Source organism: Ixodes scapularis, unplaced genomic scaffold (assembly GCF_016920785.2).
Source record: "Ixodes scapularis isolate PalLabHiFi unplaced genomic scaffold, ASM1692078v2 PGA_scaffold6__148_contigs__length_123643588, whole genome shotgun sequence".
NCBI lineage: Eukaryota > Metazoa > Arthropoda > Arachnida > Ixodida > Ixodidae > Ixodes > Ixodes scapularis.
In genome coordinates, this window is record NW_024609881.1 from 116078677 (window position 1) to 116150765 (window position 72089).

The 72089-nt window shown below is 45.7% G+C and overlaps 1 protein-coding gene and 1 pseudogene across 1 annotated transcript; one reads left to right on the forward strand and one right to left on the reverse strand.

Moving 5' to 3' along the window:
* Window positions 1-9153: 9153 nt before the first annotated feature.
* On the reverse strand, window positions 9154-22719 carry LOC115311092 (cytochrome P450 3A41-like). Its single transcript, XM_042294488.1, has 6 exons — window positions 22649-22719; window positions 17752-17860; window positions 14663-14751; window positions 13934-14074; window positions 11658-11823; window positions 9154-9492 (listed from the first exon to the last, which is right to left on the reverse strand). The coding sequence occupies exons 1-6, from the start codon at window positions 22696-22698 to the stop codon at window positions 9415-9417; spliced, it is 633 nt and encodes a 210-aa protein (XP_042150422.1). The 5' UTR covers window positions 22699-22719; the 3' UTR covers window positions 9154-9414.
* Window positions 22720-63321: 40602 nt separating this feature from the next.
* LOC121833019 lies at window positions 63322-64176 on the forward strand (annotated as a pseudogene).
* The last annotated feature ends 7913 nt before the right edge of the window (window positions 64177-72089 follow it).

Genomic DNA, 72089 nt, shown 5'->3' on the forward strand with positions numbered 1-72089 from the left:
CGACTGGAAACCGGTGAAGCAGTAACATGCCGCAGCCTCAATGCTGTCGCCTTACACTGCAGCAGTGATGGCCAAAATACATGCAAATATGTATCGAAATACAAATACAAAATACTTCGTCAAAATGTATTTAACTACAAATCTAATTACATATTCAAAAAAGCATTTAAGTACAAGATACAAATACAACCAAATGTATTTGGTCTCTTCCAAATACTTTTCCAAATACATTCCTCAAAATTTGCGTCAGCGACTTCAGGGCGCCTGCAACGGGTTTTTGGGTATCTCATTTTAATTTTGCATCGCACACTCGGGAGTTGGTGTGCGAGGCTCTAGTAACGTAATAGAAATATAATCACAAAAAATGTAATCAGCTTGGACGTAATAGGTGAAAAAAGTACAGAGCTTCAAGCAGTTTTTTTTTTTTTTTTGTCGATTACATTTTGGTATGGACCAACAAAGAACCGAAACGACCAAGATGCGCAGCACTAGCTAGATAATTTTTTATTGTTGCAACTCGCACCAGTTAGGAAAATCTGGACGACCCGCGCATTTAGAATGTTCCAGGCAAAAATATGGATGGAAATCAGGCTGGAAAGCATCACAAGTTGTCACAGGCATTTATTTAACCAGTCTGCCTGTGAACGTCGATTTTGCCACTATTCTTGCCCTGGACTAGCACCGTAATCATAAAGTCACTAAACGCTTGTGCTTGATTGAGAGACACTGCATTCGGATCAAAACGTAGTTTTCTTCCTGCTCTGGACAGTGAAAATAAATTTGAGGGATGTATTTTCGCCGACAAAATTGTATTTAATTACAATTCTATTTGAAATACCCACGTTTTAGTATTTAAATACACACGTCAAATACATTACCCAATTTGTAATTAAATACGAATGCAAAATACACAAAGTATTTGAAATACGTATTTCAAATACTTGTATTTGAAATACTGCCCATCCCTGCACTGCAGCATGGCCGTCGCCGCACACGATTTCTGTTTTTTTTTTTTTTTTTTTTTTTTAACTAACGACAGCACGTTGCCGTGCGATTGAAATATTTATTGTAGACGATATCACCAGCAAACTTGAGCGTCAAAATGAGGAAAACTGCTCGAAAAAATTGCGGTGGCTTAGCTCGGCTATGCCAGGATATACATAGCATGAGCTTATGCGAACAAAAGGAGAGGCGCCATCAAGCGGCTCTGGTGCAGCGTCAGACTTGGCTACTGCGCAACAGAGGCGCACAGCTGGGCACGCGGTGGCGCCAGTGCGTTTGCCACGGCTATGATCTCACTCCTCTGGAATGCGCAGACCGGCGAGGCGGTCGCGGAGGCGGCTCCGGCGCGCCAGCTGTGCGCAGTGTGACGTCACTGCTCCTCACGCATGCGCAGCATAGAGCGCGGCTCATCATGCGAGCCACGCGAAACTGCTCAACCTCGGCCAGTCTAGCTCACGCTACAAAATAGACAGAATACGCACCAGCGGGGGCTTCGATACTGCCCAGGGAACTGTCATGCGCGCATCGAGTATACTCCCCACTCCGAACTTGTTTCCAAAAGAACAGATTCGAAAAATTGGCCGTCGACAAGTTTGCTTTCGACGAATTGGCCTATAACCTCAATTCCTTTACAGTGCCTTATTTGAGACGTGCATTTTTTTAACTTCAAACGCAATATTTAGGGTTCAGGGTTTTCGGGTTAAAACGAATATAACCGGTAAAAGTACGCCGAATTCATGTTTCCAAATTCGGTCTTAACTGAAAAAGTTCAGTATTTTTAGGGCGTTTGGAGTGGTGTGTGTGTGTTGGGGGGGGGGGGGGGAGGGGGGGGGGGAATGTGACTCATAACTAGGGTTTCGTGTTTTCGGATAAATTCGAAAAAAAAAAAAACGGTAAAAGTTTCGTCTATTCAGATTTATCTGATACATTCTGATTTTCGATGTGCCAATCCCCTTCCCCTTGCCCCCCCCCCCCCCCCCCCCCCCACTTCCACACACACACACACAGATATATATTACAATTATTGATTTAATCAGCGCGTAGAGTAAACGGTCCTGGGAAAATGCCACCACACATATCTTTCAAATTTCGTTCAGGACAACAGGTCATTGTACTATTGTGTCGAGACAAAATCACTGTTTATGTTTCCGGTTTGGGTCATACTATTTGTGCCTGAGAGGAAGGAGAGGCCGTGTTTTTGTAACCGTGAAAGCTATGGACCATAAAAATAACATAGAGTGGGGAAGAGGACAGTTGGAACTTCTCTATCTAATCCTTTTCCACCCTACCTCTTGCGGCCGTGTGGTAGGTTGATGGAATAGCATTGAATGAATACAGACTTCCCAGCGACTACCTCCAGTAGGTTATTAATTATCAACATTTATCGAAATAACACTCGTGTGCCACTTTTGATCTAGGACAAATTAGTTTTGTCAGTCGTTATGGCACCAACGCCAAATCCTACTGAAAAAAAACAATTAATTGATACAATCGCGTTTTTTTTTTGTCCAGCAAACGTTTACATTTAGATATTATTTCTTTACTTTTAATAAGAAACACTGCAAAATTGAGCTCCGAATTTTGAAGAATTCGGAATCAAAAAAAAAAAAAAAAAAACTCTGATAAACTCCGAATTTTCGGCAAAAAATAAACTCAGAAAAACACCCTCCGAACTTGACGAAAACTAAACTCCGAAAACACTGAACCCTACTCATTACTGATCATATGACCACTTCCTTTCGCAGTTTTCAGCTTGTCTGCGAGATCGGTTCAACTTTCAACAAAAGCCCCGGGGGCGCAGGGGTCTTCAGGACGAAATCTGGGTTTTTCACCTGATAGGGATGTGTGCCGAATTCTTTGCTAAAAGAAGAGAATTTAATCCTGAAATCAAACAACGGAAATGAAGAGTGTCCGTAAATGCCGCGCATTGTTTTAACACCCCTAGCTTCCGTCTACTAGAGGAGGGCATAAATACGAGTGTTTTATTGTGTTTTCTGCCGTCGGCGGGAATTTATTACCTCTCGGAGTCGTGAAAATCGGGGAAAACGCAACGAGTACAATGCTTGCTAATTTCTGAATTTTGATATTTGCCTCTCCGATCGAAGGGATACTGAAGCTCATGCTCGTCCTGTGTACTAATACGAGCACACGACGATAATGTCACATCACGATAAGGCCCCAGTGCGTCTTACAGAACAGGTCGCGTCGGCTGCCAAAGACGGCAACAAATAAGAAGACCAGTACCTGGAACTCAATATACATTTTACACAAACGCTTTTAATTATTGCATTTTCGTTAGTATACTGGTTTTCGCCAATAGACATAGCTAATACAACTGAGAAGTTTATGCGTCTAGAAATATTCACCGCAATAAACCGAAAACTTATGTTTGGAATAAAAACCGAAAAAAGTGCGCGGAATTTCAAATAATACAAACCGAAAACGCTGAACCCTAGCTATATTGTCAATGTCATTTTTTGACGCTGTGCTGTTTTGTCGCTGTGCTGTTTCGACGTCGTGCTGTTTTGGCACGAGCTCTTCTGTCGCTGTGCCGTTTTGACGCTGTGCTGTTTTGTCGCATGCTATTTTGACGCGTGCTGTTTTGTCGCCGTGCTGTTCTGACGCTGTGCTGTTTTGACGTGTGCTGTTTTGACCGTGCTGTTTTGTCGCGTGCTGTTATGTCGTGTGCTGTTCTGTCATGGTGCCTCCTCAATAGACCCCTTTAGAAATACTGCTCTCTGTTAGCAGCTGTGGAATCCCTGCACAATGTCGGACTAAAGCCGCAACGTCACGGCACACTTTATGCGTTTGGTTGAAGCAGAAGAAAAAAACCGACCCCCAGAAAAAGGCGATGAGCGCAGTGACGTTGCACTTTTGACGCTGTTTGACTGGCTTGTCGACTCCTAGCATTGACTGCGCTCTGACGTTTGCTATCTTATGGAATGACTTGCACGTGTCACGATGTGTGTTGTTCCGCCATTGAGCAGGGATTCCGACCTTCTAATAATTGGCACGGGAATTTCGAAAGGAGTCTCTTCAGTTGTAAGTTGCGCTCGTGTTTTTTTCTCTCTCTTGTGTCCGTCTTTTTTGCGCAAAATCATGTATCCAAATGTTCACCAACTCGCCCAACAACAAACTATTTTACTTATTCAGATTCGCCCGCCATCTGTCGGACGTGGCGCCAACCTTCCTTCGACGCCATCTTTGAGGCGACTGGCAAAGCGCTGTTGCCATTTGCGGCTCGTGAAAGCGTCGCGCAGCGAACGCACGGGTGCTTTCTATCGCTACGTATTCCATGAGGAAATAAAATTAGAAACAACCGATGTAAAGATTCGGATCGTATTGTTTTTTTCTTTTCAAGTTAAATGTATTATAGCCAACGTTTGAGCGCTTTCCTGTACATTTCATGCTCCGAAAAAGAGCACCCGAGCCTGAGTGTTGCGTGCTTTTACAGGGCTCCTAAACTTTTTCTTAATATATGGCATTTTCCACAATGGCATGAAGGGCTCATGATATTTGTATGTAACATCAGCGAGCATCTATTATTTTATGTGATTTTTTTGCGAGCTTGATGTTGGCTAGCATCGTAGCTTCGCTTGCGCAGAGCAACAGCGAGGTCCAGTCAACATCACTCAAACACACTGTTTTGCGTGTTTTTTTTTCCTCACTCAAGTAGGTTTTGCACACCCGATTGAATGCTGATGCAAAGTGCAGAAGAGCTAGGCGACGTACCAACTTGGTTTTGCACATGAATGATAAAGGCAACGGTTTTAAAAAGCAAAAGTGAACGCTCGCTTACTTTACGCTGCATCATTATTTTCACGTGACCCTCACATTTCGAGAAACATTTTCGAGATGTTTAGTCGAAAGCATAAAAGCGGGCTCTTCTTGACTGCTAAGCTAGACATTTTGGCGAGTTTAACAGTCGCGCTTGCTCGCTTCCCAACAGATCAAGTTCTCGCTGCAGGAGGAGCTCTTTTTTTGTAGCCAGTACTGTAAGAATGCACTTTTATGAACACTGGTCATATTCTATTGCGAGTAAGCATGAAATTTTAAAGCGCGCTGAGCTATGTGACCGCGCTATCAGGAGCCGAGCACATTAAAATGTCGCTGACATGTATTTATGCATTTTCTCTTAAGGGGGGCGAACAGTATATAGGCGCAAGTACTGAATTTATCTGTTAATATTATTATTATTATGATTATAAACGAAAAATATTTCAGCTTTCCGTAGAATAGTTTTTATTTTATTTTAACCGTTATATTTTGCGTACTTGCACCGCGGTTACACGCCGGTCAGTTCCTTTTACGCTTTTGTGCCTCGCATACACTTGTGCGAGTATGCTAGTGTAGATCTTCAGCGTAGTTTGTTTTTGCCTGCAATTAAAAATACTACTGTCGTAAATTTATGCTGTATCACACGCACTCCCTATAGTGATGTTTTCAGCAACCATTTGTTGATCTCTCCAAGGAGCTGAATACAAATTTATTTAATAAATTTAATTCCATGATTCTGTTTTAAGGAATTATATTTGCAATATTCCTAAGGTTAAGACAACGGGGAACCAAGATTAAACGTTCAATACCCCCATTGTAGAACCCTACAATGCGGGTCTGCACACGCTGGGTCAAGGCGCACTGGGTGAAGAACTGCTCGCATTCTTTCGACACACATCCGCGAATGCCAAATAAAAACAAACTGTCACACAGGGGTTGACAGTCCTGCTAAATATACCATGCAAATCGTCCTTGTGTGAAAAGGCATAACCAGCTGATCGGGAAAGTTAATGCATGATTCTAAAACAAGTGCGCCAGTCGGCCTGCTCTGGTGCTGAAATGAAGCTCATTTCGCTTCATTCCAGCACTTGCGTTTAATATTCGTAACTTATTCTCGAGCGCCTGACACCATCAATATGCTAATAAAACACACACACAAAAAAAGAAAAGAAACAACACAAGAACATGCAGGAACGCTACGCGGGGAGAGGGGCTCGTATTGCTCTACTGCCATGTGCGTCGGGAACGCTGGAGAAGCCTGAAAGATGGCGCCGTGCCCCTGATAGTACCCGTGGCCGCCGAGAGCTGGCGCTAATAATGAATAAGAATAAGTGTATAGAAATAGCGCAAAAAGAAGACAGACAGCTCTGGCTGGCATTTCTGGATATCAAGGGTGCCTATGACAATCTGAACCAAAGGAACCTGTGGGACATAGTGGAGTGCTTAAACCCAGATGAAGGACTAACAGCAGTATTAAGGAACATTTACAAAGATAATAAGATGATTATAACATATGGGAAGGAAAGGCGACAGGGAAAATAGAGATAAGACGAGGCCTTAGGCAGGGGTGCCCGTTATCGCCTTTGCTGTTTATGTTGTATCTGAGAGGATTGGATCGATAGACTAGAGAAGAGTGGGCTTGGATTCGACATTTCGTACAGTAAGCTAGGCCAAAAAATTCAGCAATCCTTACCGGGATTAATGTATGCGGATGATATCGTACTAATGGCTAACAACAGGACAGAGTTGCAGGAATTAATAAGCATCTGTGGTAGGAAAGGAGAGGAATTAGGTTTAGAATTCAGTAGTGAAAAATCAGCAGTCATGATTTTTAACGATGATGAAGTTGAGAGGCTGAAGATACAGAATATTGCAGTTGAGAGAGCTAGTAAATACAAGTATCTAGGAGTATGGATATGTGATGGTGCAGAATACCTCAGTGAGCATGAAAAGTATATAATAGGTAAGGGCAACAGAAATGCAGCGGTTATATAAAATATAGCACTTTGGAATTACAAAAGGTATGAGGGGGTGAGAGAGATTTAGAAAGGGGTCATGGTGCCTGGCTTGACTTTTGGAAACGCAGGACTATGCATGAAATTCGAAGTGCATGCAAGACTAGAAATAAAACAGCGTGGAGTAGGTAGGCTGGCTTTCGGGGCACATTGCAGAAAGCCAAACCAGGGAGTACAAGGAGACATGGGATGGGCGTCATTTGAGAGCAGGAAAGCGGTGAGCTAGATAGAATTTGAGGATCGGTTGAGGCAAATGAATGGGAAGCCATGGGCACTAAAGATTTTCAGCTATTTATACACGAGGAGTATAGACACAAAGTGACGACAGCGCACTAGGAAATTAAGAAAAAAGTTTTTAGGCTATAGTGGAGTTACGGAAGAGCAGGTCTCAGTTAAGAAAGTTAAGGCCACAGAAAGAGATCGGTGGCTAGAGGGAATGCAGACAAAGACGGCTCTAGAAAGCTATAGATTAAACAAAACAGTTATTGCCAAAGAAAGCATATGACAATTCTAGGGGAAGCTCATTTTTGTTTGAGGCGAGGACGGGTGTTCTGCGAACCAGAAAATACAAAGCGAAGTACCAGGAAATAAATACAGTGTGCACTGCTTGTGGAGAGGAGTACGAGACGGCGGAGCACTTGATACTCTACTGCAAAGGGCTTCACCCCATGCTTACCGAAGACAACATAGATTTAGTAAAGTCATTGGGTTTTAGAGGCAGCGAAGGAAGAGTGGATTTCAAGACAATAGAGATTACCAAACAAAGATTAAGTGAATGGTGGCAGAAAGAGAGAGAGAACTAGGTATTTTCTTATTAACTGATGGCAAGGGGGTTTTATAGCCTCACTTTATTTGCAGTGCGGAGTGAATATAGTTTTCGCACTTAAATATTCTAAGCTTAAATGGTAAAACAGAATGGCTAATTGGCGTAAGCTACCGCCCGATCCAAAGGACTCAGCCGGATTCATTCATTCATCCATCCATCGTCTATTTGGTTCTCGAATACGGATCGACGCCGCTTTTTCAGAGCAGGCTCTTTGACAGTTTCCCAACTGACTTGCTCTAGTAACGTTAATCGGTGTCGACTCCGTGGTTATACCTCCTGCAGACAGAGTGGCCTTTCTACGGACCTTGTAGGGACTCCCTGTAGACCTCGTATGACTTTTCTTGTAAGGACCCCGTGTGAACCCTGTATGGCTTCCCTGTGGACCCCGTAAAAACTCCCTGTGGACCTTGTATGCTTTCTCTTTAGGCACATTATAGACACCGTAAAGACCCTAGGTAGACCACTTACAGAGTCTGCATGGACTCTATATGGTGTTTTACTATAGGGACGGTATAGGATGACCATACATCGTCAATAGAGTAGGACGTTCCTAGAACGTCCGTTGGCCAATATTCTATAGGGCAGCCATAGGACGACTTCACGAAGGAAACAGCAGTCGTGGACTCTTTATAGGTGCCTTATGTTCTGCCTATAGACGCTGCTCTATAGAACGTCTTAGGAGTGTCCATACATATCTTTGTAAGGGCCCCTGGACCAGTGGATTGCAGGCATCAGGGAAGTTGAAGCCTCAGCCACAAGAAACATTCCCGAGGAAGCAAATCTGACCGCGGCGGACAGTCAGCTCGTGCACCATATGGGAAAAAAGGCCGTTTTACGCGGGATGAATTTTTCTGGGCAGAGTTAAATTTAAGGGTGCATGAATTCTAAACACGCTAGTCGGAATGTCGTCCTTTGTTCCAGCACTTGATGTCCGTAGCCGGCTCAAGCTGCCTTTGCATTCAGATTACCAGTCTAACAGGATTTCATATAGAAATTTGCACAAACTTTTTGTTGCCTTTTATTTTCTTGAACGCCTAATTTTCGAGGCTTGCTCAGGACGTTTTTTTTTTTTTTTTTTTATTTGTAAAAATGAATCATATTAGAAATACTTTTTTCCATCAGGCATGCGGGAAGTGATGCATGCTCAATTTGGAACGCCCCGCAGTACCCAACACAGTAAGGGAATGATTAATTAACCCCAAACCTGATGAGGTTTCATTTGGGTCTGCTGTGGGCTTCCCAACTAGGCCCTGTGGGCTTCCCAACTAGGCCCTGTGGGCACCACAAGGGGAGCCCTGGTTAGATGCCCAAGTGGTACCCATAATTTGCCTCGCAAAACATAAGGGAATCGTGTCAAAGCTGGTTCTTTTAGAATTCCCGCAAATACCTTGGGGACAATGTTTTATGTAACCTTGTTCATTTTACAAGTAACACTTGAGAAGCACAATCCATGCGAGCGTCGCGGCGCATGCTTCGACGATTGCTGTGCGGGTACGGTCATGACAATTTATTTCGGGATTTCCCATTGCCTATCTGAATAATGATTTTGATTACTGTGTATGACATCATGATCGGTATAAGAATTACGTGCCCGGGTTCTCTAACAGTGAACATATAGAAGATACAGCTGAACTTCGTTGGATTGCTGAAGAGACACAAAAAGATCGGTATACTGAAGTTGACGTCTTCATCGAGCAGCCGAGTCCAGACACCCGCACATTCGACGGCTATTTGCTTGGCTCTTTTTGGGAGTTGCGAATTCTTCCCTTCAGCTAAATCCCGACGCCGATGGCTTCATATTCTTTCCAACCTGACCCAAACTCCCTCCTCGCAGTAAGCGATAATCACCGGTGAAACGTAGTTTAGAGTCCTCTGAAAAAAAGGCAATAAATACAATAAACTTAAGAGCTGCATCTCCGACAATTCGCGAACAATACGTCCTGCGAATAATTTGGGTAAAATGTAAAGCATTGGGTTCTATATTGAGATCCCACCACGTCGCAAAAATTAGAACCCGCGAATTATTCTAAGACTTCAGCTTTATCTAAATCACGAAATAATGAGCCCCCGAAAAATAAGTCGTTTAAAGTGGACAAACACAAATCTCCAAACACAGCTAGGTGACTGGTGAGCGACCGAAAAAATCCGCCTGGTCCGGGTATCGAACCCGGGACCTCTCCATTACAAGTGGAGCGCTCTACCAACTGAGCGAACCAGGGGGGCCTCGAGTTTTTTTTAAAGGGACACGACACCCCCCAAAAACGTTTCTTTTTTGTCATTTCTTGCCAGATAATTTAAAATGGTGTCGGGAGATTACCCAATCAATAGTTTGCTGCAGAGCCACATATATTTTCATAAAGCAAAAAAAAAAACAAAAAAAAAACACTCAACTTCTCTAAATTGGAACACAAGCACAGAAACTCATGGCCGGAAGTCACATGACCAAACCCGACGGCGTTTTTTTTTTTTTTTTTTTCTCTTCTTCTCCAGCTTGTGAAGCAACGGTCGACAAGGTCGAAATTGCGTGTACCGTTTGTCGAGCGCTTGTTTCGCTCTTAAATCCCTCCCGTCCGATGTTCTGTGCCTGATGAACGATTGGCCTATACCATATGAACTAGAGCTCCGAAGTAGGGGCCCCACGTCCGCGGCAATATTAATCCTCGTGCGCCGCCATGGCGTCGTCCAGCCCGCGGTACGTCACCATGTTGAGAATGGCGTGTACATGTACTTCCTGTGATCTGTGAAACATTTTGTTTTCGATCAATGTATTTGCAGCTTCTTGGGGACCACCAACATGAAGTTCGTATTCTTTTCTATTTTTAATACCGAATGTGTACCCTAGATTACCCGCGACTTTGACTATAGTTTGTACACATAGTCTGAACGCATGGGTGTACAAACCGGGAAGGGGGGGGGGCAGGGGGGCGCTTGCCCCCCCCCCCCCCCCATTCAAAAGCAAGTTAATACGCCGCTGTTTGAACGCCCCTTGACCATTGAAAAGTGAGTGAGCCAGACTGAAACCGGGCAATTCTCAAACGGCTGTTTTCGGGCGGAAAGAAAACGAATTTCGAGCCAAAAATTGTATTCTGGATAGTTGGGCTCTAGTCATGTTAAAATAGAAGCTCGGCGAGCATAAATACCCTGACTGTGACCCTCCAAGCTGCCATTTACTTAAACTCATGAACATTATGGGGAGACATACCGCACGCCCTTCTTACTAGCAAAGCTGTATATTGGCCGACTGGTGAGTACTCTTTTCCGAGTGCCCCGCACGGTGTTTGTGAAAGTCCAGGGTCCGATCAAGTAACCTAAACCCGGTCTTTTGGCCGGCCCAAATAAAGTTCAAGCATCGCAGAAAGCTGAAACACCGCGAGAATGAGACGTTAGAGATGTGGTGATTAAAATCACAGAGTTTAAGAACACGACGTTAAATGGATCAACCGAAACGAGAAAAAAATTACATTAAGGAGTGAGTGGCATTTATATAAGTAAAGATAGTTTGTCAACAACAAAGCTGATACTATTACCCAATTAGCACACTTCCTCGGCCCAGGTTTGGGCCAGACTGGCGTGAGCTAGTGCCAACTTGGCTCAAGCCTGGCCCAAGCTTCCGCCAAATTGGCCCAAGCAGGAGCCAGGTAAGTGTGCCGCTAGGGTTTCTTAGCGATAAGTTGCTTTCAATAAATAAATGCGACCTGTGTCGGTTCACGTGACGTCGGTCTACCCGCTATATTTCGGGGGGAAATGCCACAGACGCACACACGGACAGAAGACTTTTAGTGACTGTAGTCATGGACTGGAAAACGCAGGACGTGGTCAGTCCCGAGCATCTTGTTACCCATCCGCAACCAATCAGGTTCCGTCATTAACCGATACGAACGCCGAAGAAGCAATCATGAAGCAAGGTGCATAAACAAAATGAACCACACTCTGCGTTATTTTTTTTTCTTCTGTTTGCTGTCACTGATTTTAGGTGGGTCCGTTAAAAAGTATAGCACCTTGTTTTCAGATAACTCCTCTTATTAAAACCGACTCGCCTTTTCTGGTTCGTCGCAGAGATGCAGCTTGAACTTGGCCACAGTCTTGGCAATGACAAGCGAGAGCTCAAATTCCGCGAGCCGGGATGCGGGGCAGTTGCGAGTTCCGATGCCGAAAGGGATGTACGCCATTGGCTCGGTCGTCGACTTGTTTTCGGGACTGAATCTGATCATGAAAGAGGGAAAGGAGACGAGAACACGTGGGGTTGACGTTAGGGCACCGAGCTCTGGCTGGAATGATTAGCGGGTAGGAGCATAGCCTCCTCTATACTGACAAAGCCTGTCAGATCGCCACGAGAAGCGGCCGCCGAAATAGAAAAGGTGGAGCGACAGACAACGGATCAGTGGACAGCCACGTGACTGGCGCCCCGCTGCGGCGAGACGCCGAAACGCAGCGTCTTGCCGGTGCGGTGAGACGCGAGGACTTGAAAGTGTGTTTCGGGTCCTCGCCGCTGCAAAACTCTGTGCGCGTACGTCCAGGTTCTCCGAGAAATGACTGTTTATATTCTGTGCCACCAGATCCTCGAGCTCCAAATCTGCGACTGGCCACTCTATGGCTCCATCGTCGAACTACCAGGCTTTGTGAGTATATAGAGGAGGCTATGGTAGGAACAAAGCTGACTTCCTTTGTCTCGACTTCATGTCCGAACGCGAAGGCCGACGTCCGGCGTTCAGCGTTCGCGTTCGAACAGCGAGTAGACGTCGGTGCCACCCTTGCTCAAGAAGCAGACGGACTTGCGCTACGTATTACTCGCTATTTTTTTCTCAATTATGCGTTATTTTGTACAGACTGACCGCTGAAGCACGTGTTGCGCATTTTGTATAACAGGGTCCGTAGGGTTTCGTAGCACAATCCTGACACGAAAAACCCCAATCCCGCAGTTGCACTCCGTTTCACTTCGGGTCCCGAGAGCAACCGACGCGGTCATCTGATGTAGCCGATCGAGCAACGCCAAAAGGGCAAAGTCGCGCCGCTCGTCGCCTTCGTGTCTGCTAGGAGGGGCGAAACCAATCGCGCAAAGTAAATGCCCTTGATCTCGCGCTTTTAATAGCGAAAGTATTCACTGGTCCCATGGAGCGAGCCGACGTCATCAGTTTGAAGCGCGAAAACGGCACCTCGTTTCCCCGATCCCAGAGGAGCGAAGTAAAGCTGATGGATTTCGCCTTCGGTTCCATTGCCTGACGCGCGTCGACGGGGCTCTCATTGGCCGCTCCGCTCGTCAGTTTCCACGACCGCTCACCCCATGGCGCTGCGTGTACATTAGCGCGCCGTTAACACGGAGCGTCCAAAGGTCAGCGTGCTCAGGGAGACACGCGCGCTGACCGGCGACGAAAAATACGCAGCAGACGACAAAGGGAGGGAGCGAGCGGCTTGCATGCTTTCGCATTCACAACTCCTAAAAATCCTCAAGTGTACCTCGGGATGTTTTTTGTTGTTTTTTTTTCTTTTTCTATGCGTGATTGGCTTAGCCGGCGATAGCAAACCCATGAAGATGACGAGCACCGCGACTGTGCCCTTTGGGTGCTACATGATTGTCACCAACATCGATTTGTTGCTCTGTATGCGCTCGGACTTGGAGTGAAACAGAGTATAGATGGGTATTCGATTGGGGAGGATCCTGATGATTTATTTGGACAGTGATCCGTGTTCTCTTGTAAATGATGCTCCGCGTGGTGGAATGTGCTTCCAGGTTACCTCCGATTGGATAGACTGCGCCTCGGTGTTCATAGAAAAAGAAAAAAAAAAAAGCCAAGAGAGATAGTGACGTTGTGCGATGTTTAGCAGGCTTCACCATGTACGAGACGTCCTACCTGGAGTTTATATCCAAACTCTGTCAATCTTTCTGTTTCGGTGACTTTGTAAACTTTGTTTCCACATCATCGGAACGTTTTCTTCGTGTGCACATTTCGTGTCGCGCGGCTCGTAAGCTGTGAGTGATTGATTCTAACAGCAGGTGTCAAACAGCCCATACGTCTATAGACCTGTAACTTCAACGTAGTGAGCAGCGCCCCTGGCGAGAAATAAATTATTTTTAGGTCACGTTTCCGTTGTGCGTCGCGTAGCGCCCTTTGAAACGCTCTGGCGTGTGGACAGACGCCGAGCGACACTGACAGAAGCGAGTTTGCGTCCATGAATCGTGCCAAATGCGACATAGACGCCGCTTCACGCCAGCATTACCCGGTCTTGCCTCGCAGACGCTACAGCATCCCCGTAGCCCAGAGAAACAGGCGTATTCCAACACAGCAGCCCAAATGAATGCTCGTTGACATTTTACCTGTCAGGGTTGAATTTCTCGGGCTCCACCCAGTATCTTGGATCGTGGTGCATCAGGCGAACGGGAACTAAAACGTGCGTGTCCTTTGGAATGCGAAAGCCGTTGAATTCGAAGTCCTTCACGCATCTTCTTGTGACGTTTCTGCATGCCAGAGGTATTCGAAACATTCAGTATGCAGTCATAATTCCGGCACCCCTAAGTCTGGAAGCAGCCGGCGCTACGTGCTGGTGGTACCGATCCGACAGCGTCAAAAGCGAACTCACATTGTGTTCGTTAAGCCTTTGTAAGAGTTATGCCATTGCTGAACTAATGATGTATATAGAAGGCACAGTGATTTGCGCTTTTGACACTGTCTGGTTGGTCCCCTTATCTCATAGCCTCGGCTGTGTCCAGAAATAAGGTGAAACGAAGTATGACGTATGTTCCCTAAAGAGAAAAATCTCAGTCGGTTGCAGATATATAAGTAAGACATAGCTACCAAATACCTCCACAAGACTTCCATATTATTCCGAAACTAAAGGTTGGTTCCAAGGTACCAAACGTTTGTTTAACTTTTTATTATTATTATTATTCTTTTTAATGTCCACAGTAGTTGCTTATCTGGGCTCTGTTATATTTGAGGAACCCTTTTTATTTATGCTACCATTATTTTTTCTGCTGAAATATTTTTGAATTGTATCATTTTAAACGCTGGTAAAAGAAGGCTTAACTTCAATTAGGGGACAGTACCCTGGCTGTGCGGGATAGAATCTTGACGATTCCGCAATGACTTGCTTCAAGTACTGCAGGCTGAAGATGTTGTCGTAGCTGAAATTTCCCTGAAAGGATGATTAAAGAAACCAATGGCTTCTTAGGGTTACGAGGCACATTCAATGACACCTAGGATACCCAAGAGATCGAATCATGGCTTCTGACAACCCTCAAGCTACACATCCCCGCAGAAACTTACATAACGGTTGATTCAAACATTTGTGTTCTTTTCAGTTAAGTGCATTGCGTCCTCTTGTATCCGCTTAACACAGTGGCACCATCTATCGGGAAGCCCCGGAAAAGTTCGGACATGTGCATCACTAAACTGAAGAGTTTGCATTGTCTGCAAGGTCGAATGGGAACACTTTACGGCATGGAAACTAACGCTTGTAAGGCATCTTAGACGGCCCGCGAAAATCGGGTTCTGTCGCGCTGCAATTTAGTAAAGTGGTGCAAGCAGGTGGTGGAAGTCTACTGTGAAAATATAAATAAATAAAACTACCTAGTTCAAAACAGAAAAAAAAAAGAAGAGAAATCTGTTCTGGACAATCTACACCGCCACTTCACAGACGATGCACGCGCAGTGAGATGAACTGCCGAAAGATGGCGTACGCCGCGCCAAGGGAGCGCCAGCCACTGATCGCGTTTGCCCGCTCCGCGAATGCGGGCACTGGCGGCCATCTTTTTGGTAGAGTGATATTACCTCTAGCCAAGGTACAGCTGCTGCAGCCACTATCATCCATCCATGGCAGACAGCGTTGTGGCAGTTGTGGTGGCAGGCTGCCATCAAAATAGCGTGGGTGATATTTCGTGCTTGACTGAAATTGTTTGACGAAACACGTTTTTGAAACCCGGCGTGAACGGTAGCCCGATCTTTGAGGACCCGGTGAAAGTTTCACGAAAGCGCAGCACCGGCGAAAAGCAGCACAGTACGAATCGAAAGTCGCATCGAAAGTCGCATCGAAAGCAGACGTCGGTACGGAGTCTGCTTTCGATGCAAGCTGCGCTGCTTTCCCCCGGTGCTGCGCTTTCATAGAACTTTCGCCGGGTCCTCAAAGATGAGGCTAGCGTTCACGCCGGGTTTCAGGAATTTGCTTCGTCGAACAACTTCAATCAAGTACGAAATATCACCCACGGTACAGTGTACATGATCCACGGCTATTTTATGGCAGTCCGCCGCCATTGCGCTGTCCGGTAAATTACTATGATGGCTAGAGATAATATAACTCTGCCAAAAAGATGGCCGACCGTGGCCGCATTCCCATCCATAGGCGAAGCTGGTCAAAAGCGATCCAGCAATTAGACATAGAGATCAGCTTCTCCGGCCGATTTGGGTTATGTTAGCAGACGATCCGCATAGAACCGGAATCGTCCGGCGCTCCCTCCACCAAGCGTACGCCATCTGTCGGAAGCATTTTTCACTACGCGTGCATAGATTGGCCAGAACAAGCAGAACAAGTGGCAGCGTAAATTGCCCACAACAGTATTTGTTTCCTTCTTTTGAACCGGGCAAGTTCATTCTTTTATTTTTTGCACTGTAAACTTCCATTACCCGCTTGCTCCTTTGTAGTAACTTGCAATGGCATACGTTGAGAACCCGATTTTTGTGTGTTGTCTTAAGTGTTGTAAACGGGTTAGTTTACATGCTGTATATGACGAGTGATCGCCTATGACATTGTGATAATTATTTCAAGCCTACGATGGAAAAATGATGCGTAAAAAGACAAGATGATATAGGTTGGGTGTGTTCCGGAGCTAGCGGAAATCTAGGGCCGGTGTGGTAGTGTGCTAATCGGGTTATAATAAAACGCTACGCCCTCGACACAAAATAACGAACCTGCGTGAACCAGTCTTAACTCGCACGTGGTACGAGTCCTACCGAGCGAGATCGAAAACAGAATTGCGTCCTAATGATTCCCCTATGCCACGGACCGCAGGGATGGAACTGTATTTGAAATACACGTATAGGAAGTACGTGTTTAACATAAGTCGAGTTTTTTCGAATGTGGAATTAATAAAAATATAAATGTATATATATATATATATATATATATATATATATATATATATATATATATATATTGAAGAACGTATTTGTCACTCGCACCTAAATGCTGAAAATTTAGTATTTGAAATGCGTGATTTCAAATAATGCCCAAACAGAAGTTTCGGCTCTTTTTTTCGCAATCAAATCCGACATCGGGCGCTCTTCTTTGAGCGAGACATATGCAAAGAGCACGAGATGCGTGCACTTTGAACATATTGGACTTTGAATAGGAAAGAGTACAACAAGGAATACGCGGGATGGGTGTAATTATTAACGTTTTGGTTGAGTGCTTTTGTTTTCTTAATAATCCCGCGACGTGTATTTTTTTCATACAATGAGCCTTTCAAATTAAGCACACACTAAATTAGTGTTTTTCCCTCCGAGATACCGGCCAATCTAATTTTTGGAAACAATTATCTGCGGTTTTGTTTTGGGGGTACTTGATTCTTCGCGTATATATGAACTCCACTGTTTATTTTGGGCCCGCTATTTCTTTTTTATCTCGGTTTACATATAAACGTAAGATGTGAAAAATGGAGAAAAAAATATTTATAAAAATATTGCTGTTGATAAAATACACCTGTTTCGTCTGTATCTCGTATCTAAATAGTTTTCAAAAAATGTAATTGTATTTGTATAATTAAAATAATATTTATGAAAGTATTCGGATGCAGTACTTGATTCCCATCAGCGCTTGGACACGACTGCTTCGTCATTGGGAATCTTGTCCAATCAGCGAGGACACGAATCTCAGCCGAACTGCAACCCTTATGTCCTATCCGAACTAAGAAAATTCAGTCCCACGGCCTTGCTACATAAAGGGTGCTGACTACACACGACAATGACACGTATACAACTCTGCACGTGCATTTTCGCCAACTCCGTGCATGCACATTGGCGTGCACATTTGCTCGTTCCGGTACAAATTGAAAAGCAGTGTTTTTTTTGTTTTTTTACTTCAGGTTGCTGTTTCGAACGTAGAGAACTTGGTAGTATCTGCAAAGCAATTCCAGGGGCTTACGTCTTTCTCGAGGAGCGATTTCACTTCCGCCCTCAGTTTGTCTTGGACGTCTTGATGCTTGGCCAAAAGGTGAGCGGTAAAAGACAGTGCCGAACTGACTGTCTCAAGCCTGGAATAGAAACTGAGTTTAAAGCCCCGTTCACGCGCTTGACTTTGCTTAGAAACGAGCTCTCGTGATCTCTTACGACGATATAATACAACATAAAACAATCTTTCTGTTGTTCTTAACATACACTTAAACTGTAAATCCCAGATAAGCCAATGCTGGCTTGTGTGTGGGAGGTGGCAGGTTCCTCCCCATATTTTATTAGAAATTTTTGAAACTTGCACTAGAGCGTGCCATTGTAAAATTACTGGAGTTCCTATCTCGAGAAATATATAGTTGCACTCTATTCCACTAGATCATTAAAAAGCCGCCATGTATAAGTTATGTTGTATTTTAGCATTACTCACGTCACGTCGTTAACTACGATTCAAGTTATCGAAGCGAACCAATTCCCTAAGAGTGTTTTTTACTCTGTTTCACGTGTTCGACAGTTTTTTTTATGTTTTATTTTGGGAGATTTTATTTTGAGTAATGCATCTTCGGGTAATGCATTAAAAAACTTGGGTGCATGATAACTCGTCGCCTTTACAGATTTCATATAACTAAATGGTTCAATTAATTTTTTATTCGGACTTGAAAAGTCAGTTAAAAGAAAAAAATATCTTTAACACTTTTGTTGAGAAACGCTTGTTAAACATAAATTTTACGCGAATAAAAAACAGTCTTTTTAGAGCAATAATGACGGTGCGAGGACGCGGTTTAGTCGGTAGTCACCTCCTTCCCACATGTTTTCTCCCTCGGCATTTAGAGATCGTGAAGGAGAGGTGATCGGCTTCGCCATCACGTTGAGGTGGAGAGAGTGAATGACTATTCCGTGACGTAATAGAATTTGCGCGCAGAATTTCAAGCAAATCTCGCGACGTCAATATTGTTCAAAATATCTGTTTTTTGGCGTATTTTTTTTTTAACACGCGTGTCCCAACTAGACTGTTAATAAAATGTTTTTCTTTTTAGTTGTCCTTTAACGTTTTTGATTTGGCATTCTCCACTTAATGTTTCTTTGTTGAAAAATAATTTATAAAAATATAGTGCATCTGGTCTCTAATACGCGACGTTCCTAGTTCTTTATGCATGTAGTTTTGCGGATCAGTTCCTTCACTTAGGTAACCCATATTTCGTCCTTTCGTGGATCGGTTATATTCTCAGCTGTAGATATTCTGCACAGTGTCCTTAGATTATTATTTCAGATTGAAGTGTGGACTTTCGCAGTGAATTATATATCGTTTTTTGTTCGCATCGAGGGACGAGATCTTGTACTTTAAATATCTGCACCGGTTGTAGCGAAGGTAACGGGATTCGGAAATCACTTCGCTATATCCGCTATTTCGTTATAACCGCTTTCAGTTATAACGTAGTGGAAAAGGAAATGGGTAATCGTGATCGTTGCGCTGTAGCCGCTATTTCGCTATTACCGACTTCGTTATAACCGGTCTTTACAGTATTCCATTTAATATGTTTGTCTATGTGCGTCCCTAGATTGAAGAGAGGGTTAATCGCGAACCGTGGGGAGCGTTTGATTTTGAATGGCGGATGCCCCCGGCGCACATTTGGTCGGAAGTGCGCATGCGCGGCGTTTTCGAGTGGCGAGGAGGAAAGCAGGCGGAGACGTTGGCAGACGATAGACGCTTTCCGCACCTCCTCAGAGCTCCTAGTGATAACGCGGTCCACAAACCACGTGGCCTCCATCGAGCAGTCGGAAACTCTCTGGAATACAGGTTCTCCAGAGAACACACGGGCACGCTGGCTTTATTTTGACGTGACCCTGCACCTCACAAGAGTGAAGGAGTGTTGTATATCAATAAATTTACGTACTATCTATGAGAAGCTCGTTTATAATGTTGTCGAAAGATTTATCTTTTTCCGATCCAAGAAATATTTAGTAGTCCTCCCCCCCCCCCCCCCCCCTTTTCCCAAAAAAAGAAAAAGGATATACAGGACGAACCATCTATAACGATAACGAGAAAACCTGAAAATACAATCGTTATAACCAGCGGCGTAGACTTTCCATTTTCCCGGGGGGGGGGGGGGGGGGGAGGGGGGGTGCTGCACGCAGACTTGTAATTACAAGTAATCAAATTACTTGTAATTGATTACTTTTTGGAGTAATTTTGTAATAAGTTGATTACTTTTATTAGGCAGTAATCACAAGACTAATCTGATTACTTTTTGAAGTAATAAAATTACTTGTAACCGTTACAATTTGTCCACGGGACACCCCCCCCCCCCCCCCCCCCCCCTTTCCCGGGCACACGCCTTTTTTTTATGAAATGACAAAAATAAAATTTGCTTTCTTTTTTGAACGGAAAAAAGAAAGATTTTTGCGGAGCTGTAGGAAACGAGGTCAATCTCTTTCTATGTACAGTTTCCGTGGAATGTCCGTTTTTTTATTTTTTTTTTTCGAGCTGGGGACTGGGAGTGGGAAGCCCCAGGGAAGCCACAGTGCGTGACAAAGGCCATTCAGGACGAAGTTTGAGGAAGCAGAATGTAGCTTTGTGAGTCCTTCGTTCAAACTAGCCCCCTCACGCACACACACACAGAAATAAAAAAAAAATAAAAAAAATCCTGCTTAGGGTACCTACTCGCAGCCCGTAGGAGAACCAGAACCGAAGAATTCCTAAAGCGGGTGCAAAATAGAACAAAGGCAGTTGAAATATTTCCCCATTTCTCCTACGTGGTCTTTGTGACAAGATATGTTTCGAGTTGAGAAGTGGTCGGGGCGATCTCTTCCGTTAACGGATACTACACATGATCCGTTTCAAATCCTGGAGCAGCTGCTCTTTTCTATAACATGCAAGCTCATCCACATGTGAATAATAAAATGAGCGACGCAAACTTTGAGCGACAACCCTCGCTCAAGCTTACCAAGATCTAGAGCCCCCTCCGCTCTCCCCCCCCCCCCCCCCCCCCCCCCCACACACACACACTGGCGAACGCCCAAATCATTAAACGTCTTCAAACGAATTATATCTTGTGTCCGCATTGTGAAGGTGCAACGACCACGAAGAGGGAGCCAGTTTTTCTTCTTCAATACTTGTGCCAATGTGAAATATAGGTTGGAAGTAGTTCATTGTTATGAGCGCTAAAGATGTGTCTTCACACAATAAAGTAATCGGAAAAGTAACAATTAGTTCTTTAAGTAATGTCCAATTACGTTGCCGTCGAGTAATCAAGTAATCTAATCGAATACTTTTTAGCCAAGAGTAATAGTAATTGTAATCGATTACTTTTTTTTAGTAACGTGTACAAGACTGGCTGCACGTTAACTTTTCGTCAGAACTGGAGATTGAAGCTAAGGAAAGCACGCTGGGATTCCATTTCCCATGTATTTTGTCAATAAAGGCAACGTGGGCGTTATTTTGTTTACATGCCACTACTAGAACCTCGTTACATGGCACGTAAACAGCGTCTCGGTAAGGATCATGGCCCGGGCCCGGGAAGGGGGGGGGGGGGGGGGGGGGGGCTAGGGGATTTTACCAGATGGGGCTAGAGGATTTTACCCGATGCCCCCCGAAGTCTACGCCTATGGTTATAACCGATTATCGTTGTACATATCTAGAATGAATATCCCACGCAAGAAAACGCATGGTCCTCTGCGTCGGTATATCTGGTATCGTTATATGCGAATTGCAATAAATAGAAAAACTGCAAGTGGTCCAGTGCTGCCCGACAGATGGTGCCGGTCTGATCTCTCTCCGTGAGAGAATGCACAAAGTCGCAAAAGCAGTCGCGAGTGTGTGAAACAGCCCCAACGGTAACCTTGCTGGCTGCCCTCAAACTACAATGCTTGACTGACAATGAAGGTGATCAAAGAAAAGACAAAAAGCCATGTGATGTAAATCCACAGTACAGTCAAAGTGATAGCGGCGACATCTCATTGGGAACCTAAATTCGGACTGTTTTTACATAATACAAAAGGAGTGCACACAAAATGACCAAATTATCTGCTAACACGCCTCAGGCATCTTAGAAGAATATTTGAATTGTACATGTATATGCATAACGACACGTTTTTTTTTTTCGGTATGGCCAACGTGACAGTATCGCCCTACGAGGAAACAACCACGCCTCGTGACAGTAGGAAGTGTTAGGGAACCGTTTTCTGCACATTCGATACGGCATACAACGGGCCCTCGGACACGAACCGCGCATGTGCGAGTGTTCTGCGATAGCGCATGCGCAGCTCGTACCTGAGGGCCCATCGTACCTTACCCGATGTGTCAAAGACGGCTCCCTAAAACTCCCTACTGTTTGCGGACTGTCTTTTGTCTTATGTACATTAGTGTGACCCCGGATGTGTCCTGTATGCCCCTTATAACGCGGAGGTACCGTCGCCTACGCTGGAAGGATGAGACACTCGTCTGTAACCACAAAACAGCGTCATGTCGCTTGTCACTGTGACCTTCACGTGACTTTACAGATTCGCTTGACGATGTCGACGGACAGCATTATTTCTAGGGGAGAAAGAGGCCCCACATCACCTATCGCAGTAAAACCAAAACAAAAATGATAAATCATATTTGCTTACAGCTTAAGAGACGGAGGGTTTGGCTTATCGCGTTCATGCTCCTTGCTCCGCGATTCATTTATTGGGGTTCTTATCGGATACTGCTACACTTTGATTGGCTGTGGGACGATACTAAAAAGCTCGGGATCGGCCACATCCTGCGCTCCTTAAGCTGTAAGTCTAGCTAAAGAAAATATACTCTTACATTAAACGTTCTTTACAGGGCGTATCTTGGTAACGCGTCACTTATTAGCACGTTGGGTATGATATTTTACGCTGGACCTCACCCTGAAATCATAAACAGTTCGGCGTTGGCGACTGTTGCGAACGGTGTCATCCTGGGCACCCTGCGTGGCGTGTGAGCTGCAACAAAATGCAAACTGAATCAGTGTACGTGTGAGACGACCCTGAGATGTAAAATGCAATGCTCAACGAGTCAACGTAGCATTATACAATAATATATAGGCCGCTAGAACTGGCTGGAATCTCGGTATTGCGGTGTATTAGTAGTGTCAAGTCGTCAAGGACGATATTTTTATTTCTTTATCATTTTATTGTTTTCATGTAATGATAAGACCTGAACTACAGTAACTGGAAATGAAATGTGTACTTTATGTTTAATTTTCAAGCCTTGCTTTAATCATTTTTATCATACAAGTTTAGAAAAAAAAAAAAAAAAAAAGCTCTGAACATAAGTGGTCTGGCTGAAGCTAGCCAAAACCAAAGAAAATGGCACAGACAGAATGACGAGATGTTCAATATTCCACTATTTTATTGGTTAGAAGGGAGAGAGTGGTTATTGATTTCTTTTTTTGCATTAAGGTCAAGGAAGGAGAAAGGGAAAGAGAGCTGGCAAAATTGAGCCAGGAGCTTGTGTCACGTGGCTTGTTGCCACCCCGTGACTATAGTGTCGTGTGAATAGATGTGCTGGATGAGACGCTAATCGCACCTGTCGAGGACATGCTTTACGCACCGTACCCAAAGTTAAATCAACGAAAATACTTTGTGTAATGCTAAATCGTAATAATAAATATCTCTATCTCAAAGTGTTGCCTCAATGGTTTCCTGATCAACATAAAATTCGGAAAATACTTGTGCTCCAGTACTCAATACATTTATTTCTTGATGGATCAAAAAAAAAATACTGCTTCTTTTTGGAGGTGATACATGCATTACTGAAATAAATCCCTGGCATCTAGTTTCCCGCAAACACTTGGGGCACCAATTGCTGCAACCTAAAGAGCATGCACGAACGCATGGCGAAGCTGTGCATATTGTTTAATGATTTAATCAATCAATTTTTCAGAATAAACACAGAACACACTGCACAGACGCATATGGATGCGTATCCTTTTTGGCTTGGCTTGGATCTATTCAAAACGTGCAAATGTTTAGACCTAGAACAAAACAAAACAAAACACTGTCTGCGCTGAGTCATTGAGCGTCATGTTTCAGTGTGCTCGGTGCAACAAATCAGATTGCTATTTTAAGTCATGACATATTTGTAGCACCAAATTATACAAAAAAAAAAAAAAAAAAAACACGGACAGTCCACGTTTGCAAGGAGCCGCGCTTTGAGAGCTAGTCTGACCACCATGAATGGAAAACGCTTTTTTTGGGCGCCAGTCTGGAAACCATGGGTACGCCTTGAGAATGCTTGACTATCAGACGATCTACCCACACCAGCAGCAATATTTCGGCGCCCAGAGGCCGTACTTGCAACTATCTATACGAAGGAAGATTTGGACAAGACTGGGCGTCCTGTTCAGTTTTCCTTTTCTATTGTTCGTACATTTTGCAGTATTATCCAGTGATGAGTCATCAACAAGCCCAACTCGCCATCTGAATATTTTTCACCTCGTCATCCTCCGACCTGGTTAGATGGGAGAGAAAGACTGCAGCAATTGACTCTCTCAACACTTGGTTGCGAGAAAGTGGATTTCTTAGAGTGTATGCTTTATGACGTCACTTTAACACGAGCCAGCTTCTAGGCTCGGCAGATATATTCTACATTTTGTCGTGGCTGTCTCCGGAACTACTGCATCCCTCAATTTATAATCAAGCGCAAGTAGCCCATTTCAATCTGTTGGTTATATTTATCCGGTCCACAACACAGTGCCACCAAGCGTGTTTTCTGTCGCGAGGTCGAAACAACCTGGTTTCAAGAAATCAGCGTTTTCGTTCGTCCCAAACTAAGCTTAGAGTATCTGCACTTTATGCTCTGATTACCTTGCGGACTCCTCCATTTTTACGGTTGTTGCAAAAATCTAAAAATTTTGGATAAGAAAAAAAAAAAAAAAGCATTCTCCCGAGTTTATGAACACGGTGTCGGGAGGATCAGGCAATATTGTCGCGGGTGAAAGAGAGTTCAAATACGTAAAACTAAATGTAAATGTTTAATTGACGCACTTGTCTCAGAAACAAAAGAAGGAACGAGCGTCGAGAAAGCAGCAGCGAGCGTCGTGGTGTCGGCGTGACAGCTGGCTAGCACGAGAGTCTCTGATTGGGCAAGGCCACGCTGGGCTCCTTAACTATACTACACTCAGTATCTTTAACATTCGGCCTGGAATGGTAGAACGTCGAACTAGGGCGAGACTGACTCAGCAAGGTCATGCTGACCTCTTTATCTGGTACTCTCGGAATCTCGAACATTCCTCCATGAATGTTCGGCGTTCCTTACATTGGGTAGAAGGGTAAACGCGAATCTTCTTAAAGCAGGGGGTAAAGTTCTCTCTCGGCCCTCCACTTGACAATATCGTTTTTGTTTTCTGTCGCGGACGGTGTTAACATTCCTAGAGGCGGAAAACAGTTTCCTGAGATTTCAGATGAGACTTCAGATAGCAACAAGTTTAAGCACCAAGATGCTGAAGTGTAGTTACTCTGAAGCGTAGCGTATTTATTGACTCTATTCTGGACCAACTGCAGATGGCATCAGGGTTCCCTGAAAGCGGTAATTTTAAGCGTAATTATTTTTTAAGTAAAAAGAAACGCCATTTTTTTTGGCTTATTTCTAGCCAGTTATTTTAATTTAGGAGACAAAAATATTCTAGAAAACGCCCTTCGCAATTCAATCATTTTTTTAAAGGGATTCATGTTTCCTGTAGCGACTGCTATTTGATTGTTTTGGCCACTGCCTGATTGGTTCATGTCCTTGTTTTTGAGAGTAGTCACAAGAAAGCGACGTAAAGATATGGTCACTGAAAACTCGAGAAACGCAGGGTGTGGTCTACATTCATTATCATCACCCTTCTTCCTTCGTGATTGGTTCCTCGGCGTTGTTCTCGGCTCATGCTACAATCTGATTGGCTGCGGAGCGAAAATAAGATGTCCGTGATTGGTCACACCCTACGCTTCTTAAGCTGTGCAGTGGCTACAAATGGCGAAGAATTCTTTGGCCTACGTAGATTAAACGTGTCGCACTTCTGCACCCTGGTTACCCGGTGTAATACACGTCAAAATGTATACTTGCAATTTGCCGAGGGATTACCACCATTCGAATGATTCGTGCGATTAGTCTTCGTCTCTGCGTCGCTTTGTTCTTCGGCGTTCAGCAACAGCTGAAGCAAATCATCATTCGCTGTCTGTGGAATAAGCACACGTTAGGAATAAGGACTTCCTTCGAGGTCTCTTCGATATACTTATTACAAAACCCCATCGGGCAACATTGGTGGTCGCCATTTATTGGGCACGAGGGCTATATGACCAGATCCGAGTCCGTGCCGAATGCAGACGCAAAAAAAAAAACACTCGTGTCCAATGCATGCTCAGAGTACATGCCCAAACAATGGAGGACTCGGCTACTTGGTGCGGCACCTCCTAGATGGCGCGCACTTTTGGAAAAGGTTAGAGTTCCTGTATAGGCTCCCTAGGAGAGCCAGAGTTGCGCGTTCATCCCCGTAGCGCCGTCTTTCCCGCACGACATGTTGATCCTGCTCTTCACGTGACTGAATTCGGCGAATAGCGGCGCGGCGGCACGTAAAAAACAGACGCGCAACTCTGGCTCCAGTAGGAAGCCTATACAGGAACTCTAGAAAAGGTCAATTAGGATTGCCTCGATGAGGACCTCGCAGCATGTATCGTTCTCGTGCTCCGTCGATTGGCATTTTAGTGCGCCATATATAGGTTTAGCGTTTGTAAACCCGAATCATATTTTTTAGTTTTGTTTTATTTTTGTGGTTTTTGGGGTGCTCTTTCTTCGTCATAATCATGGTGCCTTTTCTTTCCTCGAAGTAATTTTGACCAGTTGTCGGCTTCATAACCGATTAAGCAACCGTGATACCAACAGACGTGCAACTCTTCAGGCGGGTTCACACAGTGACGACTGCTTACGACCGTGTGTGTCTTCTAACCACTTAAAATTTCTTACGAGTTAGCACACTAGCGCCATCTATAGGATAACCGTGGAACACTTGCAGTTACTATATATCGCCTATTTTTTCGTGCATCGTTTTTTTTTTGCTTGGCTTGAAAAAAGTTTGAGAATGTTATAAACGACCTATACTTATGCGGAGGGCAGGTTTGTCTGTTCTTGCACAGGGGTGACGATAATGTCAGACCGCCGAGGTTTTACTGGCTGATTGAAACAAATAGAGGGTAGACCTCGAGGCATTTAGCGTTGAGGTCTACTCACTATCATTTCAGTCAAAGCGAAAGAGAGCTCGGCGTCGTACTGACCTCACCGCAACCCCTGGGCAAGAAGCAAACGACTTGCTCTCCACATAGATTTCATCTCGCAAAGATTGCAAAGAACCTTCGCTCTAGTTAAATGCAGTTCTAGGGTCAGCTCATCACCTCATAGATGGCGCAACCGTGCCAGTGTGTTCTCTCGTTCCTAGAATTCACAAGAGCTCGGTCCTAAGCAAACGGAAGTGTGTGAACGGGCCTTTAGACTTTTTCATCACACACACCGTCGGAATGCTAAAAAGTAAAAAAATGAAGATATTAGGCTGAGGTTTCTCGCGTAAACTTGCTTTAAGACGTGTAACGCGTAAACTTGCTTTAAGAGAAACCGAATGGGGGGTTCCTAAATTAATACAACCTATAAGACTAGCCTTGCTCATCCGCCCCCTCCGCTCCCCCCCCCCCCCCCCCAGAAAAAAGAAAGAATATAGACAAAAAACCTTTCAGTTTATCTACTCTGGTGAAGAAGGAATACCAGCGAGGGCCGGCCGCAATTCGGCAAGCCAGAGTGGAAAGGCTGGAAAGGTTGCGCCATCTATGAGCGATGGCGACAATCAGACGACCGGCAAGCCGGTTGTCTGGTGACCGCCGTCGCTCATAGATGGCGATAGCTGTCCAGAGCCTCGTGTCATCATTTGTTTGCTGACGGACACGATACTGGGAAAACAAGCCCTTAACAGCTAAACTGTAAAAAAACAAAAACAAAAAAAACATGATTAATAGTGGATTCACGCTGAGTCGCCGCGCGCCACTTGAAGTGACCCACAACGAAAGCGGTGCTCTAGCACACTGCGACGCCAAGACGTAGGCGTCTGCCTTATTGCGGCGTACTCGCGTCGAGCTTCGGCGAGTTCTCCGCTAGGGGGCAGGTCGGGGATTCACTAACGATGACGTATTGCGCAGGCTTTGTCTTCTAGATGATTTTGCCTAAAACAGCGATGCGGGTTGTGCGAAGCTTGTTTAGCATTTTCGAGCTGCGTCAGTGTTTTTGTTAGGAAGACTCACCCGTTTTTTCTCTCTCCGTAGGCGTACCGTCTCCGCGATGTGTCTATGAAAGAGGCTTGTAGGTTTCACCATGAGGCGTGCTTGCAGCAAGACTATCAATCTTTTTATGCAGTACCATAGCGGAATGGCGTCTGTGAAATGAAGAGGAACAGTACGACGTCATCGTTATGTAGAACCAACCAGAAAAGTTCACGCTAATGGTTTACCGTATTCATAAAAAAAAAAAAAAAGAAACAGCAGCGGTGTTACAAGTCCTTAGATCAATCCCATGCCACTTTTTTCTTTTTGTTTTCTTCTTTTTTACGAGTGGAAAAGGTGTGCTTCCCATATCCATATATGCTCCTTCTCACGAAGCAGTGAGTATTGCGATTGGATTATTTCGGAAAGCGTGGTGTCAAAATTGAGCGGACGGTCGCGAGACGTAATGCGAAGGAGCAGCGTCGGCTGGTGGGATATTTCGAAGATATTTCGCCTTGATTGAGCGAGCATTTTGATGATTTTGCGTCACGCGGTAACTTGACATTGTGTTTCTTTGTTTTTTTGTTTTTTTTTATTGTGTCTGCGTTGCGCTTTGATTGCTACATCTGTGCTACGTGTCTACGCACGAAGGGGGGATCGGTGGCCGAGTGGGCTAGCACAGACTAACGCCACTGGATCCTGGGAAAGTAGGGCCATTGCCTTTCCATACCTGCTAGCCGGACACAAACAGATACTAACATACTGAGTACCAAAACCTCGCAAAGCGATTGGCTGATCTGGTCAGAAAATTTTATTTACAACAGTAGTGTCTGGACTAGAACAAAACGAAAAACCGAAAACGCGTTATGTACAGTATATGGAGGCTCTACAATCCACAAGCCAAGTTAGCCAAGAGACACCGACCGGCACCACGCTCGCACGTCCCACCCCTGCGACGCCTCAAAGAGAGGGCCGTATCGCGTCCCGTTGCCGCTTTTTCCACCTAACACAATTCTACATATGATCGACGTATTGAAATCGCAGTTCGATACGAGAGTTGTGCTCGTGGAGGTATCGGCAGGACCAGCGCTGCAGAAACTCCTGCTCTCCGAGAAGGAACATGCAGTTGCTCCTCGAAGTGCGGCACGAGGTCCCGACGTTGCCTGAACAAAAGCGGCCAGAGCGCAAGCAACCTCCGTCCCTGCCCACGGTACAGCACCGGTTTCGCCACAGGACGTACTCGCTCGCGGCGAGCAGAAGGCACGTGAAGAGCCCCGAAGGACAGCGTCCGCGTAGGAGGTACAATGCCACATAGGGTGCCTTCATGTACCGCGAACATGAAGGGACTCTAGTGCCACACCCAGCCCCCGGAAACTAGCGCGAACCACCCGCCAGAACGTCGTGTAACGTCGTCGACGATGACGTCAACATCGACGTCCTGAAGTTGCCAGGACGTCTTCGTGGCGTCGAGTTGCGTCATGTCGACAACGACGTTGACGGACTGACACCAAGCGTCCTTATGACGTCGCATTGACAAGGACGCCGTCATCTTGACGTCCCGTGGCGTTGTCGTCGTCGTCATCAACGTCAACGTTGACATCGTCGTCGTTGACAACGCAATATGACGTCAGAACGCTGTCTTAATGTCGTGTAACGCACGTTGTCAACGTCAATGACGACGTTGACGTCAAGGTGTCGTCCTGATGTCGCATAGGGTTGTGACAACAAGTGAGGTCGCGGTGACTTTATGTACGTGACAACTGACGTCTAGGTTGTATAAACATTATAGTCCGGCGTTCTATTGTTTTATGACCTTGACAAGTGTGCCGGTCGAGCTTGGGTTGGGAACGAAACGCGTTTTTCATGAAAAAAACGGCCAAACCAAATTACTTCACTCGTAGCGCCCCAGAGAGCGCTACGAGCGAAGTTGCTTGGATTAGCCGGTTTTTTTTCACATCCGGAGGTACCTCAAAAGCCCTCCGGTGGCCCCACTCGTCCCTTATAGCCCACTCTAGCAGCGAGCTTGTTTGCATATAAACATCGGTGAATAGAGGAGGCTATGATCGTGCGCTCGCGTGTTGTTAGCCGCTTCAAGGCATAGTGCTCAATGACACAGTCCGAGCAGAAAAAACCACTCGCTCAAAGTAAGAATTGCTGCTGAACCGTGGACGAATCGGCAATTTGGCCTGCGAGTCGATCTATGCTTCTCGAACCGTTCAGTAGAAAAATCAAACGCTTACCGATTGCATCATCCAGTTGCTGACGGTTTTGATAGTCACCTCTGCATCCTTTCCCAAAAAGGGGGCGACAAGTGTAAATTGGCCAAGCGACAAATTTACTGTATTGTCCACGGTACAGTGAGAGGCCTTTCCTGCTCGGGCTTTTTCAATTGCGCCCGCTAAGTCACGGAGTAGCCCTTCGGCTGCCTGACACCATGGATTGCGTTCTTATGAGATCAGACGCCGTTCGCGTGCTCCGGAAAAGTTTGGTGAGCACTCTCCACGGGAAATTCATCAAAGCGTCGCCGTTCCGTAACTTCGTAATAAAGTACTCACTCGAATACATGATCCAGTTGAAGAGAGGCCGTCTAATAACGCGCCGGATACCAAGCAGAAGGCGTTCGGATTCTTCTGAAGCTGCCTGAAAACCTAGCCCAGTCCCCATCGTGAAACGCAGGAGAACCTCCGTGGAAAGTCTGCAGAAGCGTATGCTGATGTCTACCCCTTTGGGGTCCCCTACTGTCTTGTCCAGTATCTCCAGAAACTCATCAGTGCATTCGTTCATTATCGGAAATGCCTAAGAGAAAAGAAAAAAAAAAAGAAGGGGGAAGTGAGATGTGCGTGTTTTAGTACTGTTCTATAGGGACCCAATTATACTCACACACAACGCCACTGAAAAAACAAAAGTTTTTGTCTCCGTGTCGTGTAATTTCAAGAGTAAAAGCTGACGTTTCTATTTTTGTCCTAGGCAAAACTTGATGATGAAGTTACGGGGATCGGATTGTTGGCATTGTCAGCAATGCAATTGCCAGGATTTTTTCATTGAGATTTTCGATACCAGCGGTGACGATCTTTGAATGTACACGAGCACTGCGTGAGAATGCAATGTACACGAGCACTGCGTGAGAATTTGATTTAGGGACGAGACAATCAATACCTCGACATGCAATCTGGTAGTCGTTCGTGACCAATCGTCAGCAACCAGGAGTTGAGATTCCGCGACCACAGCGACACTCGCGCTCAATTGTACTTGGAACTTCCAGCACCAGCCGCCAAGATCGCGACATTAGACAACATGATACGCCGGCTTCTGTGACGTCATTTGCTGACGTTTCGTAACTACTTTCGAAGCATGGGCGTAAAAGGACGCTAAACGCACCTGACGGAGACGGGTCCCAGGCCTTGGAAATACGTCATCATTCGTCCAAGTCTCGCTAGGGTGCCCAGACGCGTCTTCGGCTGGCCTGTTTAGCGTCCGGTCCCGCCCACACATCACAGTGGTCTCAAAAGAGGAAACACACGACGACGCAGAAGCAGGAAAGTCATGCTGCCGGATGTCGCGATACTGGCGGTCGGTGCTACAAGTCCCGGTAAAAAGCCAAAGGACATCTAAGCACTTCTTATGAGTTGTTAATCCGAAAGCATGAATGTCGTTCTTCCGCTCCCTTAGTTCTTCCACGGCGTTGGCGCCTGGACGGTCACGTTTCGCTACTGCCGAGGTAGCGGCCGACGGCCGAGCGCGCGCTCTCGTGAAGTGGCCGCGCCGCGGTGAGCTCGGCCGTGCAGCCACTCCGGTGTTTGCCCGAGCGGGCTGTGCGGCCAGGCCCGCACCTGTTACCGGCGGCCGGGCCGCTGCGTGCGCTGCACCTCCAGAGAGAGGGCATCTCCGGTGGCGTTTCTTGGAACTACGTCGCGCGGGAGCCAATGGGAGCTTCGTTCTTTGGTGACGCGCGCCAGCCAATGGGAGCCTATCCATCAAATCGCGGCTTCACTTCGCCTCCAAAGCTGATAATGTCGGTTCGCTCCATTGGACAGTTAATTCTTTCGCATTTAAAAGTACGAACGAACGCGACATATAACTGCCGAAGTGTCACTAGACTGTCAACCTCGAAAGCGACCTCGAGCACAAAAGCCGTCTTCCACAAACGCTTCCTATGCTGTGACGCCGCCAGGATCACGGCCGGGAAAAGCATGGCACTTATATGACGTCCGGGCGGAAATAGAGGGTCCACCTATTCGAACGCAGTAAACACACCAGTCGGAGACGCTATCCAGGCAGCTTTAATTCTCGGCTACCGGATCTATCCACGTACCCGCTTCAGCTTGCTCGAGTTGAAGGCCGGCGATATGAGCGTCCTCAGTTCCCTCCATCTGGCACCGTAAAGCCTCGAAAGTTTCTCGTCGTTGGTTGGAATTCCACTGGACAGCTCAACGTATTGCTGGAGATGGAGAGGGTGGGTGAGTGCCATCTTTCGTGAGGACTGTAAACTTAATGACGTCGCGGGCCACCTTCAGTGAAGCTAATGTGTTACACCCTTTTTAACTGTTTCTCATAATGGTGTGCACCTACCGTCATGCATGTTCTTTCGGTATTATCATAATTATGATTTGATGTAGAGTCGTCTGCAGAAACACAAACACATAAACTTAGGAAATGCACTCATTCAGGGGTGGTCAGGCTGCTCACAGACCATACAAAAGAAAGCCTGCAGACAATGTGTGAGGCCTTCCTGATATGATGGTCACTTTGGTCATGCATAGACTGACTGCAGACATGTTGAAAGCACACTTAAGCATAAAGCCAACACATGCTTCGAAGATACTTGACAAGCACCCATCATGTTTTTTTGTATGATGGACAAGCCCCCCCATCATGTCTGCAGCCAAAAACCATGTCGTTTGTATGATGGGTGATCTTTAGGCGACCGCTTGTTTGCAGGTATTGATACGTTGGAGCACTGTAAAGACTTTATGCTTATTCTTTATGATTTGAAACACTACCGACACATGTGTGCAATCATTGCAGTTTGTATTTCTTTTTCAATGTTAAGGCATTCATAGCACATGTCAAAAAACATAGAAAAAAAGGCTTCAGTAACTGCGGTCAAGTTACAGAACTAATCAATTCTACCGGGCGTTTTTGTTTTAAATTAAAGTCCGTTCAAGTGTGTTTTTTTTCCGAATGTTTCGTAGTAATATATCGCTGTCGACTTTTGCAGGGCCAGGAGTAGGCCGACCAGATAACAATAAATAAAAATCCATTAGAATTAGGGTTTCGTTTTTTTTTTTGCGGATGAATCCGAGAAACTGCGAAAAACACCCGCCGATGACAGTTCGGCTAATTGAGATTTATGTGATAAACTCCAAACTTTGACGTGCCCATGACCCCCCCCTCCCCCCCCCCCCCCCCCCCCGAAATCCCTCAGAAAAGAAAAGAAAAAAAAAAGAGAAATATCTTAAAGTTCTATCACCACACAGGGTCACTGGTCCTGGGAAAATGCCACCACAGTTTTCTTTCAAAACAGTGCCCGCCATTTTTTGCGCACGAAGCGTATTACCGCACCTACTACGAATTTAGCTCTGTTACGACACGGCGCGGTGGTGGCGCGTCTGGCGCACTTCCGGTCGGGGGTTGTGGGTGGAACTATCCACGCGGGACGTGCATTTGTTTTGGAAGAGACCAGACAAAAATGAATGACGTTTAAAATCTCTGTAATGCGAAATTAGAGCGCAGCTCTTAAGAAGGAGGAGCGGAGGGTATACCACTCCTCCTCCTCTGTACCTTCCTTTCTTTCTCTTCCCCTCTTCCTGTCCTTCTCTGCTCCTCTTCCTCCCTCCTCCTCTCCTACTCTTCTCCCCTCCTCCCACTCCTGCGTCCCTCCCATCTTCCTCCTCCTGCGCACACTCCCCTCCTTCCACAGTTTCCTCGCTAGGTTTAGCTGGAAAATTAAAGCCACGTGACCTCAACACCAATTCAGTTTTTTCGCTAAATTTAGCGGGGAAATTGACGTCACATCGCTTCATGTCACGTTACCCATGAACAAATTCAGTTTCTCCACTAGATTTCGCGGGAAAATTAACGTCACGTGATCTGAACGCCAATTCAATTTCCCACTTCCGGAGAAGGCAGAAGATCTCCTCCGAATTCGAACGCAGGGCCCCGACGAAAGCATCACAAGCTTCGTAGAAGATGTCCTCCGCCTGAGCGCCCGTGCCGACCCACGAGCCACAGGCGACAAGAAGCTGCGGGTCCTCATGCGCGGGGTGAGAGACGACATCTTTGGAGGCCTCGTGCGCAACCCGCCGGGCACCGTCGAAGCCTTCGTCACCGAGGCGACAAACATCGGGCGCGCCCTCCAAGCGCGCGCTTCCCACTACCAGCGACATCCAAGTGTCGCTGCAACCGCGCTGCTTGGCGGCGAGAACGCTCCTGGTACGGATATCCGCGAAATTATCCGGGAGGTCGTCCGGGAGGAACTCCGCCAGTTGCTGCCATCCGCAAGTCGTCCAGCGACACTCTCCATTGCCGAGGCTGTGCGCGAGGAAGTACAACGGGCGCTCCAACCAGAGGTTCCCGTCACCACGGTGGCACCGCAGGAACCGACGTTGAGCTACGCTGCCATAGCCCGACGACCGCCGCAAGCTCCCCGCCAAGCCGCGGCGCCACCCCGAAGAGACGCCCCAACGCCGCAGTATCCCCGACGTCAGGAAGATCAGGCGCACGTTCACCCAGACCGACCTGTGCCGAGGAAGACAGACGTCTGGAGGACAGCCGACCGACGCCCGCTGTGTTACCACTGCGGGGAAGCTGACCATGTGTACCGCCGATGCCCATACCGACGACTCGGGCTGCGCGGATTCCACCCAAGCGACCCGCGCCCCAGGTATGGTGAACGCCCTCGGGAGATCGACGAGTACTTGCGACGACCCCAGTCCCCCGAGCCTGAGTCCCGCCGAGAGTTCCGATCGCCTTCACCACGACGTCCAGCTTCGCCGATGCACCGACCCCGACGTGAAAGCCTGTCGCCCCTCGCTCCACGCCGGGGAAGCTAGGCGCGGCAACCCGTGGAGGTGGAGTTGCCGAAGACGACCGACGCCAAGATCCTCCACGAACGTCGGAGGGCCCCCACTCGAACGCTACCGGAGACCGAAACGACGCTCCTGAAACGGTGTCCAACAACCTAAACGTCATCATCGACGGCCACGACGCATCGGCACTCGTGGACACCGGAGCAGACTACTCAGTTTTGAGTGGGAGGCTCTCCCGCCGCCTTCGAAAAGTCACGACGCCGTGGGATGGACCTCAAATACGAACCGCCGGAGGGCACCTCATCACACCAGTCGGGAGGTGCACTGCTCGCGTCGAGATCCACGGTGAGACGTGCCCTGTGAAGTTCGTCGTTCTGCAAGACTGTTCGAGGGACGTTATCCTCGGAATGGACTTTCTCTGCGAGTATGGCGCCGTCATCGACCTCGCTGCAAACCAGTTGACGCTTCGAAAGCCCGTCGTGCCGCCGGTGGAGATCAACACGACGTCAACCGCGATCCGAGTTATCACCGACCTTGTGAACCTACCGCCGCGGTCGAGTGTTTTCGTCACCGTTATAACCGACGCAGCCATGCACGGTGAAGCTCTTCTGGAAGGCAGCGTCCAACTGCTCCTCGAAAAAGGAATTGGTGTCTCAAGAGGCGTGACGGATCTCCAAGAAAGACGTACAACTGTTCTTGTGACGAACTTTCGAGAGGAGCCGCAGCACCTAACGAAGGGTACCACCGTGGGCCACATCGAGGAGCTTCAGGCGCCAGCCGTGGTCACCGCAATCTCCGAGGAAACCTCGTCGCCACAGCAGAAGAGTACGACGCCGCCGCCGCTAGACATCGACCCCGAGCTCCCAGCTCCGAAGCGCTGGCAATTGGTTGACCTCCTCGCCGAATACAGTGACTGTTTTGCCACGACATCGAAAGTTCGCCAAACACCAATGGCGAAACATCGCATTATTACTGACGACGACGCACTCCCTGTCCACCAGTCGCCGTATCGAGTCTCCTTAAAGGAAAGGAAAGTGATTCAAGATCAAGTCCAGGAGATGCTCGACGACGACATCATTCAACCCTCACGAAGTCCATGGGCGTCCCCAGTCGTCCTTGTAAAGAAGAACGATGGGACCCTGCGGTTCTGCGTGGACTATCGTCGACTGAACGCTGTGACGAAGAAGGACGTCTATCCGCTCCCCCGCATCGACGATACGTTAGACCGACTGCGCCACTCCCAATATTTTTCGTCGATGGACCAGAAGAGTGGTTACTGGCAGATTGAAGTCGACGAACGTGACCGGGAGAAAACTGCCTTCGTCACTCCCGACGGACTGTTCGAATTCAAAGTGATGCCTTTCGGACTTTGTACAGCACCAGCCACCTTTCAGCGTGTCATGGACACCGTGCTGGCAGGTCTGAAATGGCAAAGCTGCCTCGTCTACCTGGACGATGTCGTGGTATTCTCACGAGATTTCGACGAACACCTCAGACGACTTCGAGCCGTGCTTCAAGCCATCAAGACCGCCGGCCTGTCACTCAAGCCAACAAAGTGTCGGTTCGCCTATGGGGAACTAAAGTTCCTCGGCCACGTCGTGAACAACGAAAGTGTTCTACCTGACCCCGAGAAAACCCGCGCCGTAGCTGCATTTGCGCCGCCGTCTGACAAAAAGGCAGTAAGAAGATTTCTCGGACTCTGTGCCTATTACAGGCACTTTGTTCGAGACTTCGCCAAACTATCCGCACCGCTGACACACCTCACGAAGGACGCCGTGAAGTTCGAGTGGACAGAAGAACACCAAAGGTCATTCGACGAGCTCAAACGAAGACTCCAAACGCCCCCGATTCTTGGCCATTTCGACCAGTTTGCTGAAACCGAGATCCACACCGACGCCAGTAACACCGGACTGGGTGCGGTACTAGTCCAAGTGCAGGACGGTGCAGAGCGAGTTATCGCATACGCAAGTCGGACGCTGTCTAACGCGGAGACGAACTATTCAACGACTGAAAAGGAGTGCCTTGCTGTCGTCGGGGCAATAACAAAGTTTCGCCCATATTTGTATGGAAGTCCTTTTCGCGTGGTCACAGACCACCACTCGCTCTGCTGGCTGGCGAATCTGAAAGACCCCTCCGGACGCCTCGCTCGGTGGAGCCTACGACTGCAGGAGTTCGACATGACCGTGGTGTACAAGTCCGGCCGGAAGCACAATGATGCCGACTGCCTGTCGAGGGCCCCAGTCGAGGCCGGTCCTTCCTGCACCAAAGAGGACGACGATGAGTGTTTCCTCGGCGCTCTGGATGTCAGCGACATGGCAGCCCTCCAGCGAAATGACCCCGAGCTGCGAGCACTCATCCAGCACCTAGTGGGAAAAGGAAGCGCCGTTCCGCGCGGTTTTGTACGAACACTGCCAACCTTCTCCATCCGACAAGGCGTGCTCTACAAGGAGAACTTTAGCGACAACAGCACGGCGTGGCTGTTGGTGGTCCCTTCCAGTCTTCAAGAAGAAATTTTTCAAGCCTGCCACGATGACCCGACGGCGGGACACCTTGGTTACAGCAGGACTCTTGCCAGGATACGCAAAAAGTACTACTGGCCCAAGCTTGCGAAGACTGTGCACCACTACACCCGATCTTGCCACGAGTGTCAACGACGGAAGAAGCCACCGACGAGACCGGCAGGACTTCTTCAGCCTATTGCGCCGCCATCTGCCCCATTCCAGCAAATCGGTATGGATTTACTCGGACCTTTCCCACCGTCGACGCAAGGAAATCGATGGAACATCGTCGCAACCGATTATCTCACGCCGTACGCCGAGACCAAAGCCCTTCCATCAGGAACGGCAGTTGAAGTCGCGAAGTTTTTCATCGAGTCCATCGTCCTCCGGCACGGCGCTCCCGAAGTACTGATCTCAGACCGTGGATCATCATTCATGGCCCAGCTGACGCAGGAAGTCCTTCGTCTCAGCCACACCAGCCATCGTCGCACCACGACGTACCACCCGCAGACCAACGGGCTAACCGAGAGACTCAACAAGACCATCGCCGACATGATCTCCATGCACGTCGACGTGGAGCACAAGACATGGGACGAGGTGTTGCCGTACATCACATTTGCCTATAACACGGCCGTACAAGAGACCACCGGAGTGACACCCTTTCAACTGGTGCATGGGCGCAAGGTAACGACAATGCTGGACGCTATGTTACCCCACGAACCAGCAGTCGACGCAAGCGACGACGCCCAGGTGGTTGCCCAACGGGCAGAAGAAGTCCGTCAGCTCGCCAGACTCCGGATTCAAGCCCAACAACGTATCGACACTGGCCGCTACAACCTTCGTCGCCGGGACGTCCACTTCCAGCCGGGAGACAGGGTGTGGGTCTGGACACCGATCCGCCGCCGTGGTCTCAGCGAGAAACTCCTGAAGCGCTACTTTGGACCCTACAAAGTGCTTCGTCGCCTCGGCGAGCTGAACTACGAGGTGATGCCCGACGGAACAAGAACTTCGTCACGCCGCCCTCCACGACCGGAAGTCGTCCACGTCGTGCGCATGAAGCCGTATTACGCTCGATAGGACTGTGGACCTTATGTGTTCCAAATGACTCTTTAGTTTACCGTTATTTTCGTTTTTGTGCTGCATCGGGACGATGCACTTTTAAAGGGGGGAATAATGCCGCGCCCAGGGCTGAGAAAGCAACGCTCGGTCACGGACCTCCAAAAAGTTCTCGTTTATTCATGTACCGCACGTAACTTCTATCATTTATTCCTGCTTTTGTTTTCTAGAAAGTGCGTGTTCATTCTCGCCCGATCACGCGACGCTCGAGCCGCTTTCGCCGAATCTTCGAGATAGCGACGCACTCTAGATAAGAGGCCGCCCGCGACCTTGTCAAGCCAGTCTCGCCCCAGCGATCGACTCTGCTGCCACGCCGACTTCGACGCCCGCGACGCTCTATTATTATCTTTTGCACTCTTTTATTTTTGGCACAAGTTCGCCACATAAAACGTTTATTTCTTCCTGTTTATTTTCTATTTTTTTGGTCACCACCCGTGACAATATTTAGAGGGGTGGTTACGCCGACGGCGACGCCGACGCCGACGAAGCTAAACGTGGGAACGGGTGCCTAAGAGCTGCGCTGTAAAACTTGCATTCTCGTCAAAAAGCCGCGACTGGGGCAGTACCAGAAGAGCTGGGAAAGGTTTGAAGGTCAGTTTTTATGTGATTTCTGCCTGCTCGGTTCGTCCGAGAAAGTGCTTAGGGACCGTGAAAAAGAAAAACCAGAAGCCGCCGGACCACGATTGCTTCTGCGGGAAGCACTTTGGGTTGAATTCATTGATAATTGTGGTCGTCACATTTATTTTGCTTTGTTCCATCATGAACGCAGGAAAACCAAGTTGCACGGACCACCTGCGAACTTCGTTCAATGAGTCTTCAAATTCAAAGAGCCGCCTGATCGTTCGAACTGTCGTCTGCTTTTTAAAAGTTTGTGCTTGTTCTGGTCTGCTCGTTCAAACAGCGGCCCGTAAACCAAACGCTGACCCGGTAATTGGGATACGAAATAAGTGTCGGCTTCGGAAGACTTTTACCTTGTAAGGTTGGTTGGGGTAAGTACAGGCACGGTGTAAACAGAATTTACAAAGAGATGTTGACAATTGTTACCTGTGACCATCACCGACTTGTTATGCCTAATTCACTTGGTTCGATTCTGCTCGCGATTTTCAGAATCGACGTCAACCATCTCAGCTATAAATCACACTTTTGCAGCCCGAGCGATGTCATTACTGAAAATAGCGAGCAGAATCTCATCGTGCGAATCAGGCTCTAGTGTCCATTCTGAGGCGTCCACGCGGAATGAATCACCTCACGTCCCATTATTCACGCGAAGTTTTGCTGTGTTTCGAGCCTCTTTAATTTCGCTGAGGCCTCTGAGGTAGTTAGACATTTCCAGGAAGACGTAGAATCAACAATTACAACGCGAAAAAGAGCACGGGGACTCGCACCGACGTTGACAACATCGCATTCCAATTGTTTGTTTACGGGTGGCGGCGAGCTTCTTGCCCACACTCCATCGCGCATGCACGACGCCGGTGGCGCCTGCTAGGGGCGCTCCGGTTTGTTTGGAAACATGAGTTGGTCTATACCGCTTTTCTCTTCAAGGTTCATTCAGGACAACGGGTTATTTTACTTTCGCGTACGACAAAAGCCACTGTTTTGGCTTCCAGTTCGGGCCCTACTATCTTCGTTTTCGAGGAAGGAAATCCTCGAGGTAACCATAATTTAAGCCGATTCCTTTTCTTGTTTCTACGGGGCTTACTTCTGCTCTCCCTGCTGCTAATGTGGTGCTCAAACCCGGAAGCTTCCCCCGAATCTGGTACCGCTACTTATGGTACTGGTACATCCACACTGGTGCCCTCGGGGCTCTTTGGGTCCCTAAAAAGCTGCAACATGACGACCCAGTCTCTTTCTCACTCTCCTACGTCTGTCTCCACTGTAGTGGATTCCCCCCCGTGTAAAAGGGCAGGAGCCGGCCACATAAACTTCCCACTTTATCTCTTTTACACCTTCCAGAGGTCGTCGGCTCATCCCCTCAATCCTTTGGTTAGCCTCAGTCACCCGCCTCTGGATGTCACGAGACTGTCCTCGGACACTTGGGATAGTGCATATTTCCATATGCGCCGTCTCACTGACGGCTGTTAGTTTACGCAGTCCTACCTCTGTCTGCTTTCCGAAGTTCTGGCTCCTCCCATTTAAGAGGTTGTTGAGCCCTAAGTGAATTAACACTAGGTTTTTCCCTCCATGTTGTCAACAGCACCTCCTCTGCTTTGGCAAAGCAATCACCCATGTACTTTCCTGGCTGGGCCTCTACTTGAACCTTTTTGTCCCCTTTGACCTTGCCTAGCATTCCCTCTTCAATCCTTGCCACGTTGGAGTCTCCAACAACCAGGACTCTCCTGACGGCAGCTGCCCGCCTTCTCCTGGCACTACGCTGCTACCGTGCCCTTCATTTACCACCGGCATAAGGTTAAACTCTAATAATCCACTTATTTCTTTCTCATTTTTTGTTGCCTCACTATAGGTTCTAAAAACCTCCTTCGTGTCAGCACAGCTGAATCCCTGCTTGCTAGCCCTTTGCGCCTCCGGGACTACTCTCGCTCTTCCCTCTGTCCTTCTAGGTTGACCCTCTTCTTTACCTCTACTCTGAGAGTGCCATTCAATTCTGCCATCATTGTTTGTCCTTCCTCGTTCTTCTCCTCCTCTTTCTTAATTACACCGATGAGACGCTCTACTCTCTCCACATATTCTTTGTTTCGCTCTTCTAGCACTGCCTTCCACGCTTCCTCCTGCCTGAGCTCTTCCACCTGCTTCTCAAGGTCGGCCCGCTTCTCCCTTGATTCGTTAAGCTCAGCACCCATCTGCTCTGGCTTGCCTTCACACTCCTTAGCCAAGCTCCAGCCACCTCACTTCAGACTCCTCCCTCTTCAACTCAGTGACCTGCGCCTCGAGCAGGACCCGTTTTTCTGTCTCTTCCTTCAGTTTCCCCTTCATATCTTTGAATCTAGCCTTCTAATGCCTTCCTCAGTCTTCTCACAGAGTTGGCAAGCCAAGGTATTTTTTTTCTGCGTCTGCTACGCCCTCGAAGTCAGTTTCTTCTAAATAGCACCACCGCTTGTACTCTCCGCACTGTACAACGTTCATGTCCTCCTTGAACTTCCTGCCCTTTCCACTCATCCTCTAGGTACTCAAAGACCCGCGCGTCTATCGCAAAGAAAAATTTCGCCAAAACTACACAAAGACCAACCCTACTCTATCTTCCAATGGCACGCGCGGCTGCCTTCACTAACCTAACTCCCTAACCCCCCCCCCCCCCCCCCCCCCACTGCACTAATTAAATCTGCTGCTAATACACCACGTACGTTTTAAGCCCCCAAAATAGAAAAGAAGGACCTTAGCTTCGCAAGTTCACCACAGCTTGAAAAACCCTCCGCACCCGGCTCAAAGTTTCTCAGTGTTGCCAAGTTCATTAACTAGAGCAAATCGTCTGAATTCCGGTATCTCTTAAAGTGCTTCATTTTGTCTTGAGCTCATGGGTCTATCCCATGCACGCAAAGAACCTGTTGACAGATATCTACGCATATCGAGTTTCATTCATTTTTAGACAAATATGCCTCTACATAAATTTGTACGCTTGGGTGACCGTTCTTATGCAGAGCGAAAGTTCGTCTACTTCTTTTATAGGGGTTACGACGTTTTACGTTCGTACAGCCTTCGCAATGGCCAAATAAGTGTGCCTTTTATTAGATGAATTTCTCACCTGTCTTGCTGAAAAGTTGTCAAAGTTTCTAATAAATATTTGCCTGAGCAGTTCGGGGTCACGTATGATCATCACGGGCCTGAAGCCATCAAAGTATCTGAAAAAACACAACAAAAAAAAACAATAATGATGTGATTGCAGACATGCAATGGGATATTAGGATACGTTTTTGTGCATCATAATAGTAAAATATTATAGAATATCTGTATTCCATGTAGCTCTTTCAAACAAGAAATATCTGCCACATTATCACAGCGATTGTTACTGGAGGAATGTTGTACCAGATATGACAGTGACTGTCTTTGTCAAAAATATCTGTCGGCGTTTTTGCGTTACCCTGCTGTTTATTTATAGTACAGGGTGTCCACATTGTACCTCCGCGCTCTTGAAAGAACCGAAATAAGGAACGCCTGAAGATTTTAAGCCAAAACTTTCACCGAAAGTACATTCATGTTGTGGATTTTTTTTTTTTTTTATGAAATTTTAAAGCATAGCTTTATTTTTGTGGAAAATGAGGCCACAAGCCTTGCTAAGGTCAACGGCGGAATTGTTAGCAAACTGCCGAGTTAGCGATGCTTGTAACGGGTGGAACTATCTCCCAAAAGGCGAGAGGATGACACGTAGTCTGCATGCTGCACCCATCGGGAAATGGGGCGACGCGTAAGTAGTATGGATTACTGGGTCGTCTGCAAGACTGTGCGGCGTTAACACTGGCAAGTGTTTTGGTGTAATAGTTTAAACGAAGAGAGCTATGCCTTCATATTTCATCAACAAGAATCCACCATATCAATGTACATTCGGTAAAACATTTTGGTTTTCTAATGTACAGGCACTGATTTTCCCGGCTCCTTTTAGATTACATAGATTCACTGCGGGCACCCCATATTATAAAACCGGCACATTAGGAAGCTATGCTTCCTAATCTGCCGACGGAAAACTTGACCATCTGCAATGCAGAACATCTTCATAGTTTTCGACAAAACAATGAAAAAAATAGGACAGAAGGACACGGCTTTCCACGCTCTGTAGTTGAGGAGGAGGACTTTGAACCCTTAAGGTGAGGAATGTCAAATATGTCTCTTTGGAGCGTAGGACTACGAACACATGAAATTATAAAACGTCGAGGACGGGGGCGTAAACAGGACTTCTTTCAAGAAGTCCTGAAAGAAGGCCTGTTTCCATACCGCTTCTCGATGTTTTATCCTTTCATGCATTCGTATTTGTTCACCAACACTCTCGTCTTTAACGATTACAACCCTTGACTGCAAGGGTGCACACTGCTTAACTTGTCGAAGAGCAACACATGTGCCTCCTGTTTCAATTATGTGTCACCTAAACCATTTCACTGTTTCATAACTCTCTTCAATGAACTCATTCTTAGTTTTTAGCAAAGGCCAGACATTTACATCACGATGTTGAAAAATACGAGTTTAGGCAAAATATTTTTTGTCTAATTTACCAGCCAGTCTGAACGTTGAATAAAAAAAGATCAAAGGACATTGGGGTTAGTTAACTTTATACGGTGTTGACTCCTTCTTCTAGAGCTGAAGGTCGCAAGAAAGACAGGAAACCCAGATTACCCAGTAATATCGCCATATTTGGAGCACCATTCGCTTGTTGCTTCCATACAGCCCTGGAAAAGAAGAAACATTTTACAAGGATATGGATTCGGAGGAGGCATCACAATAACATTTCATTTCAGCAGTACCAAATTAACTTTTCAAACATTAATCAGGATTCGACATACACTTGCTTGAAGTTAGCACAAGTGAAAAAAAAAAGAGAAACGTTTTTTACGAAGTACCGTGACTCCGCCATGTAATTGCGAAGCAAAACCACGAAATATTTTTCGACCTGGAGTCGTGTGTGGCGGCCTCATAAACCATATGGCATACCGTCCTCAAGGACTATCTTGCAGTGCATTACTACGGTGTATAATGACCTTTAAAGGCAATCTTCAAACAATCTTGAAATCTGATCTTGAGAAAATGCGTTCAAAGCTGCTTTGTCGTCGCCAAGATTTATCAGGAGCAGCGTCCGTAGCGCCATCTGCCCTATGCCAGTGCACCGACCATGTGTGATGACCAAACTAAAAATTACAAGTCCTGTGTGAATTGACACTAAAGTAACAGCGATAACTGCAACAGGTTACTGAACCCTAATGCATCCTTAGGGATCACGTACCAAACCTGTGATAATCTTATCATGACCTTTTGAAGATGCGCTCTGCTTTTTCTGCTGCCGTCGGCGGTCTGCGTGGAGGAGCCATCGCAAATATCTGCTCGGATATTGGCACACTTATATAATTTTATCTACACAGAAGCCCTCATCCCCCCATCCTCAGATCCCGCACCTATCGTCTGCAAAAAAGGGCTAGCATGTGGAATGCACGTTGCGGAAGCACCGTGAAAGCTTTACCATATAAAACGCAGTAAATTCGTCAGCGCTCTCCGCCGAAGTCAAATTTAGGACTGAGTAGCTCCACGAGCGAGCCATACTGCCGCGAACTTGCGCTGCTTCTTAAGGACTTATGACGTGGCGCCGTTCCAAAGGAACTTCACAGTCCGCCACCAAGCACAATTTTGAAATTTGTTATTTCGTTTTAAAAATAGTTTTCTTGACTTTTCTGTCGGCAGCCCATGAACACTTGTCGAGACTTCTGTTTTTTGGCTGCCGGCCCAACGTAGACCACAGCCAATCAAAGAAGTAGGTGCGAACATTTCCTTTCCGTAGCCCTTTAACGCGGACGCCATCAGCTTTAATATACGACATAAGTATGACCCTGCTCGAGGAGACTGGGTGTAAAAGCGATAGAGTCTTGGGCTCGCGCAGGGTCGTTACCGATGTCCTCGTCTCGCATATTGCCGCACAACACTTCGGTACATCGCAGGCACACAAAAGTCCCGTCGGATGAAAGGCTAGATAGACGTGTAGGAAATTTCTAGGCAGGCTAGACTAGGTCTGGTCAGAAGCTTTCATGACGCGTTGATGTTTCACCACTCGTCCGAGTCTGTTCCAGGCTGCAGCCTGGAACACTTTCTGCAACTCCCTTTGCGCGGGGAACAAAGAATTGAGCGACAAGACGGACAAATAAAAAAGGATACGCCAGTTTCTTCTTTTCTTTTTCATACACTAAACGTTTTTCCCAGGTCAGTCCCCCTCCCGATACCCACGAGGTAAAAGTGCTCGGCTATTTGAGTGCATGCGTTAGCGGACTAAAATCATCTTTTATTTCAATTGCAAAAAACCTTTCTGAGAAAAATATACCATTTCGTTGTTATTGAATAAAAAAAAATCACTTAATTTTCATTTACAATTAAAAAACGAAGACGAGCAGATTTCGTGCACTGGAACCAATCAGATGACGAGCCTCAATCGATGTCACAGTCCACGTGACAAAAAATCTGATTTTTTCGGCACCTATGACCCCGCAGGATTATTGCTGGATTTGGTAAAATGGCTTGTTCGGCGCGCAAGCGCAACTTCAGGATAACACTTCGTCAACATTACCTGGAAAACACCTGACAACTATTTGAGTCATTAAACTTAACTTACAAATCGTTTTTATGGTTCCTTTAAACTAGAATTGTCTTTATTGAAAGCCCTAATTCCAGAATTCAGTCCGTCCGTCGTGCAATTGACCGCTAAATTTAGCGGAAGAATTTATGTCACTTGACGTCATGATATTATGTGACGCGACAATTGATATGACCACGTCGCGTGACGTGAATTATCCCACTGAATTTTTGCGGAGAAATTGACATCGTGTTACCTGATGTTGTGGCGACTTGATGTAAATTGAAATTTCCCAGCTAAAGTTAGCGCAAAAATTGATGTCATCCGACTCAACGTCTCGTGATACCATGACTTGACCCAGTGACTTATGGTCACATGACGTAAATTTCTCCGCTAAATTTAGTGGGAAAAATTTAAGTGACATAGACACGTAGACAATGTTCCGTGAAAGTTAGTGGAAAAATGTCCAGTGACGTCTTATCACGTGATGCCAATTTTGTTTAATAAATTTAGTAGTGAACTAGAAAACGACGTGGCCACTCCCGAAAACGACTGTTTGATGTGTTCTCAGCAAATTCAGACAATTACTGCTAACATACTACATTCGATGCATGATAGGACTTTGGAGATAAAGAACAGTGGTACATAAAAAATATATATATATAGATGTAAAACCAACACGTGCAAGCAAGAATGCATTTCTGTTTTCTATTTTGGAGCTGATAAAAAGACTAACTTTTACAAAACAGAAGCTTAAAAAAATGTGGCACTAGAGTTGCTTTTAAATATATTAGGCTGAGGTGTACAGTTAACAAGGACACCTTTTTTTTTCAGGAATAAACCCTTTAAATATGGGCCAAGTATAAAAAAAAATTTACTTCTTTTTATTGTGTTCGCACATTCTTTTAGTTTTTTCTCAGATGGAATAGGGGCACATTGCTGTTTTCAACCATTTTTATATAAAAACACACGAGAGAAATTGGCATCAGTACGGGAGGTAAATACCGAATGCAGTTTCTTAATTGCAGCTCATCAGCAAAGGTGTCTATGAATTTACTGAAAATAAGGTACCATTTTTAGAAGCTCAAGCAGATTTCCATAGATGGGGTGAGGTGTTGGTCCCGGTACGCCCAGGTCTTTAAAGAATGTCGCCTTCTTCTTGCACGACTTGTAAACACTGCAGAGAAAGATGATGTAAACTTTCAAATTCCAATTCAAATTTTTTATTGTCCCCTCAATCAGAGAAAGGAGGCAGAGAAAAAAGCAACTTAAACGCTGCTTGACTAGCCTCTGCCCCACGTAGCAGCACAGGGAAAAGGAACATAAATCTGAAGACACTAGCATTAGAGATATTCGTAAAACAGCACGGGAAAGACACCCTGATCTCTATTGCTAAAAAAAGAGAACGTAAACAAAAGGAAGAGAACAAAACAACAACTAAAAATTAACTGAAAAATAACAACACGCGCAAAACGCGCTCGTTTGTGTTATACCGGAATGAGTTGCTGGGCGAGTTGGTTAGACATGTTGACTTAAACAGCGCCAATAAGGTAAGGATGGAAGAGACCACAGGAAGGAAAGAGCGTTGAATCACAACTGAAGTTTTACTGAAGAGGTAGTAAAAGATAAGAAAGATGTCGAGTGCGGTTACATTAATAAAGTAAGGAAGGGACAGAATGTAGAGTTACAAAAAATTAATCTCTCTCCGAGAGTCATTTTAAATTAAGGACAATTTACTTTAATAATCACTTCTCAAGTGAATATATCTATGTAAATATATTGAAATATTGATATATACTCTGAAATTCCAAAACATATTCATGAATGTAACGACTGCATGGCGCTCTTATCGAAGACTGAAATCATACTTAAAGACAGGAACGATGTAAAGGGGGGAGACTGTGCGGTAAAATCTTTAGGTAAATGTATAAGTCAGGCTTCGCTACAGTTCGGAAGCAATTAGAAAAGCTTTCTAAATATGAAATGTTTTTTTTGGGAAGTGAAATTCGGGTTTTTTGAAGTGGAAAAAGAAAAGCGTGTGTTTTAGTTTAGTTGGACAATCACAATCAGGGTCTGATTGTGATTGTCAAAAGAAAAAAAGAGAAAAAACTAACACACACTTTGTTTTTGTTTTTGTTCGGTCTTTGGCGTGTGTTGGCCCTCATATCTTGTTAATCTTCTATAATATTGTATAAGAATATCTTGGAGTCATCCCCATTTCATTCAATCTCAGCAAGCGGCCGGCACATGATGGCCGTAGTTCTTTGGCCTTGTTGCCGGGCATCACGTTTTCACTGAGGCGCACCTGGGCAGTGGGATAGCCAGGAACTTTGACCGGCTGAGAGCGTTATCGGATTGTCCCGCGAGAAGACCGGATAGTCGGAGCTTCGGGAGATTAACTGCCAGTTCTATACTCCGTATCACCGTACGGGGGACCGTAGCGGACGCTGCAACCCTTTCCAGCCCAGCCAGCGTCGTGGACTTATCACCGAACGACGTGCTCCGCTTGTTATATTGACTTTTGTTTTTAACACGTGGCACTGACATGGCATTGGAGGCTCCGGAAGTTTTTAGTGTTTCCTCTAGCCGTACTCTGTCGGCGAAAGCGGCCCTCCCTGAGCCGCTTGGTGCTCCGAGGGACCAACGTCGTCTGCCGCGTAGTTGTGTGTCCTTCATGTATGCAAGTGCGTGGTCGAGGGAGGCGGGCAGAACGCGAATTCTTTGTGAATCTAGACCCCGCTTGTTCTCAGAAACGGTGATGACAACTGGGTGAAGAGGTTTCGCGCCTTCTCCCGTTTTGGGATGTTGGCGGACTTGCGACGGTCGTCGAGGATCTCGGGACCCCGCGTCTTACGGGTAAAATGTTTTCCTTTTCTTTCTTTGCCAGGAAGCGTTTTCATAAGTGATATTAATTGTAGTCCTCCGTCTGTCTATTAACGCCCTTGAACCCTGCCCTGACGTGGTGAGTAAGTTTTCTCTTCTGTATTCCAGAGACACAACGAGATCCTGTCTTTCTGTGAAGATGGAGCGATAATTGGCTTTATCGACGTTCTCGAAGCAACCGCAGCCATGTCCCGTAGCCGTCGTTCCTGAACAATGCTGCGGAGATGTGGGGCCTTCTTAGTAGATTTGGTATCTTCTGATTCGGAGACCGACACCTTTGTAACCTTTTCGGTTATTAAACCTATAAATGCATCAGCAACAACGGGAATATGAGGACAGTGACACAGGCATTTGGGTGAAGGCTTTAAGTCAAGACAATCCAGAGTGAATGTTATTTCTCAGGGCTATGTACGCTTTTCCGTCTGCCCTCAACGACAGTCGGAATCCTACAAAAACACGAAGATTTATCTCGAGTTTGTTTTCAAGTGAGGTCGATTAACTGCGAGATTAGCGCTGAAGACTGACATGTATGTGTGTACCGAAGCTCCAGAAGACAAGGACTTGACGCATTTGAAGAAAAGGCTTGCCTCCGCTCCTCCCCAACGTAGAAACTCTCGCTCACTATAGGAGGTGTTGCAATTACGCACTGCATCTTTAATCATAGGAGCCAACAAAATGCAGCACCCTCTATGAAGCTCATGTGATGCTCGCGTAGTTTGTGCTGTACTTGAAGAATTGCGCGCTAAAGGGCAGCGCAAAGGTGATCGCTGTGAGGTGCCTTTCCTCCCCGAACTCAGAATATGCCGGTCTTCCGAGATTCAAAGATCGTTTGAGAAACCTTAGTGATTCCCCCAACTTTTTTACATAACAAACGATAACGAAGCATTTTTAGGGAGTAGTTGAAGCATGGTGGTACCTAAAGTACTACTTCATGTTGGTTTCAAAAACATATACTTTACTTGAAGTATATTCTCTCAGCATGTATTTATATTAACACTGCGAGTTGGGCTCGTTGGTGCTTATGCATGGGGGGAAGTACGCCCAAAAAACAACAACACAGGGGAAGGCGAATAAGTACACAGGCCAAGCCCTCGTCCTGTTTATTTGTTTCTTCGTCCCTGTGTTTCTTTGGCGGATTAACCACCATGTATTTTGTGGGAACCACGTGTTCCCCGCATCTCTATCTAGGCCTAGCTCAGGCAGGCCGTGGGGCGTCACCACGTGGGGGCGCGTCCCGGATGCGAGGGCGAAGCCGTATTCCCTGGTGGACGGCTTTCCCTCGTCCTTCTCGGGTGATTTGCCTAAGGCACACCCCTCGGGATCATGACTTGGACGCGTCCACCCCTCCGGAGAGCCACCTACATCCGACCCACCCCGGGAGCGTTCATTCCCGCAGGCTATATAAGACGGCCCTAATCCAACGGGCGGGACTCTCGCTGGGGGAGGCTCTGCTCGACGGAGCCTTCATATCCTTATCTGATCCTCCCCCTCCGTGATACTGTCAATAGCGGCAGCGCGGACTCCGACTGGCGATCCTGTCGAAAGAGACAGCGCCGTCATCTCCACCATCGTTGGCCCTCGGGCAAGCATGTGACATTTGAGCCAATAAACACATCTTCATCCGGACCCAAGGAACCTTCTGTGTTTCTAAGCGGTACCCCCATAAAAGGGGAAACCCACAATTTATACTTTTCTAAAGTATTTTTATCCTAGCTTCCAAAGAAAATACAACTCCGGCTTTCCTAGTACCTTCCCCAAATTTGAAAACAAAAATGGCGTATCGTCATGTGAAAACGCATTATTGTCTTTCGAGACGTCATCTGGTCATTTTTTTTGGTGAAATATTGGCGGCTATAAGACCGATACAAATAAGTATCTCATAAGTTGATTGTTTTAAATAGTTTGTCAGCGAGAGTAAAACTACTACTCTGTGGTGACGTTATTCAATATTTGCCGCCTTTTCGAAAAGCAAAACGGATGCACCATTGATTACTCCTGGAGCAATTCATGCAAATTAAAAAAAAAAAACTAAGAAAAAAAAAACACTGTATAAGGGATTAAAGGACGTTATGAAGAATTGTGTGAAAAATAATTGTACTTTATTTTGAAAGTACATAGTATCTATTGTACTTTACTTCAAGTGCAGTGCACCCGGTGTGCTTACTACCTTACTCGAAGTAACCTCTAATTTACTGTGTAATTCAAGTACTTTTAGATGTGCTGTACGGTACACTGTAAAGAAGGAAACGCCGTCTGCAAAATAGAGCTCAGGCAGTGGTAAACCTCAAAGTCGGAATAATATATTCGTAGTACTCCATTTAAAAAAAAACCCAAAAAGTATGAAACAATTAGGCTCACAGAAGCAGAGCCAAGTATTAAAGCATTTCTGCGAAAATACAAGCAGCTTTAAATTTGGCTAGCAGAATTTCGCTAACAAATCAAAAGCTATGTACTTTCTTGTAACCATAAAAAAAGTAACTTCAAAGGTAATTCGGTTCATTGTACGGTAGCTAGCAATTTACTCGATTACTTCCCATTTGAGCAATTTCTACCCTACTCAAGTTTCTTTTGAGGCCAGTACTCAGTAATTTAATTATTTTTTACGGTAATTTGTACATATTTGGTAAGTAGTTACAAGCACGCAACGCATACTATTATAAGTGAACACCAATATGGGGACCAGCCTTAAGGAACATAACTTTACATGCTCAAATGTACAATTATGTTAAAATATAAACTGTTCACGCACAAATGTGTAGTACAGAAAACCTGTAAAATCTCCATCTGATAACCACTAGATAAGCTCTGAAATAATAAAAAAGAAAATTTAGTTTTGAGTCAATTGGTCTATTCAATGTAAATACTAATTTCAAATGACATGCTAAGTACTGTGTTTTTTCTTTGAGTCGTTTGAGCAACCGAAGTCACACAGACAGGGAACATGGAATCGTGAATCAAATATAAACTCACTGGTACAAAACGGCACAAAGTCCAAGAGCGACGCAGACTGCAGTTTCGAAGAGCATCGTGGTGTTCACTGCGGGTACGACTCTGGATCGCCTGATATGTGCTCTTGCTTATAAGCCAGAGGTTTAAGCTTCATGCGAGCAACACACAGCAGGACTTCCTCCAAGTTTGACGCAACCAATCTGTGCAGCGGTACTAGCACTTACATTGAAAGACGCGTGCGTATTTCAGCTCCTCACTTTCAATTGATAAAAAAGAAAATACCATGTTGTGCGTTCCACAGCTGGAGTCGAAGTACACTATTTTTCAAAAGCGGCGTTGCCGGCTGCCGCAATTAGAAAGGTGTACGTGATTTTCGCGGGTGTTTTTTTATAGCGCAGCTCTTAGGCGCCCGTTTTCGGCTTGAGCGGCGTCGCCGTCACCGTCGGCGTAACTGCGCGGTGCATTATGGGAAACGTCCCTTAATGCACCGCGATGGCGCGCGCGTTGCATTACGGGACGTTCCCCATAATGCACCGCGCGGGAGGGAGGAGGGGAGACGAGGGGCGGTGGAGGGGGAGGAGGAGGGGAAGAGGAAGAGGGGGAGGAGGCGAGGAGCACGGGGGGAGTAGATGAGGAAGGAAGAGGAGAGGGTACGGAGGAGGAAAAGGGTCATAACGTCCTTTCCGTACCCTCCCCTCCTTTCCTCAGAGCTGCGCTCTAATTCGGCATTACAGGGAGTTGTAAACGTTTTTCATTTTTTTTACATTTTGTTTAACAAATGACAAATTTTAGCTTGACATTTTTCTGCCTCCCACAGTTTTTGTTTTTGTTTTATTTATTTACAAGCTAGAATTTAAAAAAAAGAAAGGTTATTGTTGTGGTGCATCGCTGCAGATTATGTTGGAATGCAGCATTTTTAAGAATGTTAATCAATCGATCAATCAATCAATATTTATAATAGTGTCCATGAACAACTATATGGCTTAGTGTTGTCACATTGATATGATGATAACGGCTAGAATATAAAAAATAATACATAAAAGTAACATAAAAACACTACGAAGGAGTAGAAGAAGAAGAATATTACCGCTTACATGGATTGTATGTTTCCACATTACGATTTAAAAGTCTTGCATAGCATAGCATAGCAAACTCTAAACCAAAAATAAGCACAAGCGCTTGAAATTATTCAAGGAGATATTTCCAATATCGTGTAAAATTAATATGCACACTAATAGGAATCGGAGCGTATGGTTTCAAATACCTGAAAGAAATAGGCGTACTTAAAAAAAGGCCTTGTATACTCCTGTATAGTATACCTTACGTCATGTCGTGTCAGGTGACGTCACTTTTCCCGCCAAATTTAGGGGGGAACTGAATACGCGTAAAGGTCACATGACGTCAGGTCACGTGAAATAATTTTCCCGCCACATTTAGCGGTGAAAATGATTTGGTTATACACGAACTCAACTTTGTTACGTCACGGTGCGGTGGTGGCGTGTCGGGCGCACGTCGGGACTGGGGCTGTGGGCAGAAGTCTCCATGCGAGAAGTGTATTCCTGCGTTTTTTTTTAAAGAAACCTGACAAAAACCTGCCTTCTCGTCAATACGCCGCGACTGGGGCTGTACCAAAAGAGTCAAGAAATGTTGGATGGTTAGTTTTCACGAGCGCGGCTCGGTTCAAGAACGTGGATATGTGCCGTGAAAAGGGAAAACCAGACGCCGTCAGATCACGATTGCTTGGGCGGGAAGCACTTTGGGTTGAATACACGGATACTTGTGGCCATCAGATTTATTTGGTTTGTTCAAACATGAAAGCGGGAAAACCGTCAAGTTGTAAGGACCACGTGCGGACTACGTTCAATGCGTCTTCAAATTCAAACGGCCGCTTGATTGTTCGAAGTGTCGTCTGTTCTTCAAACGCCTCTGCTTGTCGTCTGCTCTTTTAGACGACACCGGCCCGTAGACCAAATGCTGGCCCGGTACTTCCGATAAGAAGTAAGTGCAGGCCTCAAAAGACTTAAGTTTGAAGGTTGGTAAGCAGGCTGGCTCTAAACAGTAGATACAAAGAGATGTTGATCATTGTTACCAGTGAATATCACCGACTTGTTATGCCTAATTCATTTGGTCCGATTCTGCCTGCGATTTTCAGTATCGACGTCAAACATCTCAGCTACGGTACACGCTTTTGAAGCACGATCCGACGTCGCGACTGAAAATTTGGAGCGAAATCGCATCATGCGAATCAGGCTTTAGCGTACATACTGCGGCGTCCTCGCGGAATGGATCGCCGCATGTCACATTATCTACGTGAAGTTCTGCGGTGTAACGAGCCTCGGTAATTTTGCTGAGGCCGCTCAAGTAGTCAGACACTGCCAGGAAGACATAGAATCAACAATTCGAACGCGAAAAAGGGCAGGGGGACTCACACCGACGCCGACAACATTGCAATTCAATGGTTTGTTTACGGGCGACGGCGAGCTTATTGCCCACACTCCATCGCGCATGCGCGGCGCCGGTGGTGTCCGCTAGGGGCGTTCCGGTTTGTTTGTAAACATGAGTTAGGGTATAGGTCATGTGACGTCACTTTTTCGGATAAATTGTGCAGGGAAAATCAATTGGTATGTAGGTGGAAACCCAGAGAAAAGGGGAAATAAAAAGAAACGGACAAGACAACAGGAGTTCTCAAATGCAGCTGAGTTTATTGACACGGAAGCGCCAATAAATGCACTTTGAGGCCTAAAAAAGGAAAAGAGGGATCTAGTGGGCAGTCCACGACTTAACAGGACCAACCGTCGGACCGGCTAAGCCTCTCCCAAAGCCCCCATGCACCTGGTGTGGAAGCAGACATACCCAACGAACTGAAAAAAACAATCCCGAGGTCACCTGTCAAGCGACTTGTTTTTCAGTTCGTTGGGTATGTGTTTCCGCACCAGGTGCATGGGGGCTTTGGGGGTCCGACTGTTGGTCCTGTTAAGTCGTGGTCTGCCCTATAGATCGCTCTTTCTCTTTTTTTTTCTGTTAGTCGTGGTCTGCCCTACATATCTCTCTTTCTCTTTTCTTCCCGTTTTAAGGGGCATTTATTGGTGTTTCGGGTAAATAAACTCAGCTTTGTTTCACAACTTGTGTTGTCTTGTCCTTTTCTTCTTTATTTTCCCTTATCTCAGGGTTTTCAACTATGTCGTTTAACCAGCTCGCCTGCACTCTTTCCCTATAGGCTCCACAACATCAGGTCATGAATGGGACATCAAATTTCTCACTAAATTCAGCGCGGAAACTGACGTGTTGTATAAGTCACGTGACAAATTTTACCGCTAAATTTAGCGGGGAAACTGAATTGTTGTATGGGTCATGTGAATTCTACACCTGTACGGAACGATTCCCGAAAACAGTTATACCGTAAAGAAGGACAATATATTAAGGAGTTTGTGCATTTGGTTTTCTTATAGATATTGACATAAAATTGCAGATCGATAGTAGACAGGTAACAGCTTTTTAATATTTTTTTTTACAAACATGTATGAAATGAGCATTTTATATTTGGCCAAAGAGACGCAGGTGCATTGAGTAAAAGTAGAGGAGGCAAAATAAATCCGAGATTGACTGTTTTAAGGGGACTGTAGAAACACACCTGTTTTGTTATTTTTAACATTAACAGCAATGAGGTGTTCCTCTTAAACCAGTTCATGATCGCAGTTGCTTCGTGTTCCGATTGGCAGATATATTTTAAGTAATTGATGTGTTGGGACATGATTACAGTCGTCTGTATACTGGTAAACTTTACATGCTGGTGCAGAGTCTGCGATGCCGTTGCCTGAAGATTATAAACAAAATAGAAGATAGACTTGTTAGTGAGCGCGTTAATACAGATGTAGGTTTCGAAAGAGTTATATACGTAAAGACAGGGGACGGGACAACATGAAAGATGTGTTGTCCCGTCCCCTGTTTTTACGTATATAACTCTTTTCAAACCTACAGAAGATAGAGCTGGGCCCTTTGGTACGAAACTTTAAGTTTGCTTCGAGAGCTTTGAATACCACCTGCCGACAAAAACTCGAATTACCAAAATAGCTCTCCAAAAATGACAACAAAAGAAAGCCACGGAAGCCTGTGCTGTACAGTTTTTGCGAGAGTAATGTGTGACTTAGTTATTTATTGCATTTAGAACATGCTGCAGACAAGAGACAGTCCCAAGCAGGAATTGAAAGAGAAACAAGTGAAATACAAGTAAGCACTTTTGAAACCAAAAATAAAACACATGGATATACATATTCGAGGCATATACGAATAAATGCAATACAGGAGAATCACGTGCAAAATACTACCATGCAAGATATTTTATACGGAACAAGTAAGCACGTCAAAGAAAAATAACTATCAATGGCATCACAAAAATTGGCAGCCTCAAAAACGCTGGAAGGTAGAACGTTCCATTCTGAGATGGTGTGGGGAAAGAAGGAAAATTTGAAACGATTAGTGCGTGCAAAGATTGCCGTGAAGGAATATTGATAATGGTGCCTCGTAGGTCGTGACATTAACGGAATGAGGTGATAATGGGTGCCAAGCCGTAGATTGTTTCGTACGATAAACAATAAACATTTTAGAACGGAGGGCTTCCTACAAAACTCAAGTGTAGCTATGTCAGTCATATTCATAAAGTGCGATGGAGAGTCTAATCCTTTGAAATTTTTGTAGATGAATCTGACCGGGCACATTTTGAACCATTTCCAGCTTCGAAATGTCCTTTTTAGTGAAGGGATCCCAGACAAGGCTGGCGTATTCAAGTTTCGATTGCACAAAAGTGTGATAAGCTAAAAGCCTGACGTTTTCATTAGTTTGCGCCTAAGAAAACCAAGTTTACAGTGTACGGATGAGCATATGTTATCGAGGTGTGTAACCCAAGAGAAAGTCTTAGAAATCGTCAGTCCTTGATATTTATACACTGAAACTTCGCGCATAGTGGAGCTACAAACATTGCAAGTAAACTCAAATGGAATTTTTTTTTGTTGGTAACCCGTAACGAAACAGTTTTTTCTGAATTTAATTTCATTATCCATTCGGCACACCACTCTGCGATTTTTGAAAGTGAAGTGTTTAATTCATATTGGTCGGATGAGCTTGTTATATATTTGAACATAACGCAATCATCTGCAAAACGTCAAATCCTTGAACTTAAATCAAATGCTTTAGACTCGTCAAAGAATAGAGAGGCGGTGATAAGGTTGTGATCAAAAGCGCACTGATGTTGGTAAGCGTAATCTTCTAAAACAGGTTGGGTGCCCTTCCACGGTATGAGTTAACTGTGTGGGCGACAGTATATTGAACGTTTTTTGTAAAATATGTCGTTACGTGAATCAAGTGTTTGTTTGCTTTTACAGGGGAGCTGATGGCTAGTTTCGCCAGTATCGTGTCCGTCAGCAAACCAATGATGACATGAAACTATGGACAGCTACCGCCATCTATGAGCGACGCCGGAAACAAGACAACCGGCTTGCCGGTTGTCTGGTTGCCTCCGTTGCTCATAGATGTCGCAACCTTTCCAGCCTTTCCACTCTGACTTGCCGTCTTGCGGCCGGCCATTACTTCATTCACACCATAGCACAACTTCGCTGGTCTTCCTTCTTCACCAGAGTGGAAAGGCTGGAAAGTTTTTGTCAAGCATTTCCCCGATACTTGAAAACGTAAATTGGTATGTACTTCTTAATATTTATTCAGGCAGTAGCTTGGTACAAAGTACGCACTGTTGCCGTTTTAAGATCGTCAGGAATGACTCTGGCTTCAATAAAGTCGTTTAACATAAACAGAATAGGGAGTTTTTCGTAGAAGGTTTTCACCGCCCTGTAACCCTCTCCGCAACGATACCCGGAACTCTACAGTCAAGGCCTTCGGCGCACAGATGGAGTAGCGGATTCTTCGTTGCGGAAGGCTTAGCAGGGAGAAAAACGCGGTCTTCAAAAACTCGCTAATGTCGCTTTCAAAGCACCAAGGTTTCTGCGAAAGTCGGAGAGACGCGTTGTCTATTCCCAGGGGCTTGTTTGGCTGAAAGCTGGAAAAAATTTAGTACACTACGTTTTCCTGGAGTGTGGAAATGAATCCAAAGACAGAGACGACGTTCTCAGTAAGGGTAACTGGATCTCTTCCATCACCCAAAAAAAGGTTGCAAAGAAAACGTAGAAATTTTCTACAACAGGACTTAAATTACTGCCAAAAGTGTGTTTTAAGGAATCATCAATATAATTGCTTGTGGTATAACCCCGGAACTGTTTGGACCGAGTTTTTTGTGCGTCCGAACGTCATTCTGCAAATGTTATCTGATAATAGCAGCGCTTGGCCGACCGAGGATTTGAGGATTTTAGATCTAACTTTCAACATCGAATTGCCTGGCAAGCGACTACAGCAGGCCCATTATGTATGATTCTTTGTTAGTATTGCCAAAATCTTATAATTAAGGGGACATGCACCCGTAGAAAATATTTTTTATTGTTATTTGCGATATCGAAATGCAATTTCTACAGTTTAGGGTGCTTTATCGTTTTGTAAATAGGGAATTAGATTTCTCTCTTTTTTTAGGTATTCGGTAGAATCTGCAAGCAGAAAAAAAAAAGTTCTTGTGCACACAACAAACTTAAAAATGACAAAAGACTTAGAAAAGCCTAGTAAAAAAAACTAATTAGATCATTTTAAGCTACTGAGTGCAACTAACAACAACAAAATGTGTGCGACGCCTCTTTTATTTTAAGATTTTTAAAAATAGCAAAAATTCCATTTCAAGACGCTAAAAAAGGTTTTTATTTTTTTTATAAGAATTAAAATATGTATATTCAAAAACCAAACCTAGGTAGTTACAGACTACATATATTAAAGTATATGCATGCCAAATTTAGTCGAGATAGGACAGTATTAAGAGCAGAAATTCTTGTGCACAATCTGTTAAGATCGATGTTCTAAAATTTACCAAAAAGAAGGATTTCGATTGAAAGTTACCGTATATGTGTTGCTATACTCTATTGCGGTGCGGAGAATAATATATTGTTAATATATATTTGTGAGATATTCAAGCTACATAAAACTGCAACGGAGAGGAGACGGCAAGGCCTACTTGTCAACGTAAATATGATGGTGGGCAACGTGACATCTTGAAGAACCACGCAGAGAGGAATGGCTCAATTTTATGCGTTTCTGAGTTGCCTGGAGGTTTTCAAGTGCCTATTTGACTAATCTTGGTTTCATAACCGGCACTAATTATTTTATACATCAAATATAAATATAAAAAATTAATAAAACACCATCAGTTTGTTTTGTTTTTGTTTTCTTTGCCCCTCCCCTCTAAAATGCTTCGGCGCTTGAGGGTATGTACAATAAATAAATAAACCCAAAATCACACTTTTTCTTTTTTTCTTTTTGCGAAATATTGCCGTTCTTTTATTCTCATATGCCTTTAGCCAGTGGTCCTCAGCAATCGATGTTTCGCGGATCCCTTGTGGATCAACGGAGACGATGGAGGACCACGTTTTCGGTGAGTGGAAGGGAATGTGTAGGTTATACGATAGCGATTTAATAAATTGACATAATTAAGTGCTAGTGGGAAGTAGATCTCTTATTGAAATATACACGAGAAAACTACCACAAAATCTGGAACGTTGCTTTTCAATCTAAAAAAAAAAAAAATAAAGAAACAACTTCTATTGATTGCCGGGTTTAACTGGCGAGGCTGGGCTTCACGGAGCTCAAAGGGCCCTCGGACCTCGATTTGAGAACCACCGCCTTTAGCCATAACAGGTAAGGGTCGCGTATTTTTATGCACACCAACTTTTGACATTCTTTGTAGGTGTATTGAACACACCTAATATTAATATTTGTAATATTTAATTATAACAATATTAATTTAATTGTCCGATGATTATCATGGGTCCCCCATGATAATCATCGAACGTAAAAATCGGAGAGCACTTAATGTTATCGCTTAAAGCCCGATTCACATGGTGCGATTTTACGTGGGATTTGGCAAGTGTGGCGGTGAGCACCGCAACTTTCATCGCGCCTTTTACGCAGCACGAGCGACGTCGGAATTAAATGGCGAATCTCAAGTTGAATCAGGCGTTGATCAGGGATGCGGCTTAACGTTTGACAGCGACAACAGTTCTGCGCTCGCGTAATTCGCTGCCATCGTGACGTCGTTGTCGTTTCTGCTCCGCCTTCTGAGCACGATTTTGAGGATTTTAACGCCATGTTCGCTGCTGCTCTCCATTCCGGTTCCATCCCCCATTGTCTGCGATGAGCTTTCTCAGCGTTCCGTCACGAATAGTCGCGCCATTCGGGCCGGCTAGGAACTTCCCGAGGTTTTAGCCATACAGCACGCCTTCTCTTCTACATGGTAATGCCCCAGCTACGGCGCCTGAACGTCCTCTTGTTTCGGGTGATGCAATTCTATGTAGTACCAGATGAAACAGCATGTGCTGTCACGGAAAATGCAAAAAAATTGTCGAGAACAAATTGTCGCCGAAGCACAGTCAGTGCAACAAGCGGGTGCAGGGACACGCTCTTTCACGCGCCTTAGAAACAAAAATATAAAAATAAGCGCTCGGAACCAAGTGTCCAGGTGCGTAAGCAAAGCGGACATGCACCTGCCACGGCTACACAAGGGGAGATTGGTGGGCGAGCCTCCAGCACGTGCTCATCTGCGCGGGCACGTTCGACGCTCGATACATCGAAGCATTGTCGAAGGAAGACAAATAGGGAGTGTAGGCCACCTTGAATGCACGAAAAGTTGTCCTTTCGATAGCTCGGTAGTCAGAGTGACTGACTTTAGCTGAAGGGGGAATCGGTGGCTGAGGGGCTTGCGCAGGCTAGAGTCACTGAATGTTCCCAGACTACAGAAACTTCCAGGCTCGATGCGCCAAAATGGCGGCTCAACCTTTTTTTTTTTTTTTTTTATTGTGGTCCCCATGAGCGTTTAGAAAGCATGTGTCTGCGTGAAAAAACAAAAGAAAAAGACTATTTCTGTAGGAAATATTTATTGGAGATTAGTGCAGAATGACAGTAGCATGATGTTTTCATAGAATATTAGTTTACAAGGTTTGGCGGCACAATTAATATTGTTTTTATAGAACCTCAAGGGCTTGTGTACCTGCCGAGCCAGGTTCTACTTGAAAACATTCGTGAACCGAAACGACAAGCACAAATTCTTTATTTTATCTATATCCGCACAGAGTGCGACCTCATTCGAGGTCATTGCAGGAGGGGGGTCACAACAGCTCATAGTAATGGTGAACACTCTTAACAAAAAACAAACAAAACCTGGTTATCAAAGAAGGATTGAAAACAATCACATATTAAGACAAAGAAATATGCATAATGTTTTAAAGACAACCATTGTATGCAAACGTGCTCGTAGGCCCGTCGACGTTATTCTACAGCCCAAACGTACGTGGAATGAAGGAATGTTTAAAATAAATAAGGTGAAACTACAGTGCAAGAAAGTTTAAGCGACGAAATCGTCCAGTGCGTGAAATAACGGAGGCGGAAATGCACAGGGTGAACATCCGCTCCCCCCAACAAATTAAGCTTTTTTTTTACTTTTTTTTTTTTTTTTACAAACGAAGTATTTAATGCAGAACTCTCATTGGCCGTCCCAATGTAGCCCCTATAGGATGTGAGCCAGGTGCCAAAGTTTTAGTACAAACCGTTAGCTTATTAAAATGTTTTAAGTTATATTCTGAAAATTCCATTGGGAAAGGGCAGCCGACGGAGATTTCGAACACATGGGAGCTGAATGGCGCAGTTACCGTACGTTTTCCTGCTAAATTTAGCGGGGAAACTGAATAGTTGTAAAGGTCACGTGACGTCAGGGCACGGGACGTCGATTTCCCCCGCTATATTTAGAGGGGAAACTGGATTGATATTTTGGTCGCAAGACGCGAATTTTCCTGCCATATTTAGGGAAGAAACTGAGTCGACGTCTGGGTCACGTGCCGTCAATTTTCCCGAAACGTATGGGTCAGGTGACATCAGGAGACGTCACATTATGCCAATTTCTCCGCTAAGTTTAGCTGAAAACGCACGGTAGAACGGACGGACTGATGGGCGGAAAAAATTACAGGGTGACGCCTAACGTTTTAGCGCGGCTTGTCACTCTCTTCACTCCACAAATTTCGGTTCCCTAGTGAAAAAAGTCATTTTTATGAGAAATTTCTCGGGTTCAATAAACACATATGAATCATACAGGATATATAAGACCATATAAGAACCATATAAGAACCACATAAGGGCTATATAAGAACTATATAAGATATATAAGAACCATATAAGAAACCTATAAAAAAACTTCTCACAAATCTCTTATATGGCGCTTGTATGTCCTCATAAATCTCATATAGCTCTTATATAGTTCTTATATGGTCCTTATATAATCTTATATATCTTGTATGATTCGTATGTGTTTATTGGACACAAAAATTTCTCATACAAATGAGAATTTTCAATAGAGTTACCACGATAGTGTTGTAATGGTACGCCTAGATTGCGGGTGGGGATTGACGAGGAAATGTGTGTGAAATTTTGGCTTTGATGTCCATCCGTTGTGAAAAAAAACAACAAAAAAAAACGAACATTTATCTGATTTCACGGGACATCCCGTCCGAGCGCAAAGAGTTCTCGTGATTTCGACGGCGTTTCAATGCTCTCTCTGTCTGTGCAAAAAACATCAATGTTGTCTGCATAGGCCAAGCTGCGAACCTTGAGCACATTCATATCAAAACTGCGTACTCACTCACTTTGAATGATACTCGTACATAATTATAACGCAAACGATAATGGCGAGAGCGGGCTGCCTTGCCTAACATAACATTTTATAGGAATGCATTCACTGACTCGCTAATTAAATATAAGACTCGTGCAATTATAATAGGCCTTTTGTACTCTTTCAAAAGCAATAGATCCTGTATCGATACGCCTCAAGATTTGGCTTAGAACTTTATGAGAAACACGCTAGAAGGACTTTTATGTCAACTCGCAACATGGCGACTTTGCTCAGCTCAGCGTCGCGGCGCTCCAGAATGCTGCGCGCAATATGATCGTTGGTCAAAATAGTCCGGCCTTTTATGGCGCATGTCTGATGACTCACAAAGCAAGATGACAATCATTATACGTAGTTGACATGTTTCTCCAGTATTGCCCAACTAAACTTAAAAAAGCGAAAAAGTTTTTTTTTGTTTTACTTTTTGAACTTTGAGTTAAGGTTCCATTGTAGTGTCACTATGTTTTGGGTTTCGTTTTTGGAAGTGGTTAAACTTGCGTCTCTTTTTCATGAAATACTAAAACTGCAACATATACAACTCCAGTGCGGAATTCAAGCGAACGAAACACGTGGAGTTATAGCTTTTACCCAACCTCATGTATCATTTTTACTTATTTTTACACTTGTAGATTGTAAATGAATTTTTTTTTTTTTTTTAGTTAAACGTGTTTGGCTTTTGAGAGGAAACCGTTCATTCTCGCCTGGCTACAGTACAGCGACGTTTCCGGTGTTATTGGGACTTTCGAAGAGTTATCCCTTTTGATTCGCGTTTGGTAAGATTGATGAGAACCAGCTGTGCATATTATTCGGCCTTCCTTTTCCGCAATAACAGCACATGTTTTTCAGGAGCATCGTGAGCTTCAGTTCCTTCGAAGGAACTACGGCGAATAGATTACGTGACGTCGCTCGGCTTTAAGCCACAGCATAAGGCCCGCTAATGTCAGCAGAGAGAAAGGGAGGAAGCGTCCTCCGATAGAGCACACGGGAAGCTGCATGGCACCCCCAATGACGTCACTAGGAGGGGGACCAGGTGTGACCCTGAGGTATGGGAGTGAGTTGAGAGGTGCCAGAAATGCCAATATATTAGCTTTTTTTTACACAACAACTAGGACACGCAGGCGAAATCGGTTTTCTGTTCCTTACTTCACAAGTGTCAGAGGGCAACTTCCACAAATTTTCGACCGAAGTCCGGATATCGTTGAACCCCTCTTTAAGCTCGACCTTGCCGAGACCTTTTACTATATCACGCTTCATCCCTCCTCTCGTAACTTGACCACATTTAGAGTAGGCCGCCGTTACTACCGTTTTTGCGGAATGCCCTTCGTGATACGCCCGGCACCGTTTTACATGCAGCTCTTGGCAACAGTCAGTGCCAGAGAAGTGCACTCGCGTGGGCTCTGGGCTTGGTCTCACATAGACAATTTCTTGTGCGCCCATCCCGACCCAGACAAGTTGGCGTCTACGGTGCGCCTCCTCGTAGAAAACTTGCTGCGGTCGGGATTTCGTTTGAACCTAAGCGAAACGAGCACAACCCACGCGACGCGTGGATTTTCTTGGGTTCAGGCTCGACACAGCCGATGACACCATTTCGCACACGCTGCAGAACGGCTCCAAGCCATTCTTCGAGTCCTTCGCTCGCTGGAGTGCCCGCTTCTCCTCAAGGCGCTGCAGGGGGCGGCGGGCTACTTGACTTTTTACTTTTCTCTCTGTGTCTCTGGGTTTTTTAGAGCGCAGCTCTTAGGCGCCCGTTTCCGGCTTGAGCGGCGTCGGCGTCGCCGTTGCCGTCGGCGTCGCGGTCGCTGTCGGCGTAACCGCGCGGTGCATTATGGGTAAATTTTTCCGAAGGGACCCGAGGACTCCCGAAGGAACCCGAGGTCGTCCCGAAGGAACCCGAGGTCCTTCGGGAGGACATCGAGGCCCTTCGGGAGGACCTCGGGTTTCCTCGGTAGGACCTCGGGAGGACCTAGGGTTCCTTCGGGAGAACCTCGGGTTCCTTCGGGAATTGCATGCAAAAGGTTGCATGCAACCTGTTGCATGCAAATGGCATACGAGTTGTATGCAACCTGTTGCATGCAACCCAGGTTGCATGCAACCTGATGACGTCATCGTCATTATCACTGATGACGTCATTAGTGACGTCACTGATGACGTCATTGGCATCCGCATCGTCATCGTCATCATCACTGATGACGTCATTGGCATCCGCATCGTCATCATCACTGATGACGTCATCAGTGACGTCACTGATGACGTCATAAAATTGTCATCGTCAAGGTCACGTGACCCCCCGAGGTCACGTGACCTTAGGGGGTCATGTGACGCCTAAGGTCACGTGACCCCTGAGGTCACATGACCCCCTAAGGTCACGTGACCCCACTGAGGCCACGTGACCCCCTGAGTCACGTGAACCCCCTGAGGTCACGTGGCCGCCTGAGGTCAGGTCATTCTCCTGAGGTCACGTGACCCTCTGAGGTCAAGTGACCCCCCTCCCCCGAGGTCACGCGACTCCCTTGACGTCACGCGACCTCCCGTGAGGTCACGTGACCTTAAGGAGTCACCTGTCCCTCAGTACGCTTCCATACTCCTCCTCAAGAGCTGCGCTCCAACCGGCGTTACAGGGAATCGTAAACGGCTTTCATTTTTTCATTTCATTTCATTTCATTTCATTTATTAATCCTTAAGGGTCCTCTGTCGCGGACATTACATAAGGAGGGGGCAACACAAGAAATTATACAAGAAATGAAAAAAACAACAACATAAAAATTACATAACAACGCACACTCATGCAACGTAGCTAAAATTGCATAACAACGCACTCTCATGCAACGTAGCTAAAAAACTTCTTCGTTCCCAGTTTGACAAAGTTTCAGCCTTCAGGCTATATTCCTCTTCCACTCAACTGGCTTACCTTTCTTCTGCGTCATGTCATATAACACCTGAGATTGTGGTGGAAGAAATTGGAAACTTTTTAGTATAGGGACAGACACAGAAAGGGAGGTCTTGAGGCGTCCCTTTCTACGTATGTGTCTTCTAAAAAGTTTCCAATTTCTTCCACCAAAGTCTCAGGTGTTATATGACATGATTAGCTATTACCAGCTCGTCTGCGCACTCACTTCTTTTTCTTCTGCGTGTTTGGCCGACTTTGCCGCAGTGCTAACCGCTCCCCCCTTTCCCCCGCTACCTAACAGCGCATGGGTAGATACCTCCGTAGTCGGTTACGGTATAGATGTTGGGGACTGTGCGCAGGCAATTATCACCCCTCTGGCGAGGCCAATACACCTCTGGATAGGACTCCCCATGTTGAGGTGCGCGTGTATTGCCGAGAAAGGTACTCTTCTACACGCGGAGAACAGAGCTTTGGCACTCGCGCTGCGCCGTGGCCATGGAAACCCTTCGGACGTTTCCTCGATCCCTCCGCCACCCTCAGCACGAGAAGGAGATGTCTCGCGCCGAGAGCGCGAGGACTCGATGGCCCGCCGGCTCGCCATCGCGTGTCAAGCGCGCAACGGAAGGTCGGCGGGGCTCATGATCGACGGTACCCATTTTATTAATATATCTTTATTAAGAAAAAGAAGAGAGACGGCACTGGGGTAATAGCCCAAGGCAAACATCGTCCATGGCCGTGGTGCAGCGCTAGAGCCAAAGCTGCGTTGTCCCTGTGTAGAAGAGTCGCTTTCTCGCCAATGCACGCGCACCAGAACACGGCGAGTCCTTCCTAGAGGTATATTGGCCTCGGCAGAGGGGCTATGATTGCCTGCCCATAGTCCCCTACAAGTACCCAAAAACCGACTCCGGAGGCATCTGCCCATGCGCTGTCGGGTAGCGGGGGAAGATGGAGCGGTGGGCAGTAGGGTGACCACCCGTCACGCGACTCACGGGACTGTCCCGCATTGAGGGCTCGTGTTTCGCGTCCCGCAAGGAATTTCCAAAATCTACAAAATGTCCCGCATTTCACATTGTCGTAAAACTCACTGCGCAGCTTATGGCGCTGCCGAACAACGGGGCACAGAGAAGCGCGGAGATCGCTGGTTAATTTGTGAATCTCGATGGTACACCATTTTCAATCCAAGCATTGTGGGAAGCGACCGTCGTTCTTGCAGGAGATCTGTCGCGCATGCGCCTTCGTGCCTCTCTTCCCTTGGTGGCAAAATACACCAAAAGTTGAAAATACATTATTTTAATTATTTTCAAACCGTGCTGCGTCAATGCGAAAAGGTTGCTGTGGAAAGCATTTTTTTTTTAGTAAAGACGATCACACAAGGCAAGAAGACTGCAACTCACAACGATCAAAAACAACGTAAAAGTCGAATTTTTGTAGGAGCATGTTGGTAAAAATACGAATCGAAAGGAAACGAGAAGCCATAAAAGATTTACTTCTTCTATCCTTTTGATGCATTGAGTTCTGTTGCAATCGATTTTATGTTTTCAACTCAGACAACTTGTAGTGAAACTTATTTGAGCTTAATTGCCGCAATTAATAGAATTTGCAGCTGTATAATATGCTTTCAGACAAGACAGGATATCAAATGTGCTAGCAGAGCCGCATTTCGTGGCATGTGTTGATAGGTTTCCTCGAATAGTTATTTTTTCCATTCTGTTTTTTCCACCTGAGACTGGGGCAGAAGGCGAAAAAACAATTTTCCTGCACCTGCTCCAGTCTCGGGTTAAAAGGCAGCATAGTAAATTTCCATCAGCCCGACTGCGCACTAAGTTCTTCTTTGCAGTTGCCACAGCCGAAATATACAGCCGTTCTTCTCTTACCCCCCCCCCCCCCCCCCCAAGGTCAGCGTGTCCCGCATTTCGCTAGCGGGAAGGTGGTCACCCTAGTGGGCAGTGCTGCAAAGTCGACCCAACACTCAGAAGAAAGGGAAGCCAATGGGGTGAAAGAGGAATTTGGTCTGAAACTATGTTAAACAAAGGACGAAGAAGAAAAAACCCAGAGCCATAAAGAGAAATGTAAAATGCCAAGTAGCCCGCGGCGCTTATAATATAATATAATATAATCACACCCTACCGCAATTCGGGAGGCCCAGAGTTCAAATCCTGGACCCGCCGTTTATTTTGGCTTTCAGCTGTTAACATTGATTCATTCGGTGAAGTATTGTTCATCCATCTTCATATTTTTTAATATATATATATATCTATAAAGTTTTTTTTTTATTCTTTCAGATTTGTCTAAAAAAAGCTGTGAGAGCTACACTTATGCGGTTAGTGCAGGAGAGGTATACAACCAGGGGACATAGTATAGGGAGATAGTCGCAACCATCAGTCGGCTAATGAAGGAAAATTTTGTCAATTAACGTATTAATTTTTACAAATAGACATATAGTTTCAATCAGAAACTTGTTGAGCGTCATCGAAAACCACTAAATGACGTCTTTTTTTAAGGATATATAATGTCGGGGCAGCATTTTACGGCGGTCGTAAAAAAGCTCCATTTGGATGCGTTTCTAGATTTCGGTTTGTTATCGCAGCGCATCTACGCGCCCGCAGTCCCCCCAGTGGCTGAGACGCGCAACACACGTGCAGCCTACTTCCCTCCATTCTACGAGGCAGGCGAGGGGGTGACTTCGCGCCGCGACCACCGAAGAGCTGGGGCCCTTATCAGGACACTTGGCGAAGCGGTCGGCGATAACTCTGGCGGCCGTGATTGGCCGACGCCGCACTTGACCTTGGCGCCGGCCAATCATAGCCACCGAATTTTTCCCCGTCTTTCTCGCCACGTGTCCAGATTAGGGCCCCTGGACCTCGGGGGCAAAGATGCGCTCCAATAATAAACCGAAATCTATACTCTGTTTCGCCCTGTGTTGTACCGCAGGAAAGGCTAAAAGCGCGAGCTCTTGCTCTAGGGTACATCTCGGCGGCACAAGCTCTCGTGCACCAAGGGCAGCTGCCAACGCTATGAGGTCGCTCTTCTAGCCTTCGCTGCGGTACAACATAAGGTGAAACGGAGCATAGAAACGCGTCCAAATGAAACGTTTTTACAGAATGACGTAAAATGCTGCCCCGGCGTTATATTCTTCTAAAAAAATGTTAAATTAGTAGTTTTCGATGATGATCAACAAGTTTCTAATTAGAACTATATGGCTAATTGCACTAATTAAAAAATTAATTAACACATTTTACTTAATTAGCCGAATAATAGCTGCTACTATCTCCCTATACTATCTCCTCTTGTCCGTATAACTCACCGGCACAAACCGCATAAGTGTAGCTTTCACGGCGTTTTTTAAACAAATCTGAGAGAATAAAAAAAAAACTATATATATATATATATATATATATATATTCAAAAATATGAAGATGGATGAACAATACTTCACCGAATGAATCAATGTTAACAGCTGTTATCTATCTGAAAAAAGGACGAACAGAGAGCTTAGCGAAGTTACCGAGAGATTAAAAAATGATAAATCTCAACTGAAGTTTCTGAATGATACCCTCGAACCCTTCATTCCTACTGAAGAACTTGAAGAAGAACTCACAAACGTCATAGAACTTAACGACCGTATCGTGGGATACTTACCGCTGCTGAAGTTCAAGACGCACCAAATCAATCAGCGGATGACGAAACTTGAGAAATTCGAGAAAAAGGGCATTTGTCAGTGCGCAAAACATCAGATGCGACCTTCATCAGATAGCACCTTGTGAGACCTAGCCAGGTGCCCGTGACGTCAGGTTACAACGATCCCAAACTTGAAACTCTGACCAAGGTGTCCAGCCACAACTACCACGATCCACACGTCACAGAAAACGCCCAAAAATGCACCTTTGGTTAAAAAACGAATTCTGACAATACAAGCAAAACTTAAAGTTGAAAAAAAAAACGCGTCTGCATAACGACGGCGTTTTTGCTGCCAACGAATTTCGTCTGCCTGTCGTCTGCTTTCTTTCCCTGGTCGGCTGCGCTTTCGGACGCTGCTCCAAACGCCATCTATCAGTACGAACGCCAAACACACCCCGCTACTGGACTTGGTTGTCTGCGTCGCGCCCGCCGTTTACCCTGGCAAGTTTCTTGGCCCTATTTTTTACAGAGAGAGGTACGCTTTGCAATTTTACAAGAAAAAACCGACCTATATTATGTTTCACGAAAAGTTTTGATTGCTACGTGCAGGCGTCGATTTTTACGGTCTATTTTAGATCAAGCCTGGTGACTTGAATCGCCCTAAACAGGGTGTCACGAAAAAATTTAGTTTTTTTTTTTTTACCACAACAATAAACTAGGGATCGGCGAACGCTCATTCTCCACCCAAAGTTAGCACTAGAGGTCACAACCAGATGCAAAAGTCTCAGCCAGATACGATACCTTATTCAAAAGTTATTAGTGATTTTCTAAAAAGTTCAATAGGAGAATGGAGCCCGTTTTTGCCCGTTATCAGTTTCTGGTGCCAGAGCCCCATGTATTCGAAAACTTCATCGGCCGCCATTTTCCCAGGCTCTAGCACGCGCTCGTGGCCTTTCAGCGTGCTTTGTTCGCGCAAGCACTCTCAAAGCTCGTGAGTTGTCCAAGTGTTACCGAAGGAGGCAGATCTTGCTGGAGGCGGGACAGCTAGAAAGCCACCTGCGGTTCTTATCCGGTCTGTGTCATGCGTCCTTGTTCTCGCCAAGCTCTTTGCGAACTAAATAGTTGTCAAGCTTTCAGGTAACGTGAAAAGAAAAAGCTTATCACGTATAAAACAAGCTCGGCCATAATCCCCCCAAAACTGGCACCAATCGTCCCCCGGACTTCTACCGGAGTAGATGCCAATGGTGACCGCGACACCGACATCGTGCTTGACAGTTCTTAGGAAACCGCCAGGTTGTTTTTTACGTTCTTGTGACTAACTATTTAGAACAGGTGTCTCATTTTGTTTGTTGATGGGAATCCTGTTTCTTGCCAAGTCCCATGACCCAAGTCGACCTCAGCAATCAAGAGTACTTTTGATTGTATGGAGGCCAAAGCACTCTTTAAGATAAACCGTATTTGCTCCCGCAGAAATGCCCTCTGATTAGCTTGCTTGCTCTTGAGAGATTCTTTTCTGTGACGTTTGTCATCGTAGGCTGTTGCAGGGCAAGGCAAAACTTGTTAATCGACATGATTCGTTACTCGAACCAGGCGAACGCTTTTGTTTCTTCACGAAATGCAATGAAGGCGTGATATACGATTGTAGCGAGTGACTAGCAGATGATGTCAGGATGGGTCAGTTTCGAATGCGAATTGGGTCTTCTTTCCGGAAAATGTTGCGCAGCGTTTGTTTTCTAGTGTACTGTTGATGCCAGATGCTATCGACGCGTCGAGGTCACCCCCGAATACAAGGCCCGCGCTAAACATGAAGAACATACTGCGCTCGATGAGTCCCAATAGCACAAGCTAGATAGGTACGTGTATCTGGGTGCCACTGCACGCCAACGTCGTATTCTATTTGACAACACTTACTGAACAGCTGAGATATACCGGGTGTTTCAGCGAAGACTGACAAAATTTCTAAAATCAGTGTACTTATTCGAAGGAAGGTAATTTTCTCGGGACCGATAACTTGTAGTAGCGGACGGCAGCGAATGCGTTATACTTCGCTCTCAAGAAAAAAAGGGTGTCAAATGGTGTATTCTTACACCCTTTGTCCCATATAATACACCCCAGAATTTCAATTCGACGTATTGTGCCCTATGTACAGTCGAAAATTGGGCCCGAAACTTTACGAGGGACTTGATAGCCGTGTGGTACAACAATTTAAATAGCTAAAGTACGTATCAAAGACCACAGAAAGAAAACACAGAGCTTTTACAGTAGGGCCAAGAAAACCCGGATTATTTTTTTCGTGTTCAGTAAAACGAACATTAGCTATTTTATAAAGTTGTACCATACGGCTATCAAGCCCCTCGTAAAATTTCGGGCCGTCTGTTCGACTGTAGGACTCTGTACATCGAATTGAAATTTTTGGGTGTATTATATGGGACAAAGGGTGTAACGATACACCCTCTTACACACTTTTTTCTTGAGAGTGTTGCTAATTAGTTCGATAATTAATTAAAATGATTGATTAACTTTTATTGAGTGAAAAAAGACATGGTTTGGATTAGAAACTTGCTGGGCGTCGTCGAAAACCACGCTTGCACGGCGAATGAGAAGGCGATGCGAGCGTGGCCAAGTCACGCTATCACGCTCCACTATTAAAGGCGAAGCTTAAGCGTCCTACAAGTTTATTTCAACGAGCACTACTATTATTCGCGCTGACCTTGCAATCGTTTGTCGAACAAGTTGGGAGTATCAATAAAAATCGAAGAACCGCTGAAATGCCGCTGATTCACACCTTGGCCTCATTGACAACTCAGCTATCCTCCTTTACATATAACACTGGAAGTCTTAGAAGCCACGCGCTCGCCTGGGTTTTTTCATATCATCCGCGACTGGACATTGTGAGCAGTGATTCTTTGATGGAGCCTCCCATTATTTGTAGCAGCCTCGCACAGCCGGCAATACTCCCTTCGTTTATTGCGTCAATCTTTGTACATTCATTCGTCAACAAAAAATACGGCTACGGTCAACAGCTCGTGGTCAGAAAGAGTAAACATCTTGCTCCCTGTCTAATCCCTTTTCGCAAGACTTTGGTACATCCCGATAAA

Excerpts from the sequence above, each read along its gene's own strand:
- LOC115311092 (XM_042294488.1), bottom strand. The coding sequence starts at position 22,698 with ATGACACCGTTCGCAACAGTCGCCAACGCCGAACTGTTTATGATTTCA. Across the intron at positions 14,075-14,662 it reads TTCTATCCCGCACAGCCAGG|AAACGTCACAAGAAGATGCG; the intron begins GTACTGTCCCCT and ends TCTGGCATGCAG. Across the intron at positions 11,824-13,933 it reads GAGAAATTCAACCCTGACAG|ATTCAGTCCCGAAAACAAGT; the intron begins GTAAAATGTCAA and ends TTTCATGATCAG.